The sequence below is a fragment of the Emydura macquarii genome, unplaced genomic scaffold (assembly GCF_026122565.2).
Source record: "Emydura macquarii macquarii isolate MOO-44397 ecotype Brisbane River unplaced genomic scaffold, CSIRO-AGI_Emac_v2 contig_3506, whole genome shotgun sequence".
Classification (NCBI taxonomy): Eukaryota; Metazoa; Chordata; order Testudines; family Chelidae; genus Emydura; species Emydura macquarii.
Window position 1 is genome coordinate 9,560,247 of NW_027133643.1, and position 53,942 is coordinate 9,614,188.

The 53,942-nt window shown below is 42.4% G+C and overlaps 1 protein-coding gene across 1 annotated transcript; it reads right to left on the reverse strand.

Moving 5' to 3' along the window:
• Window positions 1–15,104: 15,104 nt before the first annotated feature.
• On the reverse strand, window positions 15,105–41,852 carry KANK4 (KN motif and ankyrin repeat domains 4). Its single transcript, XM_067535451.1, has 9 exons — window positions 38,020–41,852; window positions 33,327–35,381; window positions 32,155–32,266; window positions 29,184–29,414; window positions 28,115–28,202; window positions 26,639–26,858; window positions 23,548–23,690; window positions 21,641–21,841; window positions 15,105–17,203 (listed from the first exon to the last, which is right to left on the reverse strand). The coding sequence occupies exons 1-9, from the start codon at window positions 38,171–38,173 to the stop codon at window positions 17,102–17,104; spliced, it is 3,306 nt and encodes a 1,101-aa protein (XP_067391552.1). The 5' UTR covers window positions 38,174–41,852; the 3' UTR covers window positions 15,105–17,101.
• Between the last annotated feature and the right edge of the window lie 12,090 nt (window positions 41,853–53,942).

Genomic DNA, 53,942 nt, shown 5'->3' on the forward strand with positions numbered 1-53,942 from the left:
ATGTGCTGCTAAATAAAGCTTTGACCATAAATGGATTCTGGCTATTGCCCTGCCTAATGCTCACTTCTGTGCACAAGGAGAGCAATATGCCCGAATACCATGGCATGGGGAGCCCTGCCTGCCTAGTAACATACTGAAAGACAAACATTTACCAGAATATAAAGTGAGGGCTGCTCAGCCTGGCAGCTGATACATTATGCTGTCCGTGGTATCAGGCTGCCTTGCATCAGTCACATCAGCTAATGTGCTGATGCAGCTCAACACGATTTGTCACAGCATGACATAACAAAAGAGAATTGATGGAAGAACACAGCTTGTCTCTGAGCTGCCCCTGTTAACTGATTTGCCTTTTCAAATGTGATTTTTTTTCTAAGGAATGTTTTTAATCAATAACAATAATAGAACAGCCTTGGTCCTTCATGAAAGAGGGCAAAATTCACAACATTTTTGTGGTGAACTAGTGTTGTGAGGATCAAAATGTCAGCATTCCCAACACCCTGTTGCAAAACTCCAGCTGATTTCAGCAGCTTCTAGTAGTGGCTAGTAGAGTCTTCTAGTAGTGGCTCCCAGGTCACAGGTCAGGCACCTCATGACTCTATTGTGAGGGCTCCTTCAGTGGAAACAGGATTTAAAGTAGGTGGCATTTTCATGACCAGATAGGGTTTGATTCATTGCACTCTGAAGTCAATGGTAGCCTTTCCACTGACTTCAGTGGGTGATGGATCAGGTCCATAATGCGGAGAGGGCAAGGGGTTCTGTTTTAAGATACAAAGGTGGCACCATAAAGCTTTGGACCAATCCTAACCACTACTACTAAAGCAGGGTAACTTGGATTAAATTTCTTTTGGTCATGAGACTAATTACCTTGGTGCCAAAGAAAAGGCTGTGTCACTTGTGTTTGTAAGGGAGGGGCAGAGAGAGATGTCGAAGCCACATTAGTTAGGCCAGGCTGGTATTTCTATGTTAAAACAACACTGATTTTAATTAATGCAACTTCTTTACAGGCTGGAAGTTGGGATACAGAATCTGGCCCCACAGAACGTTCTTCTCCAAATTATGGAAAGACCCGTTGGACAATAAGCACATTTTAATTTTGCACATTAAGCACATTTTAAGTCTGGTTGAAAAATGGTGAGGAACAAAAATCAAAAATTGTCATGAAAATTTGAATCAAGATGTTGAAATTTCACGTTTCAGGCAGCTCTCCTGAGAAAGTAATTTATTACAGGTCGAAAGAGAGAGAAGGGTGCAATGTGAGCACAGGCCTGGGAGCCAGGAACTCCTGCAATCTAATCCTGGATACGACTCTGACTCCCTGTGAGGCACTGAGAATATCATTTAACCTTTCTGCCTTCATTTTCTCAGCCATAAAATGAGTTGGAGGGATGTATGGGGGGTTTGAAAGCCAGGTATGAAACACTTAGGCCTTATCTAATCGTGTTGGGAAAACTAGCCTTCAAGGAGCGTGAAACTACAGATTTATCCATGGTTTCAAAACAGAGCCCAGATCACTGGGGGAATAATTGATTTTTCAGTTCACTGGCAGTTCTGAAAAATAAACAAACAAACATAAATCAGGTCAAACTGAACCCAAAACGTGTGAAAAACTTCACTGAATTGAAAAAAATCTGTGTTGGGTTGATTCACAGTCATTCTGAATGACGATGAGTTGCCACTATGAATGACTATGACATTCCGGGGTGCAATCAGACCAGGGAGGGGCTGTGTCTCTACATGCGCTGCAACCCTGGGTGCCTTACAATGCTGTGCTGTTATGACTTCCAATTTGGGTCACTCACAAACAGCCTGCCAGCATGCAGGAAACACCCGGAGTGTCTGTGAGTAGCCACAACTCTAGTCCAGCAACACTGACTTCAGCAGTCTGTCAGCAATAGGAGTGCCGTACCATGGGTCTCCAGCACCCCAGGACCAATAATTTCACTCCCCTCCCTGATCGGCAGCAGTGCCCCATGGGGGGGAGGAGGGGTTGTGTGTGTTTGTGGACCTGTTTCCTGCTCTCATCCCCCCCTCCCCCCCATGGGTGCAGCTGGGAGTGGGCGTGATGGGCAGTCAGATGTCCCTGCGCTGCCTGGCGGCGGAGAGGTGGGGGTGGCGTGATAGGCTCTGGTCCCTGCGGCTCCCTCATTGTGCCCGGCGGAGGGGCTGGGAGGACGCTTGCTTCTCCCACAGCGGGAGCCCCCGGCTGCCAGTGTAGTACCAATAACCAGGACCTATCAGACTTTGGGACCTAGATCTGGAATGGCCTCAAATTTTGATAGGTCCTAGTTATCAATACTATACTGGCAGGCATTGGTGTGGCCGCAGTGCCCTGGCCCCCTGTGACAGAGGGGGACGGCTCGAGGAGGAGGGCCCAGCCGGCACCCCCCCCCCAGCTGACACCCTGGGGTATGATGGCCCCTCAGTATGCCACTGAGCAACACTCCAGTAACACTCTGGCTTCCACCAGCCTTGGTTACCACTTGCGTGGTGAATCCAACATATGCCCAGTCCCAAATTTCCCCCCAAACTTGAGTTCTTCATTGTCCAGCCCTCTTATGAACAGTCCAGATATATTAGGTCCATTGCCCCTTTAAGGGGATCAATCTACAACAGTTTGCTACTATAAATTGAGTTAACCACACATTCAGTTTAAAGACAACACTGGATTCATTTTAATTAAAGAATAAAACAAGTTTATTTAATTACACAGAGATAGATTTAAAGTGAGTGCAAGAATACGGCACTAAAGTCAGAAATGGTTACAAGAGAAATAAAGATAAAATGCTTCCTAATATTAACACTTAACAAACTAGACAAGATGAAGTCCCTTACTACATGTTTGCACTAACATTGCTGGCCAAATTTTCAGGCCAGGATCTGCTCCCAAAGTCCAAAGTCTGTTTCTTTTATCTTCTTAGGTGAAAGAGATGGTTAGGGAGAGAGAACTTGGGGTGTTTTTGCCACTCACTTTTATAGTTCAGTCACCCGTTGAAAATGCATTTTCCGGAGGGTTATGTCTAGATAAAGTTCATTCCCACTGTCAGGATGGAGTCAAGGATCTGGTGATGAAAGGGGTTCCATGCTGTTGTTTGCTAAAATGCAGATTGATCTGTTCCTACTCCCATTTCCTTGCCAAAGAATGGCCACTTGACAGGTGTCCATCAACTTTGATGACACCTGGCTAGAAGTGTCGGCTTGTCCTTTGGCTTTGAGAAACTGATTTACCCAGGCCTGTCTGGTAAACACATTTCAGTCATAATTTCAGCTTATGTTCATAACTATACATATAATGTTGCTACACACATTTCACCATCATATTATTGGCAAGTTCTTAGTTTTCAAATGATACCTTAAAAGTTGTATTTTGTACAAAGATTATTACAGTCATGTGTAGGATGTGACTACAGGGGTGTATTTATCACAATGAATAGTTGTTGGACTAGGGAATGATTCTGCAGCTAGGTGATTAGGACCTATACCTAGTATGTGGAAGACCCAAGTTCAAATCCCTGCTCCAATGCCTCTGTAATTATACAAATTGGAATAGCTTCAGTGCCAGAGATTGAAACAGACCCACACTAGTATATTCCATAGCCTTGCAATGTGGGACACCCAAGTTCAAATCCCTTTTCCACGTCCTGCAGAGGTGGGGAACTGAATCAGGTTTTCCCACATTCCCAGAGAGGAGCTGCTCATTTGCAGATTTCCTTGCTGCCTGCAGCAGAGGATCAATCATCTGGTGCTTAGTTATTTCTCCCTGAGAGAGGAAGAGAGAGCAGGAAATGGTTGGAAGGAAGAGAAGAACCAGAAGGTAAAGGAATGAAAATAAACATGTAGGAACATGCATATTAAAAGAGCTAAAGTGCAAATGAAGAAAATGGAAAGGTCAGTGGGGAGGGAGAAGGAGAGGAACAAAAATAAATAAGAAACTCAAGAGAAAACAGAGACATGTAACGGAAAAAAAAATAGCCATAAATGGGAAAGAGAGGAGAAGGTCAAATGTGAGAGAACAAGAACTGCCATGCTGGCTGAGAGTGATAGTTCTGTTCTATGTAGGTTTTTATACTGCACTCATCACTCTAGTATCTGAATGCCGAGGTCCATCTAGTCCTGTATCCTGATCTTTGAGAAGGAGCGGAAGGTTCAGTGAAGGGCAAGAAATAATATTTGTGTACCCTCCTCACCAGATTTTGTGACGATTAAGGGCCTGATCCTGTAAAGTACTCGACTTAATTCAAGTTTGAAGCTGACAACTGTTTCTAGAAGGGTATAGGATTATTATTAGGGCAACTTTCCCAAATAAATCCAAGTGCAGGAGTTGCAAAAAATAATCTCTTACATTTGAACTCCAAAGAACATGAAGTGGGTGGTTTCAGAAACCTGTTGGGCTTGTGTAAGGGAAACATTGATCTTTAAAAAGGGAACCTGATGCAGACTCCCGTGCATGTTAACCTGTTCTTTTTGCAGAATTTTACCCCTATAACCATGTTAAAAGGTTACTTGATGAGAGGCCGTTGGGACTTTTGGAAAATGTTGTGCCCTGAGAATGGGGGGGATATCCCATGCTGAGGAACAACAATGAAAGAAATGTTCAGTTCAAACCAGTCTCCGAGGTCTCATATACCAACTCCTGAGTACAAGGAAGGTTTAGGTAGCTGGGATTGTTTAAAGATAGCAGGGAACAAATTGCTTCTCCCTGGCCACATAGACTCATAGACTCTAAGATCAGAAGGGAGCAATATGATCATCTAATCTGACCTTCTGCACGACGCAGGCCACAGAACCTCACCCGCGCACTCCTGTAATAGACCCCTAACTTACGACTGAGTTATTGAAGTCCTCAAATCATGGTTTAAAGACTTTAAGGTACAGAGAATCCATCAGTAAAACCCCCCAGAGCCTCTGCCAGTATGCCCGGGGGGAACATTCTTTCCGAACCCAAAATATGGTGATCAGTTAAACCCTGAGCATGTGGGCAAGACTCACCAGCCAGACATCCAAGAAAAAATTCTCTATAATAACTCAGAACCAACCCCATCTAACATCCCTTCATAGGCCATTGTCATATCTACCATCAGTAGTCAAAGATCAGTCAGTTGCCAAACTAGGCTGTCCCATCATACCATCCCCACCAGAAATTTATCAAGCTCAATTTTGAAGCCAATTAGGTTTTTTTGCCCTCACTGCTCCCCTGGAAGGCTATTCCAGAACTTCACTCCTCTGATGGTTAGAAAGCTGCATCTAATTTAGAGTCTAAACTTCCTGATGACCAGTTTATATCCATTAGTTCTTGTGTCCACACTGGTGCTGAACTTAAATAATTCCTCTCCCTCCCTGGTATTTATTCCTCTGATGTATTTTTAGAGAGCAATCATATCGCCCCTCAGTCTTCTTTTGGTTAGGCTAAACAAGCCAAGCTCTTTGAGTCTCCTCTCATAAGGCATGTTTTCAATTCTGTGCATCATCCTAGTAGCCCTTCTCTGCATCTGTTCCAGTTTGAATTCATCTTTTTTAAATATGGGGGACCAGAAATGCATACTGTATTCCAGATGAGGTCTCACCACTGCCTTGTATAATGGTACTAACATCTCCCTATCTCTACTAGAAATACCTCATCTGATGCATCCAAGGACCGTATTAGCTTTTTTCATGGCCACATCACAATGGCAGCTCATAGTCATCCTGTGATCAACCAATATGCCTAGGTACTTCTCCTCCTCTGTCACTTCCAACTGATGCGTCCCCACTTTATAGCAAAAAGTCTCGTTATTAGTCCCTAAATGCATGACCTTGCACTTTCCACTATTAAATTTCATCCTATTTCTATTACTCCAGTTTACAAGGTCATCCAGATCTTCCTTTATGATACCCCGATCCTTCTGGGGTAATTTTGCAGCACTGCACGCACAGAATTCATGTCCGCCACAGATTTTTTTGCTTCCCTGTAGAAAAATGACTTCTGACAGGAAAGCCGCAAGAGTGGGCACCCCATCCAGTAGCACGGGTGCATCGTTTCAGGTGCCTAGAGCAGCTGGCAGAGAGGTAAATCACCATGGGGGGGCAGGGATGGGGAAACTCCAGCTGGTGGCTCCTACTAGTCCAGTCCCAGCTGGGTTGGGGAGCATGGGACTTCCTCTTCCCCCCTGCAAAGAGCGGCTGGGGCCAGGGCTGGGTTTTACAGTTGGGAAGATCCTGGGAGACTACAACTCCCATGATGCCTTGGGGAAAAAGGAGAGAGAGACTCTTCCCCTTCCAGGGAGTCAGAGTCTAGCATGTGGGGACTCCATTTTGGTGCTGGGGTGGAGTGCAGCTGAGGCTGGAAGCTGCTGCTGCCTTCTGCTGGGGTCCCAAGCTGCTGCTGAGAGCCTGCTGGAGTTTTGATCGAGCAGGGAGCTTCGGAGGTTGGTGCATTGCCCAAGCCAGGGCAGGGACTGAGCCTGGAGCTGACGGAGGTGGGCCTGCAGTGAAGGTGATGTGAGTGCCCTTCCCCCCCGTTGTTTGGGGCAGGGCTTGTAAAGGAAGGGGCACAGCAGAGAGACTTTGACTGGGCCTGAGAAGAAAGAGAGAGAGAGTCTCTTCAAGCAGGGCCAGGACTGCAGACATTTGGTTGGGCCAACTCCAAATCTCCAGCTTGATACCTGGGCTGAACTGACACACTGAACCAACAGAGTGCTGTCTGCTTCAGATCTTCAAGCGCGCCCACGCAAGCAAGGGGTTAGACTCTGAGCTCTAGGGGAGTGCACACTCCGCAGGTGGGGTAAATAGTGGCAGTGTAAATGCCAGCTAGACAAGTTCCATTTATTACTGTATACTATTTCTATTAATTGATTTATTCAACTGTGGATTTAAAATAGTGATGTTTAATTTCAGTCTGTTATGCCATATTTCCTTAATTTGTTAAATAAAGGTGTGTTAACCCTAATTTAAGTATATTGGATGTTTAGTTTGCATAATTGCAATTGTTGAGTTAGATCTAGGTCACAGATTATTATTATTATTAGTCTAGGTTTAGTCCTGGAAGCTCCCAAGGCCCACTATTGAGCGTGTGCAGGAGCCAGCAGGTGGAGGCACAGCCAATTTTAAATTCCTTTAGAAGTAAAGGGACTGCAGCAGAGGTGTTGGATTCCCACCTATCCTACATCATCACTGGGATACTCAGGATCTCCTTTGTTGTCAGCAACCTTAGGCGCCCTTGTACACTGGTGAGTGTTGCCTGCTCCCAAGTAACCCAGAAATAGAAGGGGGTTATACCTGGATCCCCTCACACTAAGCACTTCCACACTTGGATCCTTCCAGACTCAGCCTGCATGCCCCACATCTGGGTCGGGGTCAGGGCTGGGCCTTCGTGCAAGACTCTGTCCCTCTCTTGCTAGCTTGGTGCACCTGGCCCGGAGGGGCAGGGCCCCAGGCTGTTTTGAACATATTTGCTTTGCTCCCTGCCACGCTTCTTCCCCCATCCCCCGGGACTCACCTGCTGCCTGCAGAGCAGGGCTGGGAGGAGCTGACATGGAGCCAACTGGGGCACAGCGAGGCATGGCAGTGCTGGGAGTTAGTTCCTGGAGCAAGGGGCTAGGGCAATTGAGGCTCATTAGGGCGAAGGGGTTGGTCCCCGTAGCAAAGAGCTGGAGCAATCAGGACACAGTGGGGGTCGGTCCTCAAAGCGAGGAGTTGGGGTAATTAGGGCACAGTGGGGGAGAGCGAGGATTGGTCCCCAGAGCCAGGGGCTGGGGCAAGGCATGGTGGGGGTCAGTCCCCGGAGTGAGGGGCCAGGGAGGGGGCAATTGGGGTGGGGTGGATGCAATCAGGGCACAGTGGGGCAATTCGGGGGAGGGTCTGGGGAAATCGGGGCACAGCAAGGTGGTGGGAGTTCAGTCCCTGGAGTGAGGAGCTGGGCTATTTGGGACACAGCAGGGCATGGCAGAGGTCAGTCCCTAGAGCGAGGGGCCTGGGAGGGGGCAATTGAGGTGGGGTGGGTGCAGTCGGGGCACAGTAGGGCAGTTCGGGGTTTGGTCTCCAAAGCGAGGGTCTGGGGTGAGGAAATCAGGGCACAATGGGGCAGAGAGGGGTGTTGACAGATATTCCGGTCGAAAACTGGACAGCGTCAGGTGAAGCCTTCCTGCTGAATCCATGTCCCGGGGAATTTCTTTCATTATTGTTCAGGGTGATCTCTCATCTTCATTCAGCCTGTGGCCTATGCTGCCCACTGTCATGCTGGAGCCTCCCCATTTATTTATTGACAAATAAACTATGCAGAATTTTGCAGGATTTTAAAATCTTGTGCACAGAATTTTTTTTGGGGGGGGGCAAAATTCCCTCAGGAGTAACAAAGTCAATTCACAGCCGCTACTGCACCCTCAAACGTCTGGCAAGGTAGAGGAGAGGCAGAGAGAGATGTCCAGATACTAAAAGCCTAAGAGAGGGAGAAACGGAGTGAGCTGGGAAATGCGAGAGAAGCATGAGTAAGGTTCCACACAGAACGATGAACGAAAGGAGACAGAGGTGGAAAGAGAATGGAAGAGAGGTGGTGGGAGAAGAGATGGGAGTGGAGCGGAAGGAGAGAAGTGTAAGAGAATCACATAAGATTCTGTTTCGCGGTTATGGACCTGTAGCTCACATCAGTATTAGTGAGATCTCTCCTGAGCAGGGTTACCACACATCCGGGTTTTCCTGACATAGCCTCTTTTTTGAGCTTCTTTTCTCTGTCCGCTTCCCAATTGGTTCCTCCCCTGCATATGCAGCTGATTGGTCCATTCCCCTTCAAGCCACAGCTGCTGGATCCCACCCAGGGTGGTGCTGACTGAGGACAGTTGCTGCATCCTGGACTTGCACCAGCTACCCTGCCACCATGACATGGAGTGACACTGCCCCCCACTTCCAGTGAGTACACCTGCTACAGGTACCCCTTTCAGTTCCCTTAACTGTACTATTCACCTCCCCCCCCAAGTTCCCCATCCCTCTGGCAGTGTCCTCTTTTTGGGAACCTGAAATACTCTAGTCCTGGGATTGTATCAAGACGAGATTCGACTTCCTGGGAACATATAGAGTGATTCTTCTCACAAAGGGAGGCATATCTTCATCAAAGAGACCCTACATTTTACTGTGAAAAACCTCAGACATTTATGTCTACAGGAAGGCCTTTAAAATCTGATTACATCTCACAAACATTTCAACCTTTCTTAAAGATCATTTTCATATTTCCATTCTGATGCTATTTTGTAAGCCTTGATTTGGAGTTTTGGGCGGGGGGAGATGCTCTGAGACTATTATATTGTGCTCCATAGAGGCATCGAAAAGGAGAAGGTTAGGGGAGGAACTCTTTTTCTTTTGTCAGCATTTGAATGTTTCTGTTTTCTTCATTGGAATTTCTGATTTAAAAATATTTAAACCCACTCTGCAGTAGATCAAAAAGCGGGAAACTTTTTTTTTTAATTGTCACAAAATTTTATTCCAATTTTTGGCAGAAAAAAGGAACCAGCTCTAGTATAATTCCTCATTTGTTGGTATGAAAGAAGTGGGCCACCATTAGGAATCCTGGCTGCAAAGGCAATCACAGAAGCCACTCTGGTGAATGGATATACTAAAGCACTTTCCTTTGTGCCCAACAATAGGAGCAGTTTAGGTCCTTTTGCAGCGCAGCTTCACACAAAGAAGTGGGGCTGATTCTCAGGGCCAAATGGAGACAATATATGCAACCAAAGGGGCAGTTTGGAGCTAATAGGTTTTTCTAGGTTTCAGACTCCGTTGCGGGAACCAAACTGCTTGTTGAGTAGTCAGTTCAAGTTTGGGGTGGTCTGTGGAAGGAAGCGATCTGTTTGGCCGTGAGTCAGGCTAAGAATAGCTCCTCCTTTGGACAGGACAGTGGGATTCTTGCAAAAGGAGGCTGCCTGCATGCAGTTTGTTTTTGCTGCCTTTGAGGGAAAGAGGACTGGTGCCATTTTGTAAATAAACAAATTACACTACGAAAATACTTGACTGTGTCACCAATGCTGCTTCACCTGGGAAACTGACCTGTAAGGCCCTGAATTCTGGCTACTGCTCTGCCAAGCAACAGTTGTAATAATGGGTCAGTGGCATGAGAGAGACCAGATTCTCATGTTAAACGCTTTCATTCATAAGTTACTTAGCCCCAACTATCACGGCTCTGTTCTGCACGCTAGCTTGGGCACCAGAGTTGAAAGGCTCCCATGGCACTGCTGCATTGGCTTCACTCTGCACTGAGGCAGCACTGCTGCTGGGAGAGATGAGACAGGAGGGCAGGGGGCTCCTTACACTAAGCATAGAGACAAAGATTCAGGGACTGGATTCCCTTTCATCTTCTCCCCTCCTACCCCAATCTGCATCATTCAGTGCCAGTTTCACTAACACAGCCCCCTTCCCAGAGACAGCCCTGCCCCCTCCTTCCCACCTACAATTTCTCTCTCTCCCCTCATCCCCCTAAAACATTTTATGCTGTTCTGGATATGAAGAGTAACTGTAAACCATACTTAATTAACTGGTAGGCTCTAGTTGCTATGCACTGCTCCCCAACAGGGTAAAGTAAGCCAGAGTGTGCTGGTGAATCTGGCCCTAAAACTTAAAATATTATAAAAATGATGTTAGACTGATACTGCCTATCTTCAAAACATTAGAAATATCACACAGCAACATCCTCTTTGTTCACTATTAATCTATGACGTTTTAAATATATTTATTTAAAAAAACAAGGAAATTCCCAGACAAAAAGCTGTATTAAATTGGAGTTAAGGTTGAGAATACAATCTGTTATTTAGGGAGAATACGTGATAGAGATGTTTATCCCAGAAGCAGACATTGTAAACTGAGGAAACACAGAACTAAAGTTACATTTAAAATAAATCTAAATAGGATAAGGAATGGAAATGCACAGTTAGAGCAGGCAGACAGCCTTAACTCTGCCCTATGGGGGACACCATGAGTGGAGAAAATGTGAAAAAACAAATAAACCTCAAAACTCTAATGTGTCTTTATAAATTAGTGTAAGTTAATCTGGAACCACAAATTCTAAAATGCATTAATTGCAATTGTATGTTTTTTGATGCTGTCACAATGATTATAGACTGAATTCATATATGGCACAACTCCATCGTTTTCAGTGAAGTTGAGCCCTCCAACAGTTCTTTTGGGTTGAATTTAATAAAGCATTAGAGTACACATTTTTAGTTCTGCTAGCTAAATTCCACTCTTTTATTCCCCAATTACAGAATAATTTATTCAGTATGGTTATGGGGTAACCATACTGCGTAATAAATAATGGTAATAGCTCAGGTGAAAGAGAATTCAGTTCTTTGAACCCTTTCAGGGATCAGCCAGGCCTGCAAGTCTCTTGGTAATTACTCCATCCCTTTGAGTAATAAGCTCCAACCACTGAGGAGATCAAAAGCTTGTTTGTTGTTGTTCATTAGGATTTAGGTTCTTCTGGGAGGCGACTCTATGGTGTCTGGAAATGGTGCTCTGCTCTAATGTCATTGTCCATGTGTTTTGTCTTTAGTGATCCTGACCACAGTCCCCCTCTCTTCGTTTTATTTATTCTACAGAAAATTTTTGGATCAGTCTTTAGAATTGAAGAGCTAAACTTGATTCAAACACAAGCTCATCCCCTTTCTTTGTGATTTTTCCAGAGGACACGCTCATGTAATAACTGGAGCCACTTTTTTTTTTCCCCTTCTCAGAACTTAAAGTCCCTTCATTCTTATAGCTCTTCCGTCCAAGCACACAACCTGCTGTCAATATAGACCTGCACATAGCACATTTTCACTGAGAGTGTGACATAGGCCACAATCAGAATCTGTGTCAGATCTAATACACAGGCCAAATTCCGCTCTGACCAAATTCCAGTTACTCCAGTAGAATGGCTTTCATTTTCCCCAGGGGTGACTTTGGCCTCAGGAGCCCCTGACTCTTGGTGATGGACTCAGACCACTAGATCATTCCTTTTTCACCACCTTGGTAAGCCTAATAGCTTTCTATTGAGACCATAAAATTCTAACTGTCTGTGTATTGAAGAACTATCTAAAACAATGAATGATTTTATGTAGCATATGCTCTGAAACCTCTAGGGGCTGCAGCATGAGTTAAGGGGTTTGGCAGTTTTCCCCCTGAATTCTTTTGCTTTTATTGGTACACTCGTACCTCAGTGAATCCCCTTCTTCATCCCAGTGAAGAGAGCTTTGAAAATTAAAGAAAAGAAAATTAAATCCATAATTTTGACTAAACTAATCAAATTCTGAAGAACTAAATACTTGGTTTGACACAAACGATTTACCAAATTTTATAGGCCAGCTCATATTTGTACATTAGCATGCTGCAAGTTAGATTTAGGCTGCCTGACACTTTCTGTTTTTTTTTTTTGATAGAGATAGTCCTGATCCAAAGTTTTGATCCAGATCTGAATTTTTCCAGAGTTCTGAGGTATTCAGATGGAGGTTCAGGACCATTGTTCATTTATAACTTTGGTTTGAATCTACTTATGTCTGCAATAGCTTTTGCTTCTTTATCTATCTGCTCTTTCTTTCTAAAACTTGATCATGGCAGATTGATAAACTTGTAAGGCACTCATATACTTCATAGAGTACTGTATAAATGGTTAGCCTATCTGTACCGTTACCTGTCTGTCTGTGTTTGGTGACTCTTTGTGTTTCTTTTTCACTACTCTTCTCAATCTTTGATGAATTCCTATTGCAAGTCAAGGATAGTCCCCTAACCTTCACTTCTGAAAACATCTTTTCATTTTGCTTTGGCTCCTTTGGGTCTGCCTCATGGAGCATAACTGCTAGTGGTATTTGGACAACTCAGCTTGTTTTTTAAATTGATTTTGTGTTTGTTTAAACCTTGGAGAGTTGGTATAGTGTATTGATTACCTCTCAAATTCCAGGACTTGTTTTAGTAATCCTGGCATTGTTTAATCATTTTATAAAGTTTCTCATTATGTATCCATTGGAAACCTACCTCTAAAAAGGGATTTTGTCATCCTCTTAAAATGTGTTAGTGGTGATAGAGCTTAGAGGTTTAACTTAGTTTTTGCCTAATATTCTGTAATATATATAATTCAGTTTCCCTATAGTAATTAAGAATAAAACTCACCTAAATGCAAAGGGCTCACAAAAGGCCCCCCTTTACCATATTAAACATGGGTCTGATTCAATTCCCACTGAAGTCCAGAGGAATCTTTCCATTGACTGCAATGTATGGTAGAGCAATGGATGATTAGTAATTATCTTTTAAAAGTCTTGGAAGACGGGAGAGGTTCCAGAAGATTGGAAAAGGGCAAAAAATAGGGCCCATCAACAAAAAGGGAAATAAGGACAACCCAAGGAATTACCGACCAGTCAGCTTAACTTCTGCACCCGGTAAGATAATGGAGCAAATAATTAAGCAATCAATTCGCAAACATCTAGAAGATAATAAGATAGTAAGTAACAGTCAGCATGGATTTGTCAAGAACAAATCATCTCAAACCAACCTGATAGCTTCCTTTGACAGGGTAACAAGCCTTGTGGATAAGGGGGAAGCGGTAGATGTGGTATATCTTGACTTCAGTAAGGCTTTTGTTACTGTCCCGCATGACCTCCTCTTAAACAAACTAGGGAAATGCAACCTAGATGGAGTTACTATAAGGTGGGTGCAAAACTGGTTGGAAAACTGTTCCCAGAGAGTAGTTATCAATGGTTCACAGTCATGTTGGAAGGACATATCGAGTGAGGTTCCACAGGGATTAGTTCTGGGTCTGGTTCTGTTCAATATTTTCATCAATGATTTAGATAATGGCATAGAGAGTACACTTATTAAGTTTGTGGACGATACCAAGATGGGAGGGGTTGCAAGTGCTTTGGAGGATAGGATTATAATTCAGAATGATCTGGAGAAATGGTCTGAGCCAAATAGGATGAAATTCAATAAAGTCAAATTGAAAGTACTCCACTTAGGAAGGACCAACCAGTTGCACACATGCAAAATGGGAAATGACTGCCTAGGAAGGATTACTGCGGAAAGGGATTTGGGGGTCATAGTGGACCACAAGGTAAATATGAGTGAACAGTGTAATACTGTTGCAAAAAAAGCAAACATGATTCTGGGATGTATTAGCAGGAGTGTTGTAAATAAGACACGAGCAGTAATTCTTCTGCTCTACTCCGCGATGATTAGGCCTCAGCTGGAGTATTGTGTCCAGTTCTGTGCGCCACATTTCAGGAAAGATGTGGACAAATTGGAGAAAGTCCAGAGAAGAGCAACAATGATTAAAGATCTAGAAAACAGACCTATGAGGAAAGAGTGAAAGAACTAGGTTTTTTTTAGCCTGAAGAAGAGAAGACTGAGAGGGGACATGATAACAGCTTTCAAGTACATAAAAGGTTGTTACAAGGGAGAGGGAGAAAAATTATTCTTCTTAACCTCTGAGGACAGGACAAGAAGCAAAGGGCTTAAACTGCAGCAAGGGAGGTTTAGGTTGGACGTTAGGAAAAAATTCCTAACTGTCAGGGTAATTAAACACTGGAAAAAGTTGCCTAAGGAGGCTGTGGAATCTCCATCATTGGAGATTTTTAAGAGTAGGTTAGACAAACACCTGTCAGGGATGGTCTAGATCAGTGTTTCTCAATTAAATTTGGCCACGGAACCCTTTTGAACTCCATAAATAATTGCGGAACCCCCAAACTCTTAGCAGTCTTCAAATGTCGAAATAAGCAAAGGTCAGCATTTCTCACTTAAGTTACACTTACACTGGATACCCTCCACCGGAAAATCCGAGACATCTTCCTTTTTTCGGCGGTGCGGAGGACAGCTGCTCTCGGCGGCGCGGAGGACAGCTGCTCGCGGAACCCTAACAGTGTTCCCGTGGAACCCGAGCCCCAGTTGAGAAACACTGGTCTAGATATTACTTAGTCCTGCCATGAGTGCAGGGAACTTGACTAGATGACTTCTCGAGGTCCCTTCCAGCCCTATGGTTCTATGATTTCACCATAACTACACCCCCATTTACCATAAAGAAAACTAGTTTGCTAGTAAAATGTTTCATCTAATTTTCTATTCCAATGGAGAATGAAAATGGGTATAAAAACAAATGCACTATCTTTATAAATTCAAATCTGACTTTTATTCACACATAAAGGAGGTAAATTCATTTTGGGATACAGTAAAATGGGAGACAAACACATGGGATGATGACCATAGAGACTGCTTCTGATTAAGAACCATCAAGGAAAAAAAAAGAATTATACAGTAGATTTTAATGTGAAAATATCTGAATAATGAAAAAGAACAAAGAACAGGATCCTCTTTTTCTTACTCCAACAAAACTCCCACTTAAGCCATTGAGCCTTTTGCTAGAGTGAAGACAATGGGATCACGCTGTCAGTCTTGGAAATTATTTTGATATGCATTGCAAATACAACGGAAGGGGACAGGGTAACTCAAATGAGACTTGAGAATATGTGACTCACAAATAACCCAAAATAGTTAGACCAGGATTAGTTTTAGTTTAGAAATCAAAGCGAGGAAGTTAACAAAACGGTACATTTTATTTTTAGTAAGCACTCTATCCTTTCCCACTGACTTTGTGCTGCACACAACTTCAATGGTTGTGCCCAATCAGGGTCTGATCCCAGGCCCATTGAAGTCAATGGAAAGGCTCTGCCAGTGGAAAAAATCTAACATTGAGGCTTGTTAATTTTTGGTCTTACTGGATACAGGGTAATGAGAATAGAAAGATGTTTGCAGGGATAGGGATTTATGGCCCTGCAAGGTGCTGAGTAATTTTTGTGAGATGTTGAATTCCGTGCTCAGTATCTCACAGGATGTTCGCAGTACCCTGCAGGATGGGACCCCCTTTGGCTCTGACTTTCATACAGGGAAGGACCTCTGGAAACATACCGTACCTGCTTTGAAAGAGGAAGACAGGGTGGCCTATCTTTACTGTGCTTGGACTATTGGAATGTTGGAAAAATCTGCCTTATGTATGCACTGCAGGCAGTGCTGGATTCCCACCAGGGCTCAAAGGGCTGCATACTTCTCTGATGGTGGGAGGTCACTCAGACTAAAAAGGAAAAATCTGGCAGCTAAATTACTGCACAGATTTAAATCTGCCCAGTTGGGGAGTTCCAAATGTTTAGCATGCTGAAAACTGAAAGAACAGATGTTTGCCCAAAGGACACTTTCTGGGTGAAACCTATTATCATCAGAAGTGGCTCTATGGAAAAAAAATATGAAACCTCTCAGACAATACTAACCCATTCTTGCAGGGATGTTTATGTTATGATCAAGTAATTTGTTTCTTGTGCTGTGTTTGGATAATCTAATATATCACAATTGTGCCTCGGTATCCTATAAATGATATATAGTATATGCCAGTGGACCACGATTCCTGGTTAATTCAAATTTAATTAGAAAAAATGAGAGTCATATGGTAATTCCGAAAACAAGAAAAACAATGTCTGTGTGTTTGGATCTGGTACACACAAATATTTTCCTTGAGCATTAATTTTAATTCTTGCTTCTGAGCGCTTAACCACACATAATTAGGATTTGATATTTTTACATAATCCACCTGGCTTATATTTACTGCTATATATATTGAGTAAGCACCTGCCTGCTAGTACATACAGACGGTGTAATAATAAACAGTAAGATGCAAACTTGCAAGTTAAATGAGAAACATTTTAAATAGTTGATTAAAAAGAACACTATTATCTAAAATTACAAAAAAAAGTAAGTATTGTTTTTCTAATGTGCTTTTGTTTTTTGTTCACCAACCTGACAAATTTATACTGTGAGGGGTAGATAATGGAATTCAGTTATAACATCAAGATTGAGTGTGTTAATAAAAGGCAATACAATAATCTAACTATCTGAAATGGTAATTGAGTCATTTATGGCACTATGCATAAGTTAAGACTATAAAAGCAGGCTTAATGAGGAGAATTATATATTAGAAATGTATGCAAATAGTTGGCATAGTTCACTCCCTCAATAAGTATAGAAATCAGCAGCGTAAGCTACAATCCTTGCCAACTAAATTTGAAGCAGAGTTGTTAAAAGAATGAGCCTTTTCTTATCCATTCCCCGTTCCGACAAATGTTATTTTCCATTTCCTTTATTTAGACAAAGACTGGTTCTGCTCTATGTGGGCTTGGAGAAGCTCTGCAATTTCCATGTGGGCAGATTTCAGAGCAACAGACAGAGCAGAATTACCACTCTACATGGGAAAAAAAGAAAATGAATTTACTATGCAAATCTTTAAAATAAATCTTACCAGACAGCCACGGGTTAATTTCAGTGTTGAATGCAGAGAGTTGCGTGTGCCAGTTCTACTAATGGGAAAAAGGGTTGCATGTATTACAGTGACAAAATACCCCCAAATGGCCTAATTATTCTTAGAGTCATATAGTTTAAGGCCAGAAGGACCACTAGATCATTTCATTTGACCTCCAAACTAGATGGTCACAGGCCACCAACAACACCCAGCACCTGCTCACTAAACCCAACAACTAAAAAGAGACCGAAGTATGACAGCCCACAGGAGAGTCGACTATGAGGTGCCAAAGGCAGAGAATAGGAGGGACTGAGAGGACCAGTGCTTCAGGCCCAAGCAATGGCAGAGAAATGATGCAATGAGATATACCCAGATGATCCTGGCAAGCACCTGCACCCACATGTAGCAAAAGAAGGCAACCCTCCTGACTGCCAATCTGACCTGGGGGAAAAATCCTTCCTGACCCCACATATGTCTGAGTATGTGAGTAAGAACCAGCCAGCCAACCACTTGAGAGAGAGAATACATGGTGCCACCTCAGAGCCCTGGCCCTCACTGCCCAATGTCCCATCTCCAGACATGGTCATCCCTGATGCGTCTGAGGAAGAAGAAAATGGTATTTGAATGCCAGATGTTTTCCTCCTTTTGTCTGTCTTCCCGAGAAAGGCATCGACTGTAAGGAGATTTGTGTGAATCTGAACATGGTCTCTGATCACATTATTTAGCAGGCTGCCAATGCTAGTTAGTAGAGCAGCTGCTTCATCTCAATAGCTGACTATCCAAAATTAATATGAGTTGTTGACAGAGATGATGACAGCTTCCACTTGTGAGTGTTTAAATTAAACAAAAGCCATTACATTTGGTGTTCAGCTTATGGTCATGACTTTGGGTTCTCCGTCCTGAAGTTAGTCAGCTTGCTTTATCAAAAACGAGAGTCCTGTAGCACTTTAAAGATTAACAAATTTCTGCAGGCATAAGCTTTCGTGGGCTGCAACCCACTTCCTCAGATGCATGAAATAGAAATCAGATAGGAGGTATATATATATATATATATACATCCAAGGGTAAGAACCAGCAATGGGGAGGGTAGGTGTAAACAAAGTCCATTCAGTTAGAGTAGATGAGGACTATTCACAACCATTGATTAGAAGGTGAGAATGTGTGAACAGTGACAATTACTTCTTGTAATGGGATAACCATTCCAAGTCCCTATTCAGACCCAGTTTGATTGTCAAGTTTGCATATGAGTTCCAGCTCTGCAGTTTCTCACTGAAGTCTGTTTTTGAAGTTTTTTTTGTTGAAGAATGGCAACTTTCAAGTCAGCTACAGAGTGTTCTGGGAGATTGAAGTGCTCTCCTACTGGTTTATAGATGTTACCATTTTTTATGTCTGATTTGTGTCCATTTATTCTTTTGCATAGTGACAGTCCGGTTTGGCCAATGTACATGGCAGAGGGGCATTGCTGGCACATGATGGCATATATTACATTAGTAGATGTGCAGGTGAATGAGCTCCTTATGGTATCAGTATCAGTATAAGACCATCTTTGCCAACTTGCTAGGTATAGCTTATCTCTCTCTAATGAATCCATCATGGTAGTATCTTGCCCAAGTTTGGGCGTTATCAGCAATCACTATTCCCCATTGAATAATGTATGAATTAAGATAAGTTGTTGTTTGTTTAGGGTGTGCTTGTGTTTGTCTCCATTTGTGTGTATATGTGTAGACCATTGCCACTGCCTGTGTGGACACAGACTGAACACATACTACAGTAGACTGGTCTAATCTCAGATAGCTAGCCCTGCCCATATGTTCCTGTTTGCTCTTTCACCTTCATCTGGCATCATCTTAAAACAATGCTGCTCTCTCGTAACGAAGGCTGTGATATTCATCCTGGATAATCAACAGTGGTTGTTGAAGAGATAGGGCATGATCCACTTTCTTACACACAAACCAAACTAAACCAGTGCATAAAACTACAGAGAAATTCAATGTTTCCAGCCACTCTATATAGTCCCTCAGAAACGTCATCAGTTAGTTGGCAGTATGATGTGCTGATAGCTTGCACCTGGTCTGGCTATGAAACAGTTAATTGTGTTTAAATAAGTGACATTGTTTAGTCCTTGTCACACTACCCAAAGCTGCTTGTCAGTAAACTTGCAAGCAATGCTTCTTTGGTATTTCACACAGGAAAGATGATAGCAAGGCACGTGCTACAAAAGAGCAACTTTGTGATAGGTTTGAACTGACCTGGGGCCTTCAGTAGGTGACTAGTTTCGTATCGGCAGTCACCATTCAGATTAGAACTTTCAAGTAACGTTACACTGCAGCACATCTTTATCCCTCACTAGCTCAATTTGCTGTCTAATTAATTGCATTAAACAGAGGAAAGGAAGCAGATAAAAATCTGTAATCTTCCAGATTCCACAGGCATGGAAGAAGCTAAATTATTATCTCAAATTGTCTTTATTCTAGGACTATTTCCTCTCTTGTTGTTTAAATGGTTTTCACATTGTCAGATGTCCAGGTGAGATTATGATGTAGACAAGCTATAAGTAATCATTTCAGTCCTGGAATTAACGGTCATTCAATGGAGTTTTCAAATCTCCCTTAACTAAATAAGATAGTGATTCACCTATTGTGCTGCTACGGAAGCTATACTCCCAAGGCTGAAATGAGATTTTTAAAATGTGATAGTGTGATCTTTTCCAAGGCACTAGTTTCCTTTGTAGCCAGATGATCTTTCCAACCTGTGGCTGGGTGAGAAGGGAGGACTTGGACAATTTGATATATCTATTGACTGGGCTCCTTGGAAGACCTACAATTCCCATGATGAGTAACAACCTCGCTGTGTGAAGGGGAGAGGTGGTGCAACATGGGAGTCCCTGCCTGTGGTGCATCATGGAAGACTGTGATGAATTAGTGTATGTCTGTGTGTATCTATATCAGATTACAATGTACATTGTTAATTTTGTTTTGTGAGTGCCCTTTTCATTGCCTATACTTTTACCTTTTACCCTCCATCCTCTGCTGAGACCTCTAGGGAGGTGTCAGGAGAAATTCTTGCAGCTAGCAGAAGGCTAATGGTGTGGAACAATCCAGGGTCGTTTACTTAGATGGTCTGCCATTCAAATACATACACTCCATGCCAATGACCTAGCTGCTGCCTTAGGAACTGGGTCAGCTAAGTGAGTTTGTAACCAAGCAATGGATCACCTGAGCATGGATTTGAAGTCACTGAGGAGAGTCAGCTGATGAAGGACTCAGGGTGGTGTGGGGACTGGATCTTATTAAAAAAAGAGGCTCTCTCATTGGTCATTACAAGTGACAGGTCAGCATTATGAGGAAGGAAGTGAATTCTTTAGTTGTGACCCCCTGTAGTTAAATGGTGGGTACATTCAGTTAGTTGACTCAGATAGGTGCAGTTGCTTTCAGTGACCCTGAGAATTGGACAATGTTTGATTATGTGCCAAGTTTTTACATAAAGCTATATGGTTGTAACAAAACTATGGTCTATTAACATAATATTTTTCTGTAGTTTGAGCAGTGCATCATGATGGAATAAAGCAAGTTAGAGTGGATCTTCCTCATTACTTTCAAGATGTTTTTATATTTCTAATTATCTGATCACGTCAAAGGGACATGTATTATCATCTGTAACCTGGCTGTTGTCTGTAACCCACAGTGACAAATGCAAAGGGCTGTATCCGGGTATACTGAACATGTGCAAAATAGGAAACATCTTGAACTCCATGCTGCATGCATGCAACCCAGGTGTTACTTATTATGGGATTTTAAAGAGATCAAGGCCTATGCTGGAATCATTTTCTCTCTCTCATACTCTTTCATAATCCAAAACTCCAGCACAGGATACTGCTTTAGTGCAGCAGTGTTGTACTTATATGTTCACTCTATTGTACAGTGAACCCTGTCTTAAGCGAATGCTCAATATACTGAAAAAAAGGTTTGTGGCTTAATGTATCTGGCCTCCTAATAGATGCTGGAGTACAGCTGTACTTTTGGGGGTGGTCTATGAAGGCAGGAGGTTGCCTATTAAGGCAGGTTTCATTACACTCCTAAGTATGCAGCTAGGTTTGGAATTGATAATTGAGTTAAAATGGGTTAGTCATCTTCCAAATCCTTAAACTGATCCAGTCCTCTTTATTGGTGAGACAGGCAAGGCACAGAGCCAAAGCCCACTCATTGATGTGTTTGATAAGGGAGATGCTTTGGTTTCCTGGAGGTAGCTAGTTTCTGCTCCAGATCTAAGACAAGAAAGTCATATGGTTTCTTTAAATATTCGCTAACGGCCTCATGGCAGTGACTGACTGAACATGTTTCTTTCTTTATAGTACATGCTACAACCACCTGTTTCTCTTACCTTGTCAGTTAATGTAGTGTTACACCCAGGGCGAGCCAGGAGAAGCTTTGTGATCTCAGCATTACCATGCTGACAGGCAACCATCAGTGCTGATGCTCCATTATCATCCTGCAGGTTTATGTCAGCCTTGCAAGACAACAAGGCTTTCACCATATCGCCCCTGTCATGGCTGACACCTAATATTAAGGCTGTCTGGCCTCCCTAGAAATATTGCAAGACAGACCAAACACAATGATATACCACTAAGGAAATGTAACTTATTTACACAATCTAGCCATTCAAATAACATAGCAGTCCTGCTTGGAGCACAGGTAGCCCTACAGCAGATGCTGTAACAAATCCAGGGCCATTTATAACTTCATGCCTGAATCTTCTATATGTCATGGCTCCCCAGAACTTCACTGCGACAGCATGGCTAAAACTCCCATCTGCGTGCTCCAAAAGCTAAGGCCCTGACACTTGAGCTATAGGAGGTTATCCATTAGTTGCTTAGGGCTTATGACATGCAGTTGAACAGTTCCAGTAGCATCCTGTAGATGGAGGTGGTCAATATTTACACCAGCCAGCTCAGTACCACCTCGTCTGAGGTATGAAATTTGGAAGCAAACGATAGTGGGAGCTGTCACCTTGACCTGAACACTAGGGTGTGTCAAAAGTCCCCCTTGCCATTTTTTTTGTTTTGACTGTTTGTAATGGCGGCAAAGTACATAAGTGAAACTTAAAGTGAGAAGGGCCTGATTCCCCTTCACACAAAGGTCCTTAGAATTACATTTACAACCACATTAATGCCCCCTTTACACCGCCAGAGCAGTATAAAGGAACCTTAGTGTAAAGGAGAATCAGGCCCAGAAAAGTTTATACAACTATGACTAAATAATCATGTGCAGTGATATTGTTTCAAAAATAATTATTTTGTGGAGTCCTGATAATTCACCCCTGCATACTCACTCCCTCAGCCCCGTTCTGGTTCATGTTCTGGTTTTTTAGGTTAATTTTATTTGCCTTCATTTCTTAGACTCTTATTTCAGATTTTAATCATTGTTTAGCAAGCAGTTGGGAGTCAGAAAAAGCTGATGAGTTCCTTGGCAACTTTGCTCAGTTTGCATCTGAGCCCGTAAGATTCTACATGCCTCCCTTCATCTCCCACCCAGTGGCAGCTGAGGGCACATAGCAACGTGTGGGAGATGCTCAGCACGGTGCAGGATCAGGCCCTCTGAGTTTTTCTTCAAGTACTTTAATTAGCAACTGACTGATACTTGCATATAAGAGCATGGATTGAGAAGCAGCATTGGAGTAGGCTGGCAAAGTCCAGAGGGTTTAACTCATCACAGTGGACTGCACAGTTCAGCTGAATTTGCTGCTTTAACTTTCTAAACTGGCAACTTCAATACAATATGCACCTAAACACACATAATCTAGCTTCTCAATTTCATGCTGTAATGCCTGAATTATTTTCCCTGTAATGGGACCTGTAAGGGGACATCATTATGAAGGAAATAAATTCTATCTAAGGAGTGTTAAGTATGTTTAGTTGCACCGGCTGAATTAACATCTAAAAGGTCCTACAATGCAGCATCTTCATAAGGCTTGCTCCCATATGCGCTAAGATTTAATTAATTACACAATAAATACATCCCAAAGTTGTCTTGTTCAGTCAGATCTTTCAGTCCTTTATTCAAGCTGCACTCACACTGGAAGTAATGGGAATCAGCCCATTATGATTATAATTAGGGTGGTATGAATCCTGCAGCGTTTGTCTTGTGCATGAGTTTGCCAAGCGAACCCTGTAGTTAGGGGTTGGAAGGGAACCAATCCCTCTGGCTTCCATGCATCATCTAGTTCACAGATATAGTCTGCATATGTTCACTTGTACAAACAAACAAGGACTGTTGATGATTGCTATGTACCTGACTTGCCCGTATGTTTACATTCCCTTCTTTTAACAGCTTTAAGACCACCTCCATGTCTTCATCACTCTCTGCTGATGCCAGTGGTGTGATCATCACTGCAGTATATCCAGCTTTATTTTGATGGTCCACATCACAAACACCTAAAGACGAGGGAAAAAAACCTCTTGAAAATCTACAGATCTAGTGCAAGATTGATTGACACAGCCAAAACACAATACACTATTTGCAGACGATAACACATACCTTTGGGGAACTTTTTAGGTCATTTATGGCCAGTTGCATAGTCACTGGAACCTGCTCTTCTAAACGTTTTTAAAAAATTGATCTCCCATTAATGTTAGAACTAAAAGTGAGAGGCCTAGAAAGTTGAAGCTGTAGCAAAGCCAGTGGTTGATGCTCAACACTTGAGATACTGATTTTTGCATGGAGTTCAGTGGTAATCACTTTCAGAGGTGCACACAAGTCAAGCAAACAGCTCACTAAGGATCAGCTGTGGAAACGATGTGGATCACAGAGAAAGTGCTAGAGATCAACTGGTCAGAAAAAAAGAAGGGAAGGCTTTGAAGGAAATAGAAGGAATCCAAAACGGTGGAGAAACTGAAAGTAGAGAGAGAAAAGTGGTAAGAGAAAAGAATACTGGAAGAGAAGAGATAACCAAGTAAGGATATTGCTGAGCAGTGAAATAAGTGAGGTAGAAGGAGACAGGCTGAGTAGAGAAAGAATTTAAGTATAGCAATTATAGAAAACGTGACCACCAGATAGAACCAAGAGAGATGAACGAAAAGCAGAAAAAATAGAAGGAAAATATGGCAACTTGGAGATTGATCATTTTCACAGTGAAATTATTGGGATCTTTTCTACTGAGAGCAGAACTAGATCCTGAGAAGATCTGTAGACAAGAAAAATGACTAAAGACTTGAAAAGGAGAAAGAACCACACTGTCATGTATGAAAGGAAAAAAATAGAGTGAAGAGGTGGGGGGAAAAGTCAGTAGATAACATGGACAAACACACGGAGCAAAACAGAAATGAAAAGGAGAAGCAGGGTATCAAGTATGAGCAGATGTAACTGTTACTTGTAGACAACATTTAGGAGATGGATGCAGTAGCTCTTATTCAGGCAGGAATGACCAGTTGCTTGGTCAGTGACCTAGCAGAGGAGTTGTGTTTTGAGGCAAGTCTGTGAGTGACTTAGGACCTGCTCCTGCTCCCAGTGAAAAAAATGGCAAAATTCCTATTGATTTCAATGGGAGTTAAGTACCTAAATATCTTTGAGGATCTGGGCCCAAATGACATGAAGACCGAGTGAAGTTGACTGTAAGTACAGAGTCCTTGGTGTTGCGTATTGCTCAGAGCTACTTGGAATTTTGTTTCTAAGCATTTTTAAATTAGGTTATGATCATCAAAGTTATTCTGAACAAAATGGCACTCTGCTACTGCCATCACTGCTTTGTATGTGTGAAATTCATGCCTGTGCAGAGGGCCAGTTCCAGACCTGTGAACCACTCATTTAAGTTCTCAGATTATGGCTTTAGTGGTCCATCAGAGGAGTGAATTTCACCCAACGTATATCCTAAATCTGATCTTCTTATCTGCTTCTATAACTACTCCTATTACTCTTTATCTGCTTCTAAATCTGCTCTTATAACCAAGTTTTATTAATGTCAGCATTACAGAGCTGATATAGCTACAGAACAGCAAGCTAGATTCTGACCTTCTTTGCTTGCACAACCTCAGGAAACATGCCAGCTATGAATCTAGATCATTAGTGATGATGTGGGGATCTGAAAGAACACCTCTTGCTTTTAATAAGTTGTTCTAGGCTGAACTGGCAAGTGCAAGCTGTTGGAAAAATCTTCTTTTGATCGGTAAACTAAGGAGATTTGGAGTCTGATTCTGGGTTACACTGGCCCCTTCACATCGCTTTGACATAGGGTGACCAGATGTCCCATTATTATTGGGACTGTCCTGATATTAGGGACTTTGTCTTATATAGGACCCTATTACCCTCCCCCATAAGACCCTATTACCCACTCCCCATTCCCAATTTTTCACACTTGCTATCTGACCAGTTGTGAACATATTCAAGATTAATTTGTTTCACAATGTGAATGAACATTCATAGTAAATGTGTTTTAGTAGTTGCTCTAAATACAGATGCAGTACATATTCGAATTCCGATATTTTTATTGACTTGACAAGTCTACATTCATTTTATACACAGCAAATAGGCTGATTCTCTTAAGAAACATATCCCTGCTCGCGTTCCAGTGTGTGCTGTTATGCTCTCAGACTTATTATTTACTGTGCCTAAATACTTAAGAATTCCCTTTTGACCTTAGTTGCCTTGGGCATTTTCTGAAAGACCAGAACAAACTTCTCTCAATATTCTGGGGTTGCTTGGAAGTCTGTTACAACAATTGGTATATAGATGTATATGATAATATGCCATTTTCCTAACATTTAGCTGATTGTCTTGCCAACCAAGAAAGGCAAAAGGCTTCATTATTCTATCTGGAAAGTGCATGCATTTTATCTGATAAAATTTCAGCTGGAAGTTTAATTCTTTACAGTATGAGCTAAAAGTTCAATAGTTTAGGATGCAGTTCTTGCTGCTGACTAGAGGCTACTATCAAAGGGTCTGATCTTGCAAACATGAACAGCCTAGCACAGAGCTTTCTCCTGTGATTAGTCCCACTGAAGTAAGCACTAGGGGCCAAATATTTAAATGTATTTAGGGCCTGAAGATGCTGATAGGCACCTAGTGGGATTTTCAAAAGCACCTAGGCATTAACTCCTATTGAAATTCCACTAGATGTCTATCTGCAGCTTCAGGCACCTAAATATCATTAAAAATCTACGGGTCCAACCCACCTTCTACTGAAGTCAATGGAAAAACTACCACTGACTAATCAATGTTGCTGGATCAGCCACATTCTGGGTAGTAAATTTTCCATGTTTGGGCCCTATAATGGTGAACAGATTTTTAAATCTGAAAAGGACATTAAATGTGAAGATATGAAATAATTTGCAAGTACCAACCTTGCCCTCCTATTCCAGAAAGACAATAACAAAGCATTAGTTCCCACCTGTGTCTAGTAGAAGCTTCACAATCAGGAAGTTGGAGTGAGAAACACTGTAATGAAGAGCTGTGTTCCCATTTCCATCGGCCAAGTTTACGATCATCTTCAGTAGCTGGGGATGAATTGCCTGGAATTCTTTGAGATAAGCTGCAACAACCTCAGGGCTGGAGGATTTCCTACTTGAGACTCGGAACCACTCTTGACAGACAGTGTTTAAGATGTGTCTCTAAAACACCAACATTGCACAGTCACTTTCAGAACTTTACTTATTTCAAGCAGTGATGCCAGTTCCCCTCACTATTGCTCTACTGTAGGGTTGGTACCTGGCTGGTGTTTTTACTTTGTGGCATTTATTGGCAGTGCAAAAGGTGATTTGTTTTAGGAAAGACAATACAAAACAATATTTAAAAATAGATGTAGTTTGTTACTGGCTTTTTTTTGTTTGTTTTTAATTGAAAAGTGGCAACCAAATAGCAACTATGTTTCACAAGAATAGGGAAGAAATTCTTTAGTGCTACATGTTTCTACTCTAAGTGATTCAACCTTTTGATGCAAAAAGGATTCAACACTCAGTGTTCCCATTAGGCACCCTCCTGTGAACCTTTTATCCATTCTACTCTTAAAAAATTCCTAATAAGCAAAACCTACTGACACATCATTGTCTGTCTTTCTCCTGACCAGCCCTCAATTAGTCAATTTGTTGAGTCTTTCTGAGGCTCTTTTTACAGATGATGCAGTCGCATTTTTGCAAGGAATATATGTCTCTTCTCACCCCACCCTAGCCTGGAGATCTAATGCCCTGCTTTTGCCATATCCTCATTTGCTTGGCTAGGGAATGAGATCCTGGGATAGAGGATAGATTCTGGGGGAAATCTTTCCTCTTCCCCAGCACTCTGCTTGTTAAAGTTAAAACCAGATTCCCTCACACTGAGATCTGCTTGATGCAGCAGAATGGGGTGGGCCATCCTGGAAGCTTGTTACAACTCCTGATCCTATGCCCTGCAGTGCTCCAGCGTATGCCCTGGCATAGGTTGGAGAAACCTAGTTCCCCTAGGTATTTTGGCAATGTTGAAGACTGCTTTGCTGCGTGATCCAGCATGTGCTTAGCATGTGGGATGGGGGTTTTGCATAGTTTTTGTTATTTTACTCCCCTTGCAATCTAGAAGCAGGGAAAGATTATTTAAAGGGGAAAAGGAATTTTGATGTCAGTTTTAGTCTGGCCCAACTGATCAAAGGAAGCTTGACAAGTTTTCTTCCTTTTTCTATAGGCCATGAATCTAAAATCAAAACCTTGGGTTGGTTTTGACTTTCCAAACTGAAACTAGACAACAGAAGTCACCTTGACTCACCTGTCCTTATAAAACTGCCCAGGGCTTGCTACAATAACTGCAATACATTGTCTGGATGGTCTAAACTCTAAATGGTTAAATGTAGCACAGATGGGGGGATTGCATTTTAAATTCAACTGAAAAATACCAGTACCAAGCGTTTGTCATTGGTGGTCCTTATTTCTGAAAGGTGTTTGCTCAGTAACAGGCAGCCATCAAGAAAATCTTCTGAGGGATTGCATCTAAAAAGGAAAACACTTTTATAAACTCTTTGTAGTGAGAACTAATGCACTCTAAACTGGGAGGATAACTTGCAGTATGTATCTGTAGGTCCCAATGCTGCAAACAGTTATGCATGTTGTTCCATTGACCTTGATTGGATTGTGGGCATAAAGTTAAGCATGTACATAAGTGTTTATAGGCCCAACGCCATAGATTGTACATTTTATATAGGCAACTACATTTCTTTACAAAATACCACTTTAACAAAGATTCATACAAAAGCCATTTTATTCCTGGATCTTTCAGGAAATCCACTGTGGAAACAACTAAAGAAGACGAGAAACCTTGAATTCTGTACTAAGCTGAACAAAATATTTAGGTGTTTAAAGCATGATCAAGTGCTTACATAAGTCAATGGGAGTTTTTCCATTGACTTCAATCAACATTACGTCTGGCCCTAAACCAGTACAACATGGCAGGTTGTGATGATAAGTGAATAACTCCAGCCCAAAGCCTATTATGAAACACAAAGCGCAGTATGGTAGAGGAAATTCCTATTGATACACTGATTTGCACAATCTGAATATTCTAATGTCTAGGCATGTGGTTTGAAAATTGGCAGATGTGGAAAATGTGCAATTGTAACATGCTTTTTGCAAAGAAAAATATAAGGATTGAAAGCCCTGTTTTAGTCATTTTATTTTGAATGATTTCCCCATGAAAAGCACAGATCTCTCTAAAGTTTAATGAAATGAAAACTTAGGACTAAGCCATGGGTCCAACTGCATCTGCATCATTATGATAACCTAGCCACACAGGCGCTTCATGACACCGAATCATTCACTTACATTGCTGCTTTCTCCCAAAACATATTGATAATTTTACTGCTAACAGTATGGCTGCAGGCTTCCACTTAAACTTGAAACCAAAAAAATCACCATTTGCCATTGCTCATTATTCAACATCGCTAATCTGGTGCGGTAGCCGGTTTGTCTGATTACCTGTCAGTCTTGTGTTGAGTGCAAGCCATTGTTGTGTCTTCCAGTTCCTGTGGCTCATTGTCTTCATGTCTAGTGCACTGGGAAACGCCAGAGGAGGAGTGTTTGTATTCACTGGCAGCTTTCACCTGTCTGTGCTCTAAGGTGTCATACTTCCTCTCCGTCTCACTGTCAGAATCTCCTTCCGATGAGCTGTCTTCACAGCTTGTGTCTTCACTTGACGTCGTTTCATAACTAATTGAGGACACCAGATATTATTCACTTTTTCTTCCCCTTCAACAACTTTGGGGCTTGTGCCAATACCCATTGAAGACACATATTGACTCCAATGGGCCTTGGATGAGGCCCATAGTGACATGCATGTTAGACACAATAAAGATATGTCAGTATAAGAGACTGGTATCAAACCAAAACCCTAGATCCAGACCCAATCTTTGAGGTTCAAGTCTATTACACAGGAACTCTAGGTTCAGTTTCTCTTGTTTCCCAGGCCAACAGGAGTGCTCTAGAAGCAACTCGCTGCTAATATAGGGAATGTCACTCTACAGAGAACTCTCCCCTGGCTGATTTAAGAGCAATGATGATAATATGTTACATGTATGGTGCCTTGTACTCCAAAGGATCCCAAAATGTTTCACAGACTAAGGCTTAGATTCTGATATTTTCCCTTATGTTGAGTGCCACCTTCCACCACAAATAGTTCCATTGATTTTACTAACTACTTGTGAAATAGCCTTGCTCATGCTGAGTGGTACCTATCAGAGTCTCACCCACTGAGCTGTAGTGACTTCTGGGGTAAAGGACAGTACACATAAGTGCAGGGAGAGAAACCAGGGTCAATTTCACATGTGTAAGTCCATGCCTATTGAGGGGAAAAATATAAATCTTTCATCATAAATAAAAATCAGAGGAAGAATTCTTCAACTGAGTCACTTCTGTTGGCATTTTGTTCCTTGAGTGATCCATTTTTAAAAACAGTGATAACACTCAACTATCACTCCCACACAAATAGGCACTTTTTCCTGGGCAAGACATGAATGAGAACTCTTCCTTTCGTACACCGTAACCTGCGTGTACCTAGGCATATATAATTTAACAAGCTGTTTTTTAAAACTTGGCCCACAATGACATTATTAATGTATGGGACACTTCTAATTCCATTGCTTCTAATTCTAATTCTAATTCATTATTAATGTATGGGACACTTCTAATTCCATTGCTTCTAATTCTAATTCTAATTCCATTTGCAGTTTATTTGGCCAAATTCTCCATTTCTACTGTTTTGAAGCAAAAAACCTGAAGCAATATTAAACAGTTGGTAACCTTGAGCACTTATCTAAAAAGAATAACATTCACTTCATACTTTCATTATTAGGCCTGCTCTGCTTTGTACTTACAAGACTCTTGAGCTAACACTGCTATTAGATAAATCCTGCTAAGGATTCATAACTGTACACATTCATGTATCAAATATGTAACTTCATGATTTAAATCTGTAAGAGCATGGATTTTGATGATTGTCTGTTCAAGCAGCAACTTTTCTCCGTTACTGACCTTTAATTTATCCCTGTAAGGTGACAATTTGCATATATGCAAATGTATCTCTCTCCTAGAGCAAGCCCAAATGCAGTCCTACATTAATTTTGCTAATTTAGAAAGCAGTGCTTACTTATACTTTCTTTTGAAGTGCTCCTGAAAGTTTCTAGAGGATTGACACTGCAAACAGATGTCAATTGATCAGCAGAGCAGGTGGCAAAGGGGTAAGATTCCATCATGCTGTCCAAACAATGTGCCTCAGACCTTGCCCAGAAACATCATTTCTAGGATAAAAGGCAATTTTGTCCCCATTCAATCCTTGGCCTGTCTGCTGAGGCTCTCAACAAAAATGGTAATAAATGCCAGTTTGAGAGGGGTGGATTTTGGTCCAGAAACACCTCACTCAAATTCACCAACTCATTACTCTTATGATTGTCATAGATGTTGCTCAGGGCAAATTAGATTAGATGTAACTTAAAACTCCATATTCCAATTTCTGTCTGTCTTTGTTACTTATGGCCCCCCCGGGTAATGTAGTATCAGAATGCCTCACACTCTTTTAATATAGTTATCCTCACAACATCCCTTTGAGGTAGGGAAGTACTATCCCCATTTGTCAGTTGCAGAACTAAGGTAGACAGAAACTAAGTGACTTGTCCAAGGTCACACAGGAAACCTATGACAGTGCAGGGAATTAAACCTGGATCTCCCCAGGACCCAGGTGAATGCCTCAACAACTGGACCATCCTTCCTTTCAGTACCTGACATCTGCTAGTGCAGAGCCTCATCCATCTCCTACTGCAATCAATTGAAGTACTCCTATTTACTTCAGCAGGAATCGGATCACACTCCACGTTTCCAAGACGATGATAATGGAAATATGTTACATTTATTGGTCTCCATTCAGTTCTTAGTGAACAAGTGTCCACATAATCCCCACCCCATCACAGTTAGCACTAACTGGCAATTTTGTTGACAGTCTTTATAGAGAGACCAAGGACTGAATAAGCATGGATAGAACTTCTTCTAGGCCAATACTGAGGAACTTTTGATAGCAGGGTGTGGCAGTTTGCAATGTGACTGGCAGTGCAATACAGATTTTCAAGGCCCATTGAAATTAACGGAAAGGCGCCCTCTGACTTTATGAAGTTTTGGATCAAACCCTAAATGATCTGTGTGCAGAGGCAGAGGACTTCAGTCTTCAAGGATGTTAATCCAGTACCACTCATTACTGCTGTAAAAGTACCGATTTCCCAGGCTTTCCCATCAGGTTTTACTGCCAAGTTATCAATGTTAGATTGAAGAAGGGATAAAAGAAGTGACATTGCAAATGGCATTTTAATTGGAGATTTAGAAAAAATAGTATTTCTAGAGAGAGACAGCTGAGGACAATAGTGTATGTAAAAAAGGCAGTTTTATCTTCTTAACTGATGCTTACCCACCATTTACCCCAACAAACTGAAGATTCTTTTTGGTCCCATTACCTCCTGCATGGAAACCATAATCTTTCTTTTTCATGATTGATTTAAGACTTGTGGTTGGCGAGATTTCTAGCAAAATACAAAATCACAGATTAAGAAAGTATCTCTGTTGTCATAATTATTGATTATTAGTCTCAACTTTATTATATGCCTGGAATAACTACAGAGCATAAGCACAATTGTGTCACATTGTCCAGGTATCTTATGTTTATGTTACATGTTACTTTACGAAGGACCTTATATACTTTATAGAACTGCAGCTGCATATAGTCTAAATCTAGGCTGCCACCATTAAAACAAGAGAGATCTGACACACATCTATAAGTGACTGGTAAGTATCTGCATGTTGCCCTAATATAATTAGGTTTTACTGGTGTAATAATGTTCTACTATAAGCCCTTAGCTAGGTCTTTTTGCACTTTGAATACTGATGTTGTCATTGAAATTCATGCATAGTGCCCTCGGTAAGACTCTTAATGTCACCCTCCGATGTAACACTACAAGAATGAATTACTGCGCCTGAATTCATATCCTCTCATGTTATATTGATTGAAAATAGAGGGCTTGGATTCAATTACACGAAGACCTCTTTACACCTCTCTGGCAGTGTAGAGGAGACTTAATGTAAATGAGGATCAGGTCCCAAAAGAACAAAATAACCTAATTTCACATGAAATATTCATTAGTTATTTATCTTAAAGGGCACCGGTCTTTTTAAATACCCTGGGCCAGATACTCAGCGGGTGTGAACTAGCTGAGCTCCATTGAAGTCAGTGCTGATTTACACCAGATAAGGATCTGGCCCTGTGATCACTAATAAAGTGCAAAAGCATAAAACCCAATTAAGAAAAGTGATGAGCAACTTTACTTGATGGGCCAGGCCCTCTCAACAGCATAAGGGGACTATGAAAAGATCAGATTGTATGTAAAACTTCAAATCTTACACTAGCTATAAGACTACCTCTCTCATCTATACTTAAGGAAACACAACAAGCCTGTTTCTGATCTCACTGACACTGGCTCTACATTGGTGTAACACCATTGACTTCAGTGGAGTTACTCCTGACTGATGCTGGTGCGAGAGGAGAATCAGGCCGGATGCGTTTAGTCCTGTACCAATGTTATTTACCCAACGGTTGATACTGTGTGTTCGAATTCTCCTTATCGGATGGCGCCTGGGTGGAATAGGCAGATAACAACAAGTTTAAGGAATTAACTAGCTGATTCTGGATAGAACTAAGCTTCGAGGCAGGATGCTTAATAGCGCTTGCTAACTCTGGGTATCCGTGCTCCAAATACATCCACTGCTCTTGCAAAAGCTCCTGGATTTTTTTAACATATTGCCCTATGGGGTCATCTGCAGAGGAATCTTGTTGTTCTGTGTGGTTTTTCTCCTCAATCAGATCTTGATTTACATCCTCAGCAAAAACTGGTTTATTTCCATTTGAGTCAGCTCTTGAACAGCTTTCTCCAATAGGAGAGCTAGCGACACAGGACTGTGTGTGACAGCTGTTTCCTTGATTTTGACAGTCATCATTGATACGTTCATCTATCTTCAGCTCAGTGAAGCACGGTGTGAAGACGGGAGGCTCAGTGTCCGTTTCAGTTCCTTTCTGTTTGGCAAGAGATGCAGCCCCTTCCTCACTGACAGCTGTGTGAACATCTGCCACCCCATGATCTGTATGAACCGGCATTCTTCTTAACTCCTTCACCTGCAAGTTCACGTTGTCCAGTCCATAGGTACCGCATCCTACAGATTCTGTAGGAACTGGAATATTTACATTGATGCCCTTGTCATAGGCCTCCTTAAATGCGTTTGTTTGCATGAGCTCAGTGTTCACCGCAGCATCATGGTATTGCAAGACGTTTCCATCCTGCTTGGATGGTTTAGTTTCTTTGGTGTTTTCCTGGCACAGTTTCTCTTCCAGTTGAGCTTTGGAGTTTGCCAATATTTTGATGCGTCTCTCTTTTGCCTTGATCTCATTATCCTGCTGCGCCAGCACTCTTCTGATCTGCTGAAGTTCCTCTATTTTGCTATTTAGTTGCTCCTCCAGAAAAGTGATCTGTTGTTTCAGTGCTGTGATCCTGCTGGGTTCTACTGTGTCACAAGGCAAAGGTTCAAGATCTAAGTTTTCCTCATTCGCGCTAGCCCAAACACTTCCAACTTCAGCCTCCTCTGGTGCACTTGGCGTGATCTCGCTTATGTTTAATTCTATTTCTTCACGGTTCTCGTTTTCAGGCATAAGCTTGGGGGCATTTGATGAGACTGATTCATCCTTGACTAATTTAGGACATTTATTTGTCTCTGGTGCGTGGCATTCCTCCCTTCCACTCTCTGTAACCAGGAGCAGCTCCTGAGCAATGGAATGCTGGCTTTGGAGTGGAGATTGAATTTGCATTCTCTCCGTAGGAAGCGTGGCTGGTTGGTGATCCTGCTCAGGGATGGCTTTCATCTCTTGTCCCTGAGGCTGCTCATTTTTCTGGAACATCACTTTGATTTGCTCCTGCACATTCCTTGGCTCTTTGGGGAAACTGAATATGAGACTATCAGAATAGTATGAGTCCAGTGACTCCTGTGCAGAGCTACAGGGAATTTCTGTGAGGCGCTTTTGATCGCAAGGCTGAGAAAGTGCGGAGGGCTGAGAAGGTTTGGAGCGCTGACTTTCCTCTTCTGAATTTTCAGTTGGTGGAAGTTTGGCTGGCATGCTGGAAGCCCTTAACAGCTGTGGCCTCCCTCTACAGCTGCCAGGCTCCTCTTCGTGGTGGATGACCTCCGCTTTTCTGATTGTCTCTACTAAAAGGGCCTTTTTTCTGTAGCTAGGCGCCTCTGCAGCTAAAGGTTGTGGCGAGTCATTAGATGTGATACGACAGGTGGTTTCGGCTGCGCCTAGTGATGCCTTCCTCTGTGCAAATGAACAGGTGGCAGTCCAGCTCTTAGTGGGAGAGGAAGCATATGCCCGGGATCCATTCTCGGGCAGGCTGAAATTCCGAGGCAGAGTGCTGAACTTTGGCTGCTTGGCCTTCCTGTGAACGTGAATCCTTTTGATGGTATTTCCTTTTTCAATGTCATCCACGTACTTCAGAAAATCAAGATCTAAATGGAAGCCATAGGGTGTTTCAACAGAGTAAGGGAGACTTCTGGGTTGATTTTTATCCTCAGCGGGCTTTGGTGGCTGATTGCCAGCTGAAATGAGACATTACATGAGACATTACATGAGACATTACATTTTAAAAAATGATTGCCAGCTGAAATGAGACATTACATGAGACATTACATTTTAAAAAATAAGTTAATTAAAAAAAAATCTAAATATGTTGGCAGCAGAAAAAATCAGTGGTCAGCAATGATTTGTCTCGCCTCATCTTTATACCTCGCCCATTCATCTCCCACATCTCAGGCCCAGTCTTTGGCTGTGGCTGAGGAGGCAGCTTGGAGCATGTTGAATGGGAGGGCTGGCTGTGCATTGATCCTGTCCTCTGGGGTAAGTTAGAGCAGCGTGAAGGCTGTTCTAACTTTCAGCAACTACCAATGGCATGAAGGAGCCAGAGATCACTGGGACATGGAAAGACCCCCTCCTCTTCACAGTGCCTTCTGTGATGGCCAGAGGGGGATAGGGTGGTATAGAAGCCACCACTTTGCCACTAGAGCATGAGCCAACCCACCCTGCTGGGATGATCTTCTTTTGGCATGTAAAGCTGCCTGTAGGGCTGTTTTGGGCTGGTAATACAGCCAAGGCAGCTGCAGCACAACTGAGAATCACGGCCCTCATCAGTATGCACAAAATGCTGAAATGCCGGCAGTGTTGTGAGGCTGCCCTCCTAAATCATTGTGCAGTTAGCCTGCATCTACGAGGGAAAAGGAGCAGGAATGGTTTGCAGTTTGTCATTTGTACAGCTAATGTCGACTCAGCTTAGCGATATAGCCACAGAGCAGCACAAGCAAATGTATAATCTTGTTTTCTGGAACTGATTCATGGAATTGTTGCACTGGAATTTGCTAAATCATGATTTTAATTGGCAATTATGCAAATAGCAGGTTTTGTAGGCTGGGCTACAAATTTGTCTAAGTATTAAAAAGCTGCCTGATGTATAATAAATCCAGCTACAAACCAGACGATGGAAACTATCCATGGCAATTATATTTTCTGGCTTGGGGTGGGGGAAGGGTTAACTTCTTCAGTACCTTCATAGGTACAATGCAAATGAGGCAAAGAGACATTGGGTGGCCCTATGGACAAACATTGTCACCCTGGTTGTCCTTTGAAAACAAATACCTCTAAAAGGCGAGGGTTGAAATTTTCAAAAGTGACTGGTGATTTTGGACGTCTCACAGTTTGGGTGCCCAATCTGAGGCACTTTAAAGGGGACTCAGATTGGGCACTGAGAAAAAATAAGGCATGCACTTACTAGTTGCTTTTGAAAATCTTGGCCAAGGCCCCTAGGCTTGTACAGCAGGGGACTGGCACTGATAGGGTTAACCTGTGCAGCTTCATGTAGTCATATCTGCAAATCTGAGCAGAGCCACAAACCCTTTTCTAATGTGCAAAGATGAACTTCTGAGAGCACAACTTTCATTCTTCAATTCCACAGAATTGAGAATATTGGAATGTGTTAAATATACAATAGTCAATTTGTTCCATATGTAATCAGATATGTGGACCTGCAGCAGTCAGTAGAGAACCTTACACTGAATACAAGCAACTCTCATGAAAGTGGGTGCTATAACCAGACTTTCCAATTGCCTCTCATAACGGACATCTTTCAATTTGGACTCAAATTGACCTCTGCTCCCATTCAACTCTGGTGTGCTCTGATTTTCATGGCTGTAAGTCACTTTCATCATTTTATCTTTCTGATGTACTTGTACAAAATGTCACCTATTTATGTATTTCCCTAAAGAACGCTACATCAATTTAAGCTTCCTGTACTGATGATGCACCACTACCTCATTTTGCTTATTTCTTCTAGCATTGTGTCCCATATAAGGTGCTTAGCAGGTCGATAGAATGGATAGAACTAATGTCTAAAATCCACAGCCTGCAAAATGCATAGCCCCAAAATGTCAAACTTGGGTGTCTAAAGTTAAGCACCTAAATCCAAATTCAGAAAACTAAATAAGTGGCCTGATTTTCAAATGTGCTGAACCCATGAAGCAGTGGGGAATTATGATTGCTCAGAATCTCTGAAAAATCAAGCCACTGATTTAAATATGGGTATAGGTGTCTGACTTTAGTTACCCAGGACTGAAAATGTTTGAGCATTCTTCCTTTTGCCACTGCCCTTGTGAAGCAGTCTTGCAGGAGCTGGTGAGAATCTGGCATTGCTTGATCTCAGAGGTTCCCTAAGCACTTTACAAACACCACCACTGTAATGCAGCCACCTCTGGGGAGGAAGCCAGCACGCTGAAAATATACTAGAATGAGGAAGGAAAATTTAGTGTAACGTGACACCAAGGCAAAACCCTACTACTCTTTTGAAAGTGGAAGGGGCTTGTTAGTGCCCATGCAGAATAGACAAGACCTTTGTCTTTAAGACCTTATCAGAAAGCCCCGTACACGGTGCTTGAAACTCCACTGTAAACAATAGAATTATCACACTTATTCTCCTCTACAATAATCACGAATCAAAGCAAGATGAGAGTGTACCATGTGTGTGTTGAACTATGCACAAACCTTGCATATTTTCATTTCTGGGAAACGTCTCTACATATTTAGAAGAGCATGAATTATTTACTGTATAAACAAAATACCTTGGTTTACTTTTTTTAAAATAACAAAAGAGTTCCATTCAATAGTGTTTAAGTAAAAACACAGCCTCCGTACCATCTGCTTTCTCCATATTGTGGAATGCGGTCCAGGTTCTCAGTTCATCATCATCCAACGAGTCAATAAGACCCAGTGCACCTAAAAAATTTAAAAGGACATTTAGACAAAGTCTCAATGTGTATTTCAAAGCCCAAGTATCCCCACTCCCCATCTGTGTTCAAGGTCTTCCATCTAGTCATAGAAACTCCTCAGATAGCCAGAGTGGCCACTGCTGAACAACGTGATTTTTTTATTTTTTACTTCTTGGTACAACAAAAGTCAGGTCCTCCAGGAAGTATGGTTGACACTAGTTACTGTTGTTGCAGTTCATTGCCTCTTACTTCAAGTATTCTGCGGCCAGACTGTGTACAGTAAATATTTTCAAGAATATTTAAGACAATATTTTCTCTTCTAGTGTAACAATTCCTGCTTCTTAGACACATCACAATGAGGTGCTGTTTTATTATTACAAAACAAGCACTAGCACTGCAGTTGATTCTGAATGCAATAGAGGGAAATGAGAGACAAAGAAGAGATGTTAAATGAATTGTCTGTTAGCCTGGGATCTGTAATACAGGGCATTTGAACTCTTTATCCAAAAAACATGGATTACTATGAGATGTAGGCTGTACTTTATACACTGTGTGAAAAGAACAAGGGGTAGAGGCTACACAGAGTGGTGGCTTGTTTGGCATTTATTTACATAAAGCAGCCGAAGATTCAAAATAGATACTAAACATCTTTAAAACAAACCCCTCCTGCTAACTGAGTAAAACACAGTTGTGCTTCTTGTAGGGACATCTGTCTCGTCGACTCAGACTTGTCTCTGTCTGGAACATGAATATCATCATCTCTCACCCCCCCACCCCCCATCATCGCCTGGTTCAGGGTGATGGGGTATTGGACCCCATGGATCTCAAGAGGACTGTGAGTGTTGGGGCTAGGGACACCCAGGCCAAGTCTGACGTGAAACCTCTAGTTTTCCTATGCATGGTGGCTGGATTCTAAAGAGGTCAGGGCAACTGGAGCTCATCAGGTAACCCAGCCCGCTAGTTTATATACCAGACAGGAAAAGGGGGGTGAGGGCCAGAGTAGGGGGATGATTTCCCAGCTGACAGGAGGAGAGGTGGTCAGGAGGGTCAGATGATTCCTCTTGTTTTTTGAGCGGGGTGTGTTCCCTCAAAGGGAGAACTTTTTTTAAGGTCTGTGTTTGTGCCTGGAACGAGAGGCAGGGGGAGGGCCTGCCCAGAACGGGCTGGAAATCAGCCTAGTGCTGGAACCGTGCTAGAACTGCTAGAGTGCAGCCTTGACCCCAGAGCACCAGATCTGTAGTGGGGCATGAAAGCCTGAAGAGCCCTGACCTCAGCTCTCATTCTGACCAACGCTGAAAAAACTCTGGTTTCATCCTACTGCCCCTTGCTCTTTCCCTCTGTGCAGGTAGGTTTCTTCCCCAGCCTCTCTCCACAGCAGGCAGTCCCACGGTGCCCCAAACATCCTTCCTGGGCCTGCTCTCTTTTTTTGAACTCTCATCCATGCCTGTGCTCAAGCGAGCAGAGAAAAGGAATTGCATGAATTGCAAGGTCGCAAGAGCCAGAAGCGAAGGAGTTAGACAACGCTGGAGAGCTGAACTACTGGGGAAATTCCTCCAGCCCCTGGCATAAGGCAGACTGACATTTGTAGGAGAGCAAATAGCTGCTCAATAATATCCAGTTTCAGAAGCTGCTGAGGGTGGAGACTCACTCCGTGCACACACTCTAGAGCAAGGGGTGGAGGTGGAAGAGCAGATAACTATTCAAGAACTACCCCCATCTGGTTAGCTCTACTGACAGAAGTGGGGGAGGAAAGGAAGAAGCCTGATGATGATTGTTTTCCATTTCCACTGCTGCCCTCTTCAGCACCATTGCCCAGGTCTGCCCCGCCTCATCTCCCTCTCTGTGCTTCCAGCCCCTGTCACCTGGGCTGCTCCAGTTCCTTCCTCTGTGTCAGACTCCAGCATGCTCAGGATTCCATTGGCACCTGCTCACGTGTACAAAGAAGTGCAGTCAACTCAAACCCATTCCAAGCCAGCTCTACTGACTATGCATTCATTTCAGAAGCCAATTCAAATTGCTCTCCTTGGTCCAGATACCAAGGCCCTTACTCACCTTTTAACTTTTAGAGTTTTGCCTGAGGAAGGACTTCAGCATTTGGCCCATAGTATTAAAGCCCTCCAGAGACTTGCTCCAGCCAACTTAATTGGCCTTTAACTCTCACTGTGCTAGTCATTCCACTTAGCTAGTATTGGTCTCCTCTCTGCCTCTCCACACAATCTCATCATGGTTGTTACAAGAGACTTCTTTGTAGCTTTCCTGTGTCTGTCCACCTCATTTAAACGTTCAACTGAAACTATAGCTTGTCTTAAGTCTCCATTCTGTATCCCTAAAATGCCTCTCTTCCTGTGAGATTGGTTTGAATTTTAACCGTATTTATTTCTGTTTTAAGTGTTAGAAATGCCGCCCAAAGAATGGGATGGTTGCTGCTGGTATGCATGTTTTAAAAAATTGAAATGAAGTGCTTAGATTATAGAGTCTGCAAATAAAGACACTAGAGAAAAAAGAGGTCAAACTGTGCTGTGTTACCCATTTTAAATTGTAAAAATATTTTTATGGAACCACAACTAACTGACAACAAACTTATCGCTGCATTAAACAAGTATGGCCTCTGCATCTGGGTGTGATGGAGTGTTCCGAAAGACATTACTAAAGAGAACACTAATATGATCCCAAGGTACTACCTTATACATTATTATAATTGGATAGCAACAAAGATACCATGACTAATAATTTGTTTACCCATATTAATGCTTCAGAACCACATGTTTATGATAGATTTCAACCAAAGCACTCCAAGGCTAACTCCATTTTTTACATGAACGGCAGTTTCTCCTGCTTTTCCTCACCAATAAACAGCATTTCCAAAATTAACATTAATCGCTTTCTTCAATATTTTTCTTTTACTTTTCCCATTACAGTCACTTGCACAATGATTATGGATTCCAGCCACAATCTGACCAGTTATATTTCACTCTTCTAGGTCATTTACAAAGAAAAAAAATCCAATCAATAGGATGTTTTTAATATCTAGATAATTACACCTAATTGATTCTTTTATGACTTGGCTTAGTTCCAACTTTCCAGTCATAGAGTTGATATTATTGCTTTTCTTTTTTGGCCAATCTATTTCAAAATCACCTCATAAAATTACTTCTGCATGTATCCTACCAGCTTGTAGATGTACTTCAAGTCCCACCAGTGTAGTTTATATGTGGTTCTGATAACTAACTGCCAAAAATATGGGTCCTATTACCTCTCGTATCCAAACCAATATTCGTCCATGATTGGCTACAATGAAAACTAGATCAGAGTGTAGAATTTCATCAGAATACATGGACAAGTTATCCAGTCATCTCTCACAAGAGCTTCAAAACAGACTCAAATTTGATTCTACATTTTTTGTTTTTCACAATAAACCAAATAAGTTAATATAAAAAAAAGTATTTAATTTCTACTGAAGAAGGAACCAAATCCCAGGCAGGATGATGAGGTACAATGTGGTCTTGCCATAGCCTAACGTCATCTTTGATAGGCGAATATAATGAAGAATGACTCCCACATAACACTTTAATCCCTGCTCCCATACAGAACTTTAGGGAAGCCTGAGTGTGAGAAAACAAAGCTGCCAGCTGGAGGGATCAGTTTCCAGCTGTGCATTAGTGCTCTGGACCTAGCACTAAGGCTTTGCTAGAGCCTATCCAGCTGTGGACAGTTTCATGGATCACATTCTGCAGATGTATCACGTATGTCCTCCTGATTCATCTTTGCCTTGTACTAGTATAACTCCATTCACTACAAAAGAGCTGCTTCTCATTCAGGGCTGTTTTAAGACCTTCGTAGGCCCTAGGCACACTGGCCTTCGTAGCCCCCCCCCCCCCCCCCCGACTGAAATAACTAATTTGATTTTAAGCTATTAATAAATAGTTTTTTAAATAAAAATAAAAAATTACATATACAAAATGTTTTCGTAGGCCCTGAAAGTTTCGTAGGCCCTAGGCACTGTACCTATTGTGCCTAATGGATAATATGGCCCTGTCTCATTTACAATGGTGCCAGAGGAGGATCTGCCCCTGAGACTTTGTTTATTGAATTTAGTGCATCTGAAGGATAGACCTGAACTGTACAGGTTAACACCGCAACATCAATGTGCTTGAGCCTTCACTTGGGGCCTGATCCATAGCCTACTGAAGTCAGTGGAAAGCTCCCCATTCCACTGACTTCAAAGGGCTTTGGATCAGGTGTCTAGAGGAGACAATTCTGGGACTGAGAAGCTAGTTTTTACTCCATCCCCATTTAGTCCTCGTCTTGTACTGAACCTGACGTTCTGGTTGAAAACTGGACACCTAGCAAACCTATTTCCTTGTCTCCTACTGCAACTTAGTGCTAATTTGCAGTGGATTCTTCTGTCCTAGAAACCACAACTGTTTTTACCTATGCCACGAAATAGCCTTCAGATTGGTAATGCCCTTCAGCTACTACCAACATGGAACTTATTTGAATTAGTGCCGAAGTTCTGTATTCTGTTATCCTCTTCTCAGTCAGCTAGCCCCTGATGAAAGAGATTTCAAAGATTCTGTAAAGTTTTCTTCCCCTTTTGTAAATGCCTTATCAAACACTGTCATTCTGATCCATTAATGTACATTGACAGAAAAAACATTATGCATAAATTTGTTAAATTGACCCTGTCTCAAGTTTTAATTTTTGTAGACTTTCCCTATGTTATACAATGGTGGAAAACACTATTTTAGTCCCCAGACAGTCAGTATCTCAGCATAAATAGCAGCTTTGATTTTTCGTTTTACTGCAAAGAATAACGTTGGGGAGGATGAATCCATATGTACATTAAAAACACTTCTCATGAGGCAAGAGTATATAGAGAAATAAAAATAAAAAATTCAACTATCTGACAAGGTATTAGTGCAGACTGAAGTAACTTCATTACCTCAAGTTCCCCATTTACAATGACAAGACAGTGTCTTTTTTAAAAGGCAAGTCTCAAAGAGTATTCCTTTACAGCCAGATTTAACTCTCCATTTTCTCTGCATCTCTTTGCATGATAGAGTAAGAACCCTGTCAACAGAATCCAAAACAACACCTAAGATCATCCTCCTGAAGGTTTTATCTTTAAATTAACTGAATTGCGAAGACTAAGATAGGTGGAATTCACTCTAGGAAAGGAGTCTGCTGCCAGTTTTACAGATTAGAAACATTTACCCCTGTGACTATAAACAAAGAGATAATTCATCCCTGGTAGATAACATATTAACACAATCTCATTAACTATTTAACTAGATCACAACATTATTTTTTGCCACTGGCTATCATTTTCTCCTGCATTGCAGCAATTGGATTTAGCACTTCATTATCAAAGAAATACTATCATTAAAAAAGCACATTGCCAGGTTACCTTCTCATCCTTTCATCTACAAAAACAGAGCAGAAGAGCTTTTCCCTTTCAGGAAGGTATCTTTTCACTGCTATACGTCAATAATTATAGGTTCAGAGCCGCAAATGCTGTTTTCCAGCTGTTAAAGTTGGTCAGCTGATCAGTGACCTTGCTTAAAAAGCAAATACTGGTTTAACTATAACAAAGGGAACGAAACAAAAAATTAATTCATTTTCTAACAAGCTAGCATATACATTCTTACGCATCCTTTCTGGAGGAAGTTAAAACCCAATCTTCAAAGTTAATATACGCTAGCTATAGAAAGTGTAATTATCTCCCCACAACATATGAAATGCAAAATATTGGTTAGTCCACTGGGAAAATGTTTGAACAACATATGACCTTATCTACCTTATCAAAAATAGGATTATTTAAAAGTCAGTTAATAATTAACTACACATATCTCATTACATCTGATGTTACTCATTAAAGAAATTCTTCCTAGCTGACATACAGCTTCAGTCTGAGCTTCAGTTCTCATTCCGCAGCTTAGCTATTTCGAATACATCATTTATTCTGTTTAGCATTTCTCCCAACAAAAAATAAAAACAGTCTCCTTGATTAAAGGACAGAAGCTTTATTAGAAAATGCAACATCTCAATATTAATAATTAATTCTGCTTCAATCCCACCACAGTGCAATGAGTTATATCAGAAATATCCTATTAAGAATTCACTGTTTTGTCTGTGGCTCATAGTCCTATAGTTAGACCCATCCATCTGCTGTTCTGAGGAGCTGAAGAAAAGGCAGTAAATCTATTTAACAGGATAAGAAAATCAGCAAAGTATCTGCTGTAATTACTAAACATACCACTCTATTGATTCTACAGCTCAATGAATTGCAGGCCATCATGGAGCAGTTGATAACTGCAGCACAGATAGAGGACTTCTGGTGGAGTAAGCAAGGCCCTCTTTAGAATGCCCTGCTGATTGAAAGGAGGCACATTTAAAACTCTGATCACTCATCTCTTGTCGCAGTTATGGTTAGCAGCAGCAGGATACAGTGGTAACAAAGGAAAGTCGTAGCAATGCTATTCCCACTGCCTGGGAAGTGCTGTGCTGTGTCGTGCCAATCAAAGGAAGGAAAGGTAGGAAGGATCAATAAGGGCAAGAGAAAAAGCAGTTAGCCTGAATGATCCAGGCAAAATAAAATGCTTTAACATTTATTGGGTTAATAAATGCAGAAATAAAATTCAAACAAACATAAAACACTGAAGAAATCAAATGGGTTCCAAGTTAAAAGGAAAGCACAGAGGAACCTCCAGTGCTGAAGTACATTTGGAAACATTTGAAGTGAAAGGCTCTCTTCCTGACCAGTCTTCCCCGTGTTAAATATGACTTCTCAAGTTATAGGTAAATCATAGTTTGGGAACTAACGTAAAGCACTGCAGTATGCAGTCTTTCAGTCTTATATATTTTATGCCAGGGGCTACCACAGTAGCTATTGAGCTGAAACCAGAACACAGCTGCCACTTAATATGGTCAAAATTGTGTCTTCTAGATCTTGATCTGTAGAAAACTGGAATTTCATGCGAGATTGAGCTTGCAAGTAGTTTTTAAACGATGAGTGGCCATTTTTTAATTTGCTGTGAAATGATGGGCCACGATTCCTATCACAAAAGCCCTACATAACACTTTGGGCATGGCTTATGAAATTCATCGGCTTCACAAAAGTGCCAAATTCTGTCTTGCTCTGCAAAGATAAAATCCAAAACTGTGTCAGAGAAACGAAGGGCTGGATCATGATTTCACAATCTATGCTGAAGTGTGTAGCTGCACTGCCGCTCCAACACACCAGGGAACACACTGTGATTCTCAGAGTCATAGTTCATATCCAACTCCTCTTGTTCCAGAAGGGAAATACTCTATGCCAGCAGATCACTTCCCAGGCTCAGCTGTGCTGGCTGGCACAGGAAGGGTGGAGTTAAGGTTTCCACCTTCACCCCAGCCTGGCCAATCCTCCTTGCCCACCTGTGCGGGAAGTAGGAGTAGCAGCCCTGTGTTGTGAGCCACATTGTGTGTAGCCCTCACGAGTGAGTTAAGAGCACCTGCCATTCCCTTGTTCCCCTGCATGACAATCGTGCCCTAAGTGAACAGAGAAGGTGGGGCGGCTATGGGGATTGGTAAGGGAACACTGAGCATTTCACTGGTAGGTTTGAATCTATCCCATGACTGAAAGTCATGACTGTCTGATCAACACTGAGTGGTCTCTGTGAAAAAAGTTGGTGGCCTGAGTCCAGTTTTTTGTGCACAAGTATTCACATCACCAAACCGGTACCAGAGCTGATGCTAATGGACTGTCTCAGCGGAGAGAGAAAGGATTGCCTAAGAACAGAAATTGTATTCCTGTCTAGAGGTGCATTGCTGGGGCAGAGTTGGGAAGGTTGCAGTGCTGCCCACTTCATTTGTGCATATGTAAGAGGACTGTTGGCCCCTTACTGAAACTTTGTGTATCTTCTTAGTGGGCCATCTCTCAGTAGCAAAGGACGGGGGAAGGACTGATGAGAAATCAGGACCCTGAGACGGACAGCCCCCAGGGCCAGTGGGGAGAGGCCAATGCTCTGGGTCAGCCTGATTGACAGAGTGGACAGGCAAATGGGGGGTCCCGTCCGCCCTGTGAGCTGAAGCTGTCTGAAGAAAGCAGGGCTGAGCCGAGGACAAAGCAGCACCCTGAGACACAGTAGCCAGTGGCAGAGAGACCAGAGAAGAAGCCTAGGGACCTGAGCTGAGCAGGGCCACAGCAGCAGAACCAGAGGGGCCAGAGGAACAATCCAGAGACCTGAGCTGAGCAGAGCCGAGCCGCAGCCACACTGAAGCAGAGTGTAGCTGGTGCTGGGCTGGAGCCAGCTGGAACTGGGTGCAGTGAGCAACTGGGGAGAGCGAGGGGGACCCTGGACAGAGGGCCCTAAGCAGTGAGGCATCACCAGCAAAGAGGCCTTGCAGGCCAGACTTGGAGGGGGGATTGTGACCCCGACGGGGGGGGTGACCCTTGGAAGAAGGGTCCTGCCTCTTAGAGCCGGGGGGTGCGTCTGACCACCGCCAAAACAAGTGTCCAACCCATTGCATCCCTGCAGCGCAGTCCAGGGCCTGGGCAGGATTGCACACAGGTCTTAAAGACACCATCAGGTCAAATTTGGCTGAACATTTAAGTTTTATAAAAATAAGGTATTACAAAAACTAAGGGCAATATATTTATATTAAATGATTCTATTGTGTTAATATAATAATTTAAAGGGATACAGTTTTAAGAAAACTAGGCAAATAAACATTCCTTTGAAGCATTTGCAACCCAAACATTGTGCTTATGCATGAGAACCAGCAAGTGAAATTGTCTGGAAACTAGCAGAAATAAAATTGAAACTTTACTGGTCCCTTTGCATTGTCCAAGCCATGCGATATGTTCACTGTTTGCACAATTAATTAAAAATAAACTAGCCACTTCAAAGGTTATGAAAATTTTGCTTGTTACACATTTCATCATTAAATCAGCACACACAATGCCATGGTGTTGTTGCATACCGATAGCTAAGTCCTTTGTATTTCTCTTTTACCGTTTGTTAACGTGGTTGGGTGTTCAAAGATAAATTCTATCTGTTTGCTTATTTAATGGTTACTGTAAATCTGTTGTGTCAGATTCCTCTGGTTAGTTATATTCATATATCCTCTGATAGGGTATGCAAAGCCCACATGAGGGAAGGAGGAGTTAATGAGAACATGTAGGTTCAATCATCCCTAACCTCCTGCACCTGCAGAAGGTACCTGGCCTGGCCTGGCCTGGAGGAAGAAGCTAACAGGGCTGATGCTGGCTCAGTTGGGGTCTGCTTGAGAAGGAGAGCAGATCAGTGGGTTTTATTCAAGGAGAGAGATATGGCTGTATCTAGGATGCTGAAGTGGTAGACGGAGCCTCTTTGAAGGAACCCAAGGCAGTTGTAAAGGAAAGCTGGGGGAAGTGAGTCTGCCCACTGGTGGAGAAGCTTGCAGGGACCAGGACTGCCTTGTGAGAGGAGTAGAGGAAAAACTCCCCTGTTGCAGAACCTGCTGGGTGGCAGAAAGTGCTAAGAAGCTCTACAGTGAGCCTGGAGAAAAGGCCTTGAGAATGTGATGCTGATACACAGTGAGCCCAGGAAGAGCCAGTGGGGAAGGCCTAAGACAGGGCAAGGTAGGAAGTAGTCCAGGGAAGCAGCAAGGGGGTTTGTGTATACAGGCGGTGGCTGCTTATTAAAGGGGACCTGGACCAGAATCCAGAGGAGAGGGAGGGCCTAGTTCCCTATTGGCCTGCTGCGGAAGGTGGTATGGAAATCTCTCTGACACCAGGGGTAAAGATGATTGAAATCCTCTCATATAAGGAGTAAGGGCCGAAGGCCCAATGTGAGGCTGGCAGGTTATTGTGTGGATTCTTTGTTTACCCTGGAAGGGCCAGGAGCATAAATGACCTGGCTGGAGGGCTGAGTCCCAAGAGGAGGTGGATTATCAGCAGGCCTAAATGGCCATTTGGTGGAGGTAACTGAGGGGGAGGCCCTACAACTCCATGCCCAGGCCTGGCCACAAGGGAGTGCTCCAGAGGTGAGTCACTCCTTAAAACCATTCTGTATATAGTTGTGTGTGTCCTTTATTTTCCATATAATCTAAAGATTTTATAGGTAGATAGATTCCAAGTACAGTGTCAGACTATTTTTTCAGTTAATTTTTCCCTTTTGAAAGACCCAGTAGTATGTACTTTATTCTAGCACTTCCTCCTCAGAGTCATTTGGCTAAAACCTGCTGTCTTAACCAAGAAAAACTCCAAAGGATTTGAAGTGGGTCTGCAAGTCCCTGAAGCCCTGATTCAGCGAAACACTTAAGCATGGATTGAGTCCTCCCTACTTAATAAATCACTTAAGCCTGGACTCAAGACTCATGAAAGTCAATAAGATATACGCATGTGTTTAAAACTGAGCACATGCATAAATGGATTGCTGAATCAAGGCCTGATGTAGGATTGCAACCCTACAGGAGGTTTGCTCAGGGAAGATCTGAGGTAGGATTTGGCCCAGTGCCTGCCTTATATTTAAGAGTTTCCAGAAGAGGCATTATACTGTCACCTGGGGCCAAATCCTTGCTGCAATTCTTCAAACTCCTGTTCTCGAGTACAACTCTTTGCTGAAGAGGAGTTTATTAAATGGAGGGGACACAGCCAGTTGTGGTCAATTGTTTGTTTGTTCTCAGCTTGGCAGTCAGGAAACAGTGCTCTGAATGAAAAGTGCTGGTTGTTAGGGTCGCATAGTAATACAAACGCTAAGGGGAAGTGAGGATTTTTCTTGTATTGGCCACAAATGTGTCTGTACAAGGAGAATGTGGTGGCATGAGATGTAAACAGCTGATGTTAAAGAGAAACACTGACAGGATAGATTGATAGATAGGAGAAATTGTCCAGTGAGCCCTTCTGCAGATTTGTCTCAAATAGCTGCTATGAGGCACTATAAGATCTTAGACCATCTGTCCAGATGTGGTGGCTACACAGGTTATGGTGGCGCAGGAGCAAATTTAATTCTCAGTCCTGAATTTTCTTTTGTCTTAGTGAGCTTGCCCAGCTTGTTGGGTTGAGGCCGCAGCCCTTAGCTTCTCTTACCCCATGTTGGAAAAAGGAAAAGCTGCCAGGTCAGTGAAGGCAAAAGAAAATAGCAAAATCAGATACTTCAAGGTTTTGAAGTAAGTGATGGGACCGTTACAGCTGGATTCAGTGGCAGAGGATGGCAATGAAAGGTCTCTGTGGGGGCCGTTTGTGGTGGCAGACAGCAACTGCAACCTTTCCTTTGGTGGGGAAATCCGCAGGTACTCAGGAAATGGCTGGAGAAAGGTGTAGTTAGGGTTTATGCTGATTCAACACACACACCCTGGAAATCCTCCAAAGCAGGGGTTCTCAAACTTTTTTTTTTTTTTGCTGGGATCCCCTTTGAAAATATTTCAGGCTTTGATGACCCCTTCCCCCCCAACTGATGACTGATCCCCCCCACATGCCATGCCATCCTTACCGGCATGTGTGGGTTCTGACAGCTCCTGACCCCCTTCCATAATAACCTTGTGACCCCCTGAGAGGTCATGACCCCTCAGTTTGAGAACCCCTGCACCAAAGGAGCTCCTTCAGTAAGTTAAAGCTGTTTTCCTCCCCCTAGTGGAAGCCCAAAAGGAGAGCAAGGCGTGGCAACACCATCTGTTCTCCCAATGTCAAATCTCCCCTAGAGAAAGAGGGGGCAGGGCTGACACAAGGAGATGTAATTTACACATCTCTGTGCCAAATATCTACAGGGAATTTAGCTCTTACTGTTGAAAGTGTTACCAAAAAACTCCTCTATGTAGGCGGTCTGCTTGATTACACAATAGCCCAGCAGAGCTATTGTTATAAGTGGACATACCAAGAATAAATATGGCTTCTCAGGGAATACTTGTTACACGTATTTTCAATCCTGTTTGAATACACAGGAAGAAAAATAATGCATTTTCAATCTGTCGGGCGCAGCAGTGCGGGAGGGAAGTCAGCTATGTAGTAATGGGCTCAGATGATCCAAAATATAAAACAACATGCAGTCTGGGATGGGCAAGGAATTTCATGGTAGAGAGAGAAAAGAAAAAGCTTGACGTCTTAGTGTGACTGAGGAGAAAATGGCCCAGTTAAAACATCATGGCTTGTGTTGCAGGATTTTTGATGAAATGGGGCTTAGACTGGAAAGATCTCTCTCTCATGGTTCACCTACCAGTAAATTGTCACCATCATTATTACATAGCGCTTTACAAAACATGTGAGATGAGGGGATCCCATATTCCAAGAAGTTTACAACAATCTAAGGCCCTAATCTTGCAAATATTCATGCACGTGCCTAACCTTACTATTGGGTATAGCCCTATTGAAATCAGTGGGATTATTCAGGGTAGTGGATTAAATATATGTTTAAATGTAAGCAATACCTGGGCCCAACTAATAGGATACAGAGGACAACTTTCTCTGCAAGAAGGTGTTGGGAAATTGGCTTCCTAAAAGAATGAGGTAACTTCAGGGAGGTCCAAGGGCAGACTCTCCTTCTAAGATTGCAGCAGCATTTGATGAATAATAACACACTCTGGCATGCAGTAAAGCAAAGATTCCCTACCCTAAGTGCATGTACATAATATATAAAAACACTTACACAGAGAATTAAGTACATTACACAGTTTCCTTTTCTGTTCTTTAGGTATTCAATGAGACAATGTTGTCCACAGGTTAGAGGAAGGGACTGCAAATCAGAACTGCTCGGTTCAATTCCCCTTGACTTTACCTTGGACAAATCACTTTCAGCCTGATTTTCAACAGTGGGAGCTGGTACTCAGTCCCCATGATAATCAGTCCCCTCTTTCTCTGCCCCTCTGTTTACCCATCTACAAAGTGGCTGTAAAAATGTCTCCTCCAGCTGGGTGTTTTGAAGATGTTTGTAAAGTGCTTTGAGATCTTTGAATGAAAGATGCTATTGTTATGATCCATTTGGAAAGCTTTTTCTTCTCATTTTAAGAGCGTATTACTGGTCTATAGTTAAAGTATTTAAGAAGGAAAACCGTTGCAGTCAGGCTTTAAGCAAAGAGTGATGGCATGATACCCTCATCCTGTGTTAACTGATTGTATAAATAATTTTCTTGATGTCAAATAGAAATATAGATCTTGGGCTGCAGCCCTAATTACTTTTTTAGAAGAAAAAATTATAATATTAGTGGCTGAAGGTAGAGCATTAGATGTAGTATATTTAGATTTTAGTTATATTTGATACATTGCCTCATGGAATCTTACTCTCAAAATTGTCAAATCAACTTAGATATGAACACGAGTGGAAATGGAAAGACGGACCAGTAACAAAGGGTAATGCTAGACAGTAAAATATCAGTTTAGGAGGAGATATCTATGGCAGAACCACAGGGGAATCTATGTTGGGTCATTTTAAGTGATGACATTAAATAATAGTATAGGGAAAAAACTGCACATTAATGTAATTTGCAGATGATGCTAAATTGGAAGGAGTTGCAAATACCAGTGGAAAGAGAATATAGGCTGTGTGCCAAAATCCAGTGAAATCCATGGAAAGGTTCTTGTGGACTTCAATGGGTTTTGGATCAAGCCCATTGGGAGATTAGAAACATAGTCAGAGAATAACAAATGAGATTCAACTTGAGAGCATTCAAGATGGGTAATAGTAATCCAAAGCACACATTCAGTGGGAGGCAGAAACTCACTATCAGAAAGAAAGTAGCCAATTGGAAGAGTGACAAAACTACTTGTGTGGCTGGCCGGAATGACTTTCAAGAGTTAAATACGTCTAGATTTGACAGAGGGGGGTAAAGTCTTGAAACCTCTTGGAAACTAAAGCTGGAATATAATGCAACCGCTCACTCAGGCTGAAATTCACCCCTGTGCAGGAGACCAGCCCAAGAGTTATGCGTTACTTAAGTCATGCCCAATCTTCAGGATTGAATTGGTACACATTCCTTGTGCTGGACCTCTGCACAGGGTGAATTTCAGCCTGAGTGAGTGGGATTTCACAATGATGGCGAGGACATCAGTGCTCTAGGAGTCACTGGTTGCCTGTGAATTTAACCTTGGAAAGGTTTGGGATCTGATTACATCAGAAACTGCCCCTCTCTCTATGAGCAACAAATATACACAGTTGCAACCAAGTCGAGAGGTTTGAGCTGGAGTTCCTGAGTTATAAATGGGTGGGAACTTCTGAGTGAAGGCTCCTCAATTGGCATTCTCATCCACCTTGGTGCACGAGAGCCTGGAACTGTTAACTTTCTTTATGTGCTGTGAGCTCATCTTCTCCAGAGCACTTGGGGTATGTCTACATTGCAATTAAAAACTTGCGGCTGGCCTGTCCAGCTGACTCAGGCTCACAGGGCTCAGGCTGCAGGGCTCTTGAATTGCAGTGCACATGTTTGGGCTCAGGCTCTAGCCTGGGTGCTGGGATCCTCCCACCTTGTAGTGTCCTAGAGCCCGGGCTGTAGACTGAGCCTGAAAATCTACACTGCAATTAAACGGCCCTGCGGCGTGAGCCTGCGTCAGCTGCCATGGGCCAGCCGTGGGTTTTTAATTGCTGTGTAGGTATACCCCTAGGGACAGGCGGTCTGGGGATGTGTTTTATCTGAAGCATGGGGGTGGGGTGGGTATGTATAGATGAGCAGTTCACTATTTATTGTGTTCATGGCATAAACACAGAAATTAGATTAAAAAACATAGTGCTTGTTCTGAAAGGTTGCAATGTTATGCTATTTTAGTATGTAAAATCCAGACACTAACACACAAGAACCAAACACAGAGAGACAAAGCAGGCTGCTCCCTAAGACAGAATCACAACTCAACCTACCTAGCTAGAGAATGGCTCTTGACCATCCAACTTGCATGCTTCCCTACAGCGCCCCCTAGCACACAAGCAGCAACCAGGAAACACCTTGCATAACTTTAACACAGTTTTCAATACATCACATTCATTGCTGTGCAATATTGATATTGGAAGCTCCCCACCAGTGCCAGACCATGGGATGTGGGCACCTGCTATGTGACATCCTTTAGATGTTGAAAGAAATGAACTAATTAATAGGTGAAGGGAGTGCACCCCACGGAGGACTGGGAGTTCATTATAAGGGTATAACCAAGAGTGATGGAATGACATTAAGAAAGGGAAACATTAAGCTGAACTTTCTGACAGTAAGATCAATTAGTCCATTGAATAATCTTCTCCAGGGAACTGGAGTGGAATGTTTTTAAAATTAGGCTGACTGTACTAGGAAATGTACAACAGGGAACACACCTGCATAGTCAGGGAAGTGAGAGGCTTGTCCAAATAGGCCAAATTCAGCCCTTGTGCAAGAGGGCCCAATTTCATTGATTGAGGCTTCTCTGAGACTCATCTGTCTCACGCTGGCATCTGAACTGTCCTAGGGGCCTCAAGGATTGGAGAGAACAAATGTGGCATTAAAGGCTCCTTGGGATCCTCTGTCAAGTGCAGCTCAGATGGACCAAAGGACCTAGAGTCAAGGACTCGCAGAACCATAAGAGTAGTAGCCAACTGTGTTGAACACCATGTGACTATTACACCCCAATAAATGTGGCTTCAATAGGTGTATGCACAAGAGGTAATTACTTGGCAAATAAATTCAACTCAAACAAATCTGGCTGCTGAATAACTAATGCAAAATTACTGAATCAATGAATGCTTTGAAATAAAATGTTACTTCAAAAATATTTGGTGGGCATGTTGCAGGAGCATAGAATCATAGAAGATTAGGGTTGGAAGGGACCTCAGGAGGTCATGTAGTCCAAACCCCTGCTCAAAGCAGGACTAACCTGAGCTAAATCATCCCAGCCAGGGCTTTGTCACGCTGGGCCTTAAATACCTCTAAGGATGGAGA

What these genes read in the sequence shown, in the direction of transcription:
- KANK4 (XM_067535451.1), bottom strand. Translation starts at nt 38,173, where the DNA reads ATGGGGAGTGGGGATACTTGGGCTTTGAAATACACATTGAGACTTTGT. An exon ending in CCACCAATGACAAACGCTTG is followed by an intron (nt 26,859 to 28,114) that starts GTACTGGTATTT and finishes TTGGTGTTTTAG; the next exon opens with AGACACATCTTAAACACTGT. An exon ending in TAAACATACGGGCAAGTCAG is followed by an intron (nt 21,842 to 23,547) that starts GTACATAGCAAT and finishes CAATATTTCTAG; the next exon opens with GGAGGCCAGACAGCCTTAAT.